The sequence below is a fragment of the Neopsephotus bourkii genome, unplaced genomic scaffold (genome assembly GCF_033783945.1).
Source record: "Neopsephotus bourkii isolate Nb327-2 ecotype Australia unplaced genomic scaffold, CSIRO-AGI_Nbou_v1 NB_855, whole genome shotgun sequence".
Lineage (NCBI taxonomy): Eukaryota > Metazoa > Chordata > Aves > Psittaciformes > Psittacidae > Neopsephotus > Neopsephotus bourkii.
In genome coordinates, this window is record NW_026901351.1 from 1,567,747 (window position 1) to 1,639,835 (window position 72,089).

The 72,089-nt window shown below is 41.3% G+C and overlaps 3 protein-coding genes across 4 annotated transcripts in view; 1 reads left to right on the top strand and 2 right to left on the bottom strand.

Moving 5' to 3' along the window:
* Window positions 1–10,957: 10,957 nt before the first annotated feature.
* On the top strand, window positions 10,958–16,632 carry AGR2 (anterior gradient 2, protein disulphide isomerase family member). The gene is made up of 8 exons (XM_061356438.1): window positions 10,958–11,090; window positions 12,719–12,856; window positions 13,074–13,137; window positions 13,221–13,273; window positions 14,199–14,272; window positions 14,641–14,704; window positions 15,606–15,689; window positions 16,308–16,632. The coding sequence occupies exons 2-8, from the start codon at window positions 12,727–12,729 to the stop codon at window positions 16,355–16,357; spliced, it is 519 nt and encodes a 172-aa protein (XP_061212422.1). The 5' UTR covers window positions 10,958–11,090; window positions 12,719–12,726; the 3' UTR covers window positions 16,358–16,632.
* A 4,717-nt stretch (window positions 16,633–21,349) lies between these two features.
* Window positions 21,350–40,340, bottom strand: TSPAN13 (tetraspanin 13). Its single transcript, XM_061356439.1, has 6 exons — window positions 40,219–40,340; window positions 26,024–26,191; window positions 24,664–24,744; window positions 23,658–23,771; window positions 23,219–23,329; window positions 21,350–22,065 (listed from the first exon to the last, which is right to left on the bottom strand). Exons 1-6 carry the CDS (start codon window positions 40,279–40,281, stop codon window positions 21,991–21,993), a joined length of 612 nt encoding a protein of 203 aa, XP_061212423.1. The 5' UTR covers window positions 40,282–40,340; the 3' UTR covers window positions 21,350–21,990.
* An 18,906-nt stretch (window positions 40,341–59,246) lies between these two features.
* BZW2 (basic leucine zipper and W2 domains 2) overlaps window positions 59,247–72,089 on the bottom strand; it is a 60,086-nt gene continuing 47,243 nt past the window's right edge. For both annotated transcript variants that reach the window (XM_061356455.1, XM_061356454.1), the window contains 3 exons: window positions 67,819–67,957; window positions 61,306–61,428; window positions 59,247–59,703 (listed from right to left, as the gene is read on the bottom strand). In XM_061356455.1, the coding sequence (XP_061212439.1) occupies window positions 59,675–59,703; window positions 61,306–61,428; window positions 67,819–67,957 (291 nt within the window). In that variant the 3' untranslated portion in view covers window positions 59,247–59,674. The remainder of the gene's footprint in view (window positions 59,704–61,305; window positions 61,429–67,818; window positions 67,958–72,089) is intronic.

The following is a 72,089-nucleotide window of genomic DNA, read 5'->3' on the forward strand; positions in this document are numbered from 1 at the left end:
TCTCAAAATGACAATTCGACACAACAAAAATCCTATTCTTTGATCAGACACTCAAATATTAGGCACAAAAACATTAGCATTTCCCAAAACACTTTAGTGATGGAGCTGTAAAGCTGTTATGCTTCAGACTGGAGCTCTGCGGAGCAAGTAAGTAGCGTAAAGCTTCATTGGGATTATTTTTACAAATAGTTTTTTTTAAAGCTGTTTGGTTGACAGCAAATAACTGTCTGGATCTCCAGTCTGCCTTTCCAAAAAGGTTGCCTGAGTCATAGTTTTGACCCATCTGCAAAGATCTGCATGAATTGAAAAATAAATGAATCAAAGTGCCCTGAATTTCACTCCATTGTTACTTTGAAGTTATAAATGGTGCAGAAGCTACGAATAGGCCATGGGACAGTGGTACACACACTAAAACAAAGAACTAATGCTGCTATTACAGACTCCAAATATGCATTAATTTTCCAAAATATCAACACTAGCTCCTGCAGCTAATGGGGAATAAAATGCTCCAGTATCTTTCATTAATATCTTTATCATTGATATAGCATGAACTGGAGAATAATGAAGCCTTAAAAATAGAGAATGATATAACAAAACCCGCAAAACTGTCGAGTGGAGCTTTTATTTGCATTTAGTTTTATATCCAGTTCACTTCCTGTTAGTAAAATTGCACTAAAACAATTTGTACTACTTAGCTGCAAGCTATTGTTTAATCAGAACACTAAACCCACCATTAACTTTCAGCCATCTCAGATTTGCCCACTGAGAACAGCATTCCTGCATTAGGATGCCCTCTCCAGTATGTTCAGAATGCAATAACACCTTGCATAAAACACACAAAGAGAAAGGAAAAGCGTATCATCCTTCATGGGTAGAAAAAAGTCTCTTCTGTTTGTCCACCACAATACTTAAACCTCATTACTGTGCTAAGCCACAGATGTATTCTCTCTCCCCTTCCCTAATAAAACTAAAGGCCAGCAAGTGAAGTGTTTTTGACTATTAACTAAACAAAGTCACTCCCAAATTGCTATGGTGCCACAGAGCAGAGAGCCAACACCCAGGGCTGCTGCTATTAGATTCCTGCTCACCAGCTCTGTAAGTTGTCCGGGGTGAGACTCACTCACCAGGCAGAATTCAGTGAAACAAAGAAAACTGGAGAGCAGCATTGCCAGGCAACTGCCTGGAAGGTTTTACAGAATTCAGCTTCTGCCACAATGTATCTTCCACTTGAACCAAAGCATTTCATCAAGCAAGTTTTCTATATAAACCAGTCTGCAACAAGAATTGATTTAATTTATTGCACCAGATGGTGCAGTCAGAAAAAGAGAGGGGTGCTCAGTCTGAGATTCAGACACAGGCTGACCTGCAAGAAATGGAGTCATTTTTAGGCTCAAGTCCCCTAACAGACCATCACAGTAGCATTCCTTTACAAAAAGGATCTTTTGGCAAGTGGTCAACAACAGTTTGGCTTTAACCTAAAAATTGTTAGAAATTGCATCAAGAATGATTTAAGAGGACGGCTGCATGGAGAAGCTGGAAGCTTACGGCTCCTTGCACAGTACTGGGCCAGATCATGGAATGAAGTCACAGGTTTGTTTGCTCACCAAACAAGCAACAGGAAAGGAGCACAGCAACATGGTGTGCCCTCATGAAGGTCAACTTCCCTGGAGGAGTTCTGGCTAATAGATTCATATGCTGCAGAGCTAAAGGAGTCATTCTCCTTTCCAAGAGCAATGATAATGACAGCAAAAAAACCTCATGATTATGCAATAAAAATAGTAATTTTTCTCTACAATTGAAATTATCTGTAAACATAAAACACTATTTTCATTTCCCCCACACTTCTCTAAATTTAACATTTCTTTACATCTTGAATGAACATCTTTAATCTTTTAACATTAACAAGTTTGAATATCTTTAGTCTTCCAAAGTATGCGTCAGTTACCTGGAAAACAAACAAAAAAAGTTAAATTAAACTCTTTTTTTCTCCTCATTTCCAAAGTCAGAAGGAACTAAAAAGACTGTAAGTCAGACACAAGCTCTGCTAGCCAAATCCACATACAGCAAATGGTCCCACTGGCTTCTACAGAGCACCTCACTGAGTGTGCAGCACAACACATTTCCACAGCACAGGTGCTAGAGGTCCACCCTCATCCTGATGGATTCAAACAATATGACAGCTCCCAGAAATCCTTACAGCCTGGAACTGAAACAGTTAAAAGGTAAAGCTACTTGCATCAGAAGTTTTGTATTCCTACATTTCCTGTATTTAACAGAAGAAATGGGGTGGGTTTATTTCAAAACCTGACTGCCTCAGAGAGACAATTGGAAAATTCCTATAGTGCACTCATGCTTAAGTTTCATTGACATAGCAATGTCAATCACCAGAAGGAGGGTCTCATAGTTCAAGATGCAGCCTACTACTGCTTACCTCAGTTCTTAGGCTTTTTGATGACTCTACTTTAATTAACCAGTTATAAGAATGTTGTCTGTTTTATGGACTGAGCCAGGACAGTAAGAGCAGAAAGTGGGACTGGTTCTGTATAATACCTACATGAGACACAAAGTCAAGCAAAGTAGATGCTGATATATTGCACACAGCAACCAGGAAGTTTACAAGGAAATACAGGTGTGACAATCTTATTGGTCAAGAGAAAGAAGAAACCTGGGTATAATGAACATCTCTCAAAACAATGCAGGTACCCTGAGCTGGATTCCCATCTGATAGACTGTCATTTTCTTCTAAAAAAGGAATGTAAAGATTTTATAGGATACCATGCCAGAGATCCTGGCTCCTAACCGTAGAGAACCGCTTCACACACACACAGGTACGACATGTTTAACATCCAAGTGCCCACACAGAGCTCACCTCAAACCACAAATCATTTTTAGGTGACATCTCTGCCAATTCTTTTTAGGATTTTAAAATAGAAAATATAGAGTGCTAGAACAGACAGTACAGCCTGACAGCTATTTACAGGTTTTTATTATTTGATCATATGAAAGATCATATGAAACAGGTGAAAGTAACACCTACCATATAAGCCTTTAATTAAAATAATAGTAATACTTACAGGCTCCCATGCCTATGGTCTGTTGGCATGTGGCACCCACATAGCCACATATTACTGAAGAGTATGGGCAGATTGTTTCTCTCTAAGCAACTGACATCACCTACCTGACTGCTATTCTTTCTCTTCAGTTCACTCAGGTCTTTAGTAAGGTATTTGACATTCAAAACCTACAGTCAGGGGAGGGAGCAGCACTCTGTATTGGATTAGCAACTTGGATGTCAGCACTGATAGTCAATACACCAAAGTAGCAGACACCAGAGCTTCACACTGACCAAGCAAACACAGCCATTTCCCTCATTCTGCCTGTTGCTGATTTATATACCTCCATCTGTGCTAGAAACCAGGAAAGCAGGTGGGTGTTACCAACTGGCCCCAGGTTATTTATGCCCAGCAACATGTGCAGAATGCAGCATGCTGCTGGTCACAGGCAGTGCTCCACCAGCTGCCTGTTTGCTCTGCACCTCCAGCAGCTGCATGGTATAAAATAGAAGTACAGGAACTGATGCCCCAACCTGCTGGTGTTTGTAATGACTTAACACACTGAACTCTGAAAACTCAGCCAAGGGAGGATAGCTACAGGTCTTTCAACAGAAAACGAGAAATGACACCTTATTCCATCTTCTGCATTCAGACAGCTTAAAAGCAGAAATAGCACCTAACAGACCACTCTATTTTACATATTCATGACTTCATGAAGTTTTCAGTGGCCTGCTTTCAGATCACACTCCAATCTCCATCTTTTCCACCCAGTTTTATTGGCATACAGAGATTATGCTACTTGTGACTCGACTATATGGGAATTCCCTGACTCCCAGGGAATCTCTAAATGGTACAACTGGATACAGAAAACAACCATATGAAAAAAGGCCACATTGCTTAAGCTCACTTCTATTCCAGCCATTCTCAGCTGCTGGAATGACCTTATGAGGGGAGAGGGAAATGAGAGCTGGGTGCTCTGTTCCAGCTTCCAAGTCTCTGTGTTAAGCTTAGCTGAAGCTTATTACAGCCCTTGGACCACTATCAACAAAGTATTTCACAAGACTCGGGATAGTATTGCTTATGCCAGCTAACGTAGTTTTAAGATGCACTGAGCATTTAATGCAAAGATAGAACCACGTTATTGTCATGATAATGGCTGGAACTGGGCCAGCAGGAGGGTGGGAACACCCATTCTCCTATCAGCTCCCTGTGACTGATACTGCTTATTTAGTGTCACCACCTGCAGGAGTGTGCTTACCATTTCCAGGCCATAACATTTAAACAAGACTTTAAGTACACGTTGCCTTAACTGGCTTAAATAGCCAGCTAACTATTCTGCTAGGGGTATTACAACTGTATAGTCAAGGTGCATGACCACACAGTGGTGAAACATGAGCACATCTTGGGTCAAAGTTAATAACCATTCATTACTGTTCCAGCAAAAACATCCTAATCTGTGACCTCAGTATGGCATCTTTCTATTAATTTAGCTATAGTAACAGTCAGCAGTAGCACAGAGTGGGATATGTCTGGGTTCAATTATAACTTTGCCTTTGAACTATTTAACCTTCTTTCATATATGCTACATATGTAGAATTACAAAATAACAGAACCGTTGGATTTAGAAGGCATCTGTGCAGACTGTGTAGTCCAAGACCCCTCGTCAAAGAAGGTTTACCTACTGCAGGTTGCTTAGGGTTGTAGCCAGTTGTGTTTTGAATATGTTCAAGGATGGAGATTCCACAACTTTTATGGACAGCTTGTTATAGTCTTCAGTTATCTTCACATTATCAAAAAAAAAGTTTTATCTTTCATTTACATGGGATTTCCTAAATTTCAGCTTGGGCCCGTTGCCTCTCAACCTGCCACATGATGTCAGAGAAATTTGGCTTTGTCTTCTTTACTTCGCCTACATCAGGTATTTATACACATTGATGAGATCCCCCTGAACCATCTCTTCTGCAGGCTGAACAGTCCCAGCCAGGAACCCCAGCATGTCATGGTGCCTCCCCAGGTGCACGACTTTGTATCAACCTTTGTTGAAGTTCATGTGGTTCATTTCTCCAACCTGTCAAGGTCCCTCTGCATGGTATCATACAATTATAGAATAGTTAGGGTTGGAAAGCACCTTAAGATCATTTAGTTCTAACCCGCCTTTCATGGGCAGGGACACCACACACCAAACCATGTCACCCAAGACTCTGTCCAGCCTGGCCTTGAACCACTTCTCACAGCTTTGTATTACCTGCAGACTTGTTGAGGGTGCACTCTTTCCATCCACTAATGAAGATGTTAAATAATACTGACCCTATTATGGACCTTGGGGTACACCACTAGTGACTGGCATCCAACTCGTGTATTGCTAATCACAACCCTTTGCGCCTGGCAGTCCATATCACTCTCCTCTTAGTTAGTCCATACGTTATCAGTTTTTCTGCAGGGAAGCTATGGGAAAGTGTATCTTCTCTCATGCAATGACAATGTGTTGCGACATGTTCCTTAAGAAAACAGCTCAGTTCTTTCAAGACAGATGATCTGTGAGAAGCCACCATCATTAATGCTGCTCCTGTGACAGCTTCCTGCACAAACACATTCTTTGCAAGAAATTAGTTTACTGATAACATGTGCTAAGAGATTATTAGCAGTAAAATGTTAGTCTGCAAAGAAACAGAAAGATTCTCATCCCTGTGAGATGTGCTATTTTTTAAGTAAGTGGGGTTTTGCTGAAAATTCAGCAAAACTTTATATTCACAGAATCATGGAATGAAAAAAGAGGAAGAATTCTATTGAGACTATGTAAGGATTTTTAGCTCTACATAGATCTTTAAAGGTGATCTTGGTAAAGACCTTTTAAAGGTTTCTGTCCCTCACATTTCTGTTATATTGGCAAATAAAATATTATTTTGGGATCCAGAACATCACCATAGCATAGAACATAGTCAACCTAAACCCAAAACACTAAGGAAAAGGTGAAGTTTGAGGCATTGTAAAACAGAATGACTTTATGCAATGAGAAGGAAAAGAAGTGGTCTACAATATGTCATTAAGATACTGCGTAACAAAAGGAAGTATATTATGTCTGTATTTGCAGACAAGAATGGCAGTGAGAAGCCTTCAGAACACATTCAACATTAGGAACTACCCCTTTATAGGGGGAGAGTTTTCTCTTTCCCCTTACCCCCAAGTACAGTATTCTACATTCTGTCTATTGCCATAACTGACTTTCTCTACTAAAATTCAAGATGCTGGCTGGGCTTGTCCAATCTCTTGAAAAGGAGGATAAGGTACTACGTAATAGCAGCCTGAAACTACTTGAACGGGTGCTACAAAGATGAAGGATTCAAACTTTTCCATGAGCTGTAGTCTGGGAGGATGACAGTAGACATTAGGAAAATCATTCTTATGCAGACGATAGTGTAGCACTGGTACATGTTACCCAGAGAGACGAAAGGACAACTTCACTCTCAGGTTTCCAAGAATTAGTTCAACAAAGTTTGAATCTTCATGCCATTATCCATATGATACTAAATACAAAACTAAGCTGTCCAAATCACAAAGGTCTTCCCACCATCCTCATATATTACAGTATATTAAAAACAGGAAACTGCTGGCTTACAGATTTCAAGCAATACTCAAAACTGAGTATCAGTTATTCAGATACGGGAGGGGTCATTGTCTTTAATCCTGGAACACAGCAAATCTTCTGGATTTAAACACAGTTGGTCATTTCAGTCAATCAAAATACATTTACTTAAGTTAAACACAAGAATTTCAGGCATGAAGCCTTGCAAATAATACCCAACTTACCCAGTTAAGAAAACCAGATAAACAGTCTCCTCTGCAGTGTGTGAAACACCCTCAGCTTTCCAATCCCTCTCAAAGAATCCCTCTTCACTCATTCACTGCCTCCCTTGTTTTGATTGAACAAAACATTTCAAAGTTAAATCTAAATGTTGTCAGAATCAAGCCTTCTCTTACCAAACACAAGCTGAGCAATTTAAGTCCCACATATGCTGAAAACCCTGACACTCCTTGGTGTAACAAGAGCATGGTAGTTTTCTTACCATTGGGAAAAAAGCTATTAAACAATGCAACGATAAGTATACTTACTATTGGTGTTCAAATGACTTACTGATTTTAAAACATGTCATTTGGAAATGCCTTCCAGACATCCTAGTACTTCACAGCTCAAACCAGTGTATAATATAAGAACTAGTTACATGATAAATCCCCACCTTTATCCAAAGCTATGTAAAGGATGCTCCATGCTTTTTTTGCCAGCCTGTCAATTTACATCAAGTAGTGGTGATTTGTATTGTAAACATGCACAGGCAAGTGGAAAAGAATGCTTTTAGAGGTCTCAAAATCCTGATGGGTTGCTGTTTTGCTCTGAAAGCAGTGATCAAAGAATCAGAATGTCATATTTTAAATCCTAACCATCTCTTCTGCTATCCAATTTGAAAAATTTTGCCATAAACTGCAAGTACTGCAAGTTAATTGAGTCATTCATTCAACAAAAAAAGAGGAAAGTGTTGGGCTGACATGTTCTGGGAAATCACATCTTTCAAGACAAATCATCAGATTTTCCTGAGCTCCAGTTACCAGCTTTAAGTGTTCAGCAGCAGAAATATGCTGAACTTTTGACTTTGCAGCTTCGCATTGAAATGTGGCTTTGTACTGAAAATAGGGTAGACAGGAGAATGGTTGAACCATGATCCTCCAACTCTCAGGGGAATGTCTGGGCCACATATAAAATATCAAGTCCTTCCTAGTCTGTTCTTTAGCAGTGCTTTCCACTTGCATGAATTAGCAAACATTTCCTGATTTTGCTAATCTGAGAAAAATCACTTTCTTGCCAAACAGATGAACAAGTAAGTTGGGAAGTGAGGTATCTGGGGTCTGGTACCTGCTCCAGCATATATTACTATTATACAAAAAGAAACAGTCTTGACAGGAGTGACTGCCATACCCCAATCCAGAAAGCACCTACCCATAATCCTCAAGACAAAGGCTTCAATTACTTGCGGGGCAAATTAAATCTGACATAGGTGTCAGAGTTGTCTTAAATTTTGGGTTGGGATTCTTTCCAGAAAAATTATCAGCCAAATTGCACCCAAGCAGCTTTCAGACGATAAAAAATTATTATGCAGTTAATGTGGTTAAAGCATTGACAAAGGAAGTTTGACAGTTCTCAAACTAACACATTCTACTTTCAACCACCACATCATACAACCTACTACTACTTTAACAGCACTGGGAGCTCGGTGACTCCCAGATATGGCTGTCTCCAGCTTTTACTGAGAGTATTTCTCGTGTGGGAATGACTATACATTTTATTCATTACTTTTACTCCTCTAATGTCAAATTTTCCTATTTATTCTGAGCAGCAGATCACAAGACTTGGAAGCACATGTTTGTGATTAAATTAGGAGAAATGGCTGAATCCTAAATAGTATGTGCTACAAAACACAAGGAAAACCAAAGCACTTCAGAAAATTATTTCAAAACACCTGTAACATCATTGCCCTGATACTGTGCTGATTTCATAGAATCACAGACTGGTTTGGGTTGGAAGGGACGTTAAAGATCAACTAATTCCAACCCCTCTGCCATGACACCTTCCACTAGACCAGCTTACTCAAAGACACATCTAACCTGGCTTTTTAAATCAGGATTTCAATTACAATGTAATTCTTTTTTCCACCAGCATATGCAACACAGACATTTCTGTGTAACATAATGAAGATCCAGACCAGAGAAATTAAAATCAAAAGAAAAATCCAATTACTAATTTTGTAAAGATACTAAATATTAATGGTAAATGGAGTCTACCAGATCTTTATAGCAAAAGACCTTCTGTGATTGTCCTATTTTGTTCCAAGCTCTCCTGGGGCAATTCCTGCAGGAGTTAGTCACTGGGAAAGAGAAAATAGCCCCTGATAAACAGGCAGAAGCTAACTCAGAGGCTGGGTCCAGTCTCAGGACCAAAGCAAGGAGCTGTGGGAAAGGCTGAGCTCCCCTCCCTTCATTAACAAGGCACAAGGATAGTTTGGAGACATGTTCAACAACTCCATTGAGATCACCAGGTTTGAGCTGACAGGGAAGTCCCTGTGAGTAGCTGTATTTGAATTACTGAGTTTCCTACAGGAAACAATTCAACACAAAGCTATGTGGGAATAAGCTAAGTGCATCTCCTGAAAACAGGAGAAAGCAAAGGTGCAGGTTAAATGGAAATACATCTAAAGCAGGAGCCAAGGGGCAGGTGGGGGCTTAGTTTCAAGGATATATTTTAGACAAAATCCAATTTTTTTTAAAAAGCATGTGAGTGGGAGCCTACGTGCTCCTCACCTCTTCACATCACCAAAGAGCAAACAGAGCTTCTGCTACAGGCTTTAAAACTACCAAATGCTACTAGGTGTGACCTGAGAAGACAGTCAGCAAAAGCATGTTAAATCACAGTTATGAATTGCTTGAGCTGAGACCAAGATTTGAGAAATGGGTACCTAATGTTTGACTCCTACATTTACAGGCTGTAACCTGATCGTGCAAAGCGAGTGTTCCCAATTCTAAATGCAGATCTTGGAAACTTTTTCGGAATATGTTTTAGAATAAAATCCGCATGGATGTGATTTGGATACACAATATAGAAGCTAACAAAATACATCTCTGAATCTTCAGGGAGAAGTGCGGGAGGAGTTGCAGGAATTCATATGCAAACTTTCCCATTTAATTTCTATATCAGGAAAACATAATTTATTATAAAAAACACAAAAATAGGAATTAAAATGACTGATCTCGAGAGCTTTGGTTTCACCCTTCAAACATGTAAAGCATCTAAACAAAGCACAGCACTACTGTACGTTTGTGAGGAACAGCAATATTTTTCTTTTGCTTCAGTTCACCATCTTGCTTTTGCAATTTGTTTTCCCAATTACTATTTATGAAAGATTAAAAAAAAAAAACCCAAACAAAACAACAAAGCATGACCCAAAGAACCACATTCTCTTCAGGATATTCATAAAGAAATGGGTGGTGTTAGCAGACATCAGAGAGCACTGTGAATTTCAAACAGGGAAATTCGTATCTGATGGATTTCATCTACCCAACTGAGTAATGTTAAGTGCTTGCTGGCCATGAACATGTGATTTTAATCTCACTGAAATATATGAGGCATGCACCAAGGAGAACATGCTGTAGTTTCAACATATATAACAGAGGACAGCATCGCACTGACCTCTGAGGAAGGGCCATCTGCAGTCAGTACAACAGGAGGGATGGCCTGCCAGCCACCTAAAAAGGTCTTGTTTTCCTGAGCGTTGCACTGTATCTGAAACCTAAAACGGTTGATTTTCGTGTTGTAGTTAAAAATAAATGCCTACAGAACTAAGCATATAAGCATAGAATTTGAATTAAATATTTATTTAGACCTCCACTTACAAACACAGTTCATTGTTACAGCTTCTGAGCACATTGCTTTTTGTGGTGATCTTTGTAAACTTTTAGGCTTTACTACAGTTTTCCTATGTGCTGTTATAAGCGCACATATACACTCATATCTATAGAATGTGTATAGTTAATTATCTAATTAAAATCTAAAGCTCCAAGTCATCAATTTAACTTTTTCAAAGGACTAAAAGAACAATGACCCAAATTGGTTTTTCAACCAATCAAGAAAAGACAAATCAGTCTTCAGGCAAATCAGGAGTCTGATTTAAGCTTACCTGGACTTGGATCTTTGCCAGTCTTTGAAAAGCACCTTCCAATAAATGTCCCAAAAGTCTATAGAAACTTCTGTGGGCTCCAGCTGCAACTTCCGACAAGAAAATGTGATGTTATTTAATTACAAAATTAACCCTGAGTGTTTTGGTAGGGAAAAAAAGTTGAAAGTTTAGTTCTTTGTAAGTAGTATTCAAGTCCAAAGCCTGTGGGTGGAGTTGGGTGTGTGAAGGTGCATAAATAGGCAGTAGGATCGGCAGCATTCACACTGTAACCAGAATCACCTTCTCACAGGGGCAAGCATCTGGGAGAGTAAACAAGGTAAGGTGGAGCATGCTTACTGCTTTAGAAAGTAATGGGGAGCTTTGAGCTAGGGTTACCTGGAACTGGGTGGCCGACCCATAGAAAGAAAGGAACTGCAGCAAAGTAGGCACAGTTCAGCACAGCTTGCTATGAAAAACAACTGTGCAGGGAGATTCTGGCTTTGCAGGTTAAAAGAACCAGGAGAGGAAGGTTTTAGGGGGGAAAGTAGAAAACTTAGAAGAGTGCACATAGCCTTCTAGAAGGAAAGTTTTAAAGAGCAGGTCTAATGTTCCTCTGCTTTCTGCTTTCTGGATCAGCAACAGCATAAAATTTACCTGGTCTTCTATTTCCTGGTTGTTCCATAAGTTCTTTCTCTTTTTCTTTTAAAGAAGCATTATTTCCACTCTACAGCTCTGGCCAAAACAACTCTTGAGGCAACCCTGAAAATCCACTGGGTTTAATTTACTTTATACAATTTTCTTCCTTGGCAAGAAGACCTTTCTTAGGGCAGAAAGCCAGTCTCCTGCAATAGTCTTATTTCATGACCTTAAAACAATGACTCTGTGGATGTTTGAAGTCTACTGGACATCCCAGTAGCAAAGAGTGCTGTACCTCTGACGGGAACTCATTTTACATTTCCTCCTGCAGTTCCTACCCAGAAAATGCTGTTTCCCTAGAGTTTAATTTTCATTGTCTGAATTTTAAAAACTGTCAGCCTGTTGCAGTTTGCATTAATAGTTTGAGTTTTCTGTATGGCTTTGGAAATATCGTAGCTTTTCTTGCTGTACTCATTACATTGGTGTTCTAGTTTCTAGGAGGAAATCTAATGAGAAAATACAGGGTCATGTTGCTGAAGTATTTTCCCCCATCAGAGAAACATCCCAGCTGAAACACTGAGGAGCTGACATGTCTCATTCCCATGCCCCAGAGTCTGGCTCAGGAAAAACTCTCTGCTTGGTGTTGCTTACACCAGCAAACTCCATTTCAGTGCTCACTGTTTCATACAGAACCCTCCCCCCACACACACTCTTTATGATAGATTCTACTGGTTTTAAGGATTAGATCATGCTTTTAAGGGGGAAGACCAGGTCAGAAGTTTCAACAGCAGCATTAAGCTGTGCCTATGACAGTGTCTCACTGTACAAGCTAACTTGACCATTCTGACTTCCCATTTGAGCTGCTCCTACTGCAAAATGGAAGAAGAGCTGGACAAGCTAATTTTTCAGCACCTGCTGCTAGGTTACTGTAACACTGGGTAGGACTGGGAACTTACTAGCACCTGCAATTACTTTTGGAATTTCCAAAGCTCAGTTGTTTTACTGAGCAAGTTCATTATGTGTAAAAAGAAGAGAGAAAAACTAACACAAACATGTGCATCTTCAAAGGACCAGAGCCCAAGGGCACGAACAGGGCAGGAGAAAGCAGGCAGGTACTTCCTGGCAATTTGCTAAGCACACTGCCTTGCTGTTTCCCCAAGCCCAGGCCCCTGCCTGGAGCACTTTGTTTCAGCCCTGACTCACCCAGCTGCATACCTGTGACTCGACCTGCTGCTGCTGCTGCTCTGAAGTCCTTATCTGCTGTGTGCCTCAAAGCAAGCACTAGCCTGGGAGGCATGGCCTCATCACTTTTCTCTCTTCTGTTCCCAGGAGCAACCATGGAGAAGAGTTACATGTCCATGTTCCTGCTGCTCATTGCCATTTCCTGTGCTCTGGCAAAGGATGCGGGCAAGAAGGAGACAAAGGAGACTACTGCTAAACCCAAACTGCCTCAGACACTCTCCAGAGGTAAAAATAAAACAAACAAAAAACCCACCCACATGCACACACAAAAGAGGTGCGGTTTGCTGAAGTTTTGACTCCTCTGCAGTTCCACTACGTTAATTTTCTTGCCACTCATTCTGCAAATACATTTTCTAGTATTTCCTAGTACCCCTTCCCCCTTTAGTCATTATTTTGAATCCGTGGCCCTGCTTAAAACATGCTGCTTGTTCTTCCCCTGCAGGCTGGGGAGACCAGCTCATCTGGACACAGACTTACGAGGAAGCCCTCTTTCGTGCCAAGCACGGGTACTGTGCCCCACTCCGCACCCCACATCCCCCTGAACTCCCTTCTGCCTCCCCATCCCCTAATGAGGGCTCTTCTTTTCCAGCAACAAGCCCCTGATGATTATCCACCACCTGGATGACTGCCCGCACAGCCAAGGTAATCCCTTTGCACAGAAATAGAATTAACAAAATCATCAGGTTTTTGGTTTCTGGATAACTGCTGCTTAAAAAATATCAGCAGCCACCATTCTGGTGGCTTAGTGAAATACTAACTTGGAGCGTTCTTCAAGACACTGTCCCACATAGGTATTTTTCTGATGTCCAGAAGTAAAATAAAAATGGTAGTTCAGTGTTAACGTGATACAGAATGGATACAGAAACAAGCAGAGGTCAGCAGGTTTTGACCTGTAACAAATGTGGTTTTGTTCGGTGTCACGATCAGCCAAAACCAATAACAAGACCAGTAGTGAACCACAATGTATTGGAAAGGACATACTCAGCTCTCTAGATCACTGATGACTGCAACTGAATCTGGCCAGGGACTAAACCATACTAGGCTGGACACTGAGTTCTTGCGTGATTTCTGGGAAGCGGGACTGCTCTTTTCCCACTGTTTCTGAACTTACCTGAGGGCCCTTCTTCCTGCAAGCTGACCCACGAGGCAAGACCTTTGCCATGGATGCAGAAGGATATTTGACCAAGCATTAAAATCCTTTCAAGCATTTCAGGCTGCAGTCTTACACGCTGTATTGGTAGTGCCTTAAGAACTGGAGCCAGGAACAGCAGTAGTAGAATAGCACTTAGAGGGTCAAATGCTCAAATTCAAGCTTAAGCTGACAAATTTGAGAGTGAGGGGCACTATCTGAAGGAAGAAGAGACATTTTGTACCATTATAATTACTCTTTATCACAGAATATGAATGAGTTTATCATTTTCCAGTGGAATGAAAAATCTCCTTTCGCTGTAACTGTAAACTGGGAATTCTCACTTTGATTCCATCATGTTGTTTGAATTTCTTTTTCAAGAAGAATAGACCTCAGGGGCATATTTTTAATTTTTATTCCCATTTGTTTCCATTCCAGCCCTCAAGAAGGTCTTTGCTGAACACAAAGACATACAGAAACTGGCTGAAAAATTCATTCTCCTGAACCTTGTGGTAAGTTTCCCAGTTACACTTCAGTGAGTGAATGCAACAAAGTTCTAATGTTAATTATGGCTCCTCTAGATATAATTAGTCAGTTTAATGGCTAGGAAACTGGCTACTGCTGAAGCATAACAGATTTAGTAGCAAGTCTCTTTCACCTGTAGCTATCATAAACTAAAAATATGAGGGAATTTAAGGTTTCCTAATAATGTGAGCTGTTGTTACCAATTTGCAACTCCAGCTGTTAAAAGATTGCACTCAGACAGTGAATGTCTTAAACAGCAAAGTTATTTGAGGTGTATTTCGTAAGACAAAGTACAATGAAGGAAAAAAAGTATTTATGCCCTCCTTGACTGGGAACTTTCTTTGTTTTCCTTAAGTATGAAACCACAGACAAGAATCTTTCCCCTGATGGCCAGTATGTCCCTCGGATTTTGTTCATAGGTGAGTACCTCAAGCATGAAAGCTTATCTGGGGTCAAAGCCCTTGCTGTGCCATGCATCTCAAACCTGCAGTCTTATTAATTTATTCCATGGGAAAGATGAAATTTCTGGTTGGTTTTGTTGCATCAGACTTCAAAGCAATACAGCTGGGTCACTAGCTTCACAGTTCCAGCATTCCTCCCTCAGGGATTCCATGAATGATGTAATTCCTTCCATCGAAATGACATGATGCCATAGAATGGGCACTGGCTCAGCCTTGCTCACCCTCCTATCTCTAGAAATACTGTAAACCTGACAGATTGTTTTTTGCAACACAACCTTGGACATTGCAGGAATAGCAGTGCTTCAGGGGCTGAATTTCAAAGCTCAGTGTTCAGTTCTAAGCTCCCCTAACATGCACAGAACCCCCCCAAAGCATTTGCATTTTGGAGAGGTGTTAGAGGCCATGCATGCATTCAACTATACCCTCTCTCAGAACAGGTCTGCAGCCTCCCATACTGCACACATGCATCATTAACACATACCTTTATAACCCTAGGTCATGATGCCCCTTTTCAACAGACCAAAGCAACTCACATTATCTCTTCCTTAATTATTTCTTTTTTAGTAACATTTGTAGCCTGAAAGCAGCCTCAGTTCGCAGAATTACTCCAGGTTCTATGCAGTAGCACAGGGTGCCATGCTGATCAACCTGATCAGAATTAAATCTATTCCCCTCTTCATCAACCTACAAACATTTAAAACAGAAATGTCAGTGACTTTGTAGAACGATCTCTTGGTTGCTAGTGGAAGTGGATGGGTCCTGCAGAAATGTTTAGGAAGTAAGCAGAGGCACAGAAAGGTTTATCTTCTGCTTGAAAGTTAATTTGTCCTCTGCAGCATTTCTCATCCTTATTTTCCAGATCCTTCCCTGACTGTGAGAGCAGATATTACTGGGAGATACTCAAACCGTCTTTACGCATACGAGCCCTCTGACATTTCATTGTGTAAGTACTGTATTCTGACATATTCTGAAACACTCTGAGGTATGCTGAAAGCAGTCACATTTTTCACGTGACAAGGAATAACACCAGACATCACAGACTCTCGCAGTCAGCACTTGCTGAATGACAGCTAACTAGGATTAAAATTAAACAGGGTGCTAGACTTAAGCTCAGTGAGGTGAAGAGAATGGTGGCAGAGCCCCAGAGCCTTAAACATCTATCTGTTTTGAAAGCAAGCATACGTCAGTAGGAACTTGCATAATTCAGCAGTGCTCACTGTAAGCAACAGTGAGAATCCTGGCACAGAAGCCCTGCCAGGCCAGGAAACCCTCTGGGAATAGGAAGAGCTGTTAGCTAGAGCCCTCCCTCACTGCTGCACAGCTCCCACCTCAGCTCTGCAAACGCCTGTGTATTTGCATTAACAGATGTATATTCTCACCAGTTAAAATTAAACAGATGACATTCACAAAACACTTGGAAGAGCACAGTGCATCAGAATCTGTATAGCAATATGCATATGACCAAAAGCTTAGGTAACAGTGACATATTCTCTACAGTATTTGTAGTTGCTGGCAGAGGAAGCTGCATCAAAAATAACATCTATGAATATTTAATTTCTAGTGTATTCAAATATGCAGAAAGCACTGAAGCTCCTGAAAACTGAACTGTAAGGGGAAGAAGGAAGCCCTTCAACACCATGAAGCCTGATCTTCCATCTCTACTCCACTCATTGACACTGGTGAAGAGACTATTTAGAGTGATATTTAGCAATGTGTAGTGCTGGTTTATATGCATAAACACTACAGTTTTACATTAGCACTTTTGTACTGGGTGGCATTTTTAAAAGCTGGAGGCTTTTAATTTAAGGTGTACAGAACACTGTATGATCCAACTGTACAAATGATTTTTTAAAAAATAAAACTGTTTCAAGTGTTTACATACAAAACATTGCTGTGTTTTGGGTTTTGTTACTATCATTTACCAGTACAAGAAAGAATAAAACTACTGTTGCATGAGACCACAGCCTGCCTTTTCACATCTATAAGGACTTTGGAAGTGGTAACTGCTGTTGTGGGCTAGCAGCTGCACCCCACACAGTGATGACTTGCTCCCTGAGTGAGTGGGATAGGGTAAGAGAATCACAAGGGTAAAAGTGAGAAAACTCATGGGCTGAGATAAAGGCAGCTTAACAGGTAAAGCAAAAGCTGTGTGTACAAGCAAAGCAGAACAAGGAATTCATTCACCACTTCCCATGGTCAGGCAGGTGTTCAGCCATCTCCAGGAGAGCAGGGCTCCATTACATGTAATGGTGACTTGGGAGACAAATGCCATCACTGCAAACATCCCCCCTTCTTCGTTCTCCTTAACCCAGCTTTATATGCTGAAAAATGCCATCACTGAAAACATCCCCCCTTCTTCGTTCTCCTTAACCCAGCTTTATATGCTGAACAATGACACCATATGGTATGGGATATCCTTTGGTCAGCTGGGGTCAGCTGTCCTGGGCTGTGTCCCCTCCTAGCTTCTGCATCCCCAGCTCAGTCACTGGTGGGGAGGTGTAAGCAGAAAAGGCCTTGACTCTGTGTAAGCACCAGCAATCACAGAAAACGTGTGTGTTAGCACCACCATTTTGGTCAGAAATCCGGAGCACAGTATCACAACAGCTACTATGTAGAAAATTACCCAGCCAAACCCAGCAGAGGAAAGCAGCTTTTTTCAATCTCGTTTCAGCAGCTAGCTAAGCTCTGTATTGCTCAGCCTGCCTTATCTCCATTTATTTTCTTGTAGCACCAAGCTATGCCAAGCTCTCAGTATCAGCCCTTTCTTTACAGTTAGATAACAAGTGCAAGCCTTTTACAGAAAAATACTTGAGACTAGAGGATTGGATTGTTTACACATAGGGCTTTTTTGTTTCTTTTTTAAAGCTGGCTGCACTCTGAAATGATCCAAGGATCACCTTATCTAGTCAAAGATTTAAAAAAAAAAAGACAAAAACTACTTCTCATAAAAGATTTCTGCTCACATCAGATTTCAGTAAGGCCTTGACATGATTAATAGAAGTGATACTGTATCGAGTACATGGTTGGCTTCATGATTGCATTACACCTTGTCATTGCTATTTACAAGCCCAAAAGGGATAAGAGAAGTCAGAACTAAAAGAAACACTGTATCTTAACACCATGGGAGTACCTATCACCTTAAGATTCAGGGCAAAAGGAGACTTTCCAATTTCAAATACCTAAGAAATCAGCAGCAGCACTAGTGAGAAAAACTATGCCCAGGATTAATACCTTCACTATCTTCTCAGCTTTTTGCTGGTCAGCCCTCATCACCACTACTATTACCACTACTACCACTACCAGTCATAATGAAAACCACTAGGAAGGAATACACTTGGGAGGGTAGGACAGGCAAGAAAAGCAACTTTCAGCTCAGCAGAATTTCTCGGCAAAATTAGAAGCAAGGCACCTGCTAATATGGCTTTGGCAAGGCATATGAACCCTACCAACCAGAAAATATCAAGTGGTACCTGGAAATGGTCCAGACATGCAATTCAGTATTTCTTCAGCAGTTCAGTAAGATGTTCTATTGCAGCTGCAAGAAGACACAGGAAAAAAGGATGCAGTGGGGCACAAATATTCTCTAGAACCAACTATCAGCCACAAAGGGTGAAAAATGTGGTTACACCACTTCACAGAGGGACAGCACAGGGGGATGCTGGAGGAACTGGTTATCAGAATCATCTTTATCCACTAAGCTCAAAGTGTAGAGTCATGTATCTGACATAGAACAAAAGCTAGTTGTGCCATTACATTTTACAAGTCTGTTTTTATAACACTACTGGAAGTAGCATTTTCTGTAGCAGATGTACAGATGCTCTGGACAATACAGAGCAAATAGATATAAGGCATAACCTACAGCAGTTACAGACCTATAGCAGCCTTTGTGCTATGGATGCAAATACACAAGCTAGTTCAGCCTGCAGGTATCAAGAAATTTAAGTTTTAAAATTGAAATTCATATTTTTGCACTCAAGGCTATGCTTTTGGCTAACTGCCTTAGCCAAATTTTAAAGGTCCTTATTATATAAACAGTCCACTTAATCCTGCTCTTTTCATCTACTCCTCTACATTATTAAGGTTTACAGAGGCATGAAGCCAAGATGAGATACCTAATAAAACCTCTATTTCTTTGGAAAACCTGGGAAATCATTGCTGAAGGCCATACTGCCGGCAACCTGAAGTACACAAGATGGATGCGTTTTACAGAATTCTGCTGGCATTCTGACAATCTTTAATTAGGCTTAAAAATATAGAGCAAGTTAATAGCACTAGTACATTCCCATTCACTTGTCAGCTGGAAGTTTTAAGGTACATTTTTACAGGTACCAGTTCAAGTTATGCAAGCTTTTTGTAGTAGTTATTTTCACATTGAAAGGAGGTAGATACTGTGCAATAATATCAGTATGTTAAGATCTAGATTCACTTTCTCACATAGATGCAGAATTATTTATTACAGCTAATTATTTTTATGTGGTAAAAATGTGTAGCTTCCTTGAAGAAGTCAAGACAGCTTTCTACCAGAATAACAAACTTTAAGAAAGCATTTTGACATAACTAAGGTCAAAAGAAATCTAATGTAAGCAATAAGAATGCTCCCAGTTAAACCACTTCAAAGTTTTGATACTCTGTACTGCTGTAAATAGCTTCTAGAAAATCTGGTTACAATTTAGCCCAATTCTCAAGCACTCAGATAAAAATTAAAATCCTTCTCTAGAAACCAAACAGTAAAAAAGTCTTTATATGATCAAAACTGTTTTCTTAACAGAAAAGACAATGAACAACAAAAACTTCAAAGACAAAATCGTATAAAGGATATAATTTTTTAAATGCTCCATTTCAACACATCAGAAAAGTCCAGCATTTCTTGTATACTGATGTGCAAGTCAGATCTCCCCTGAGGAAGGCTATGCTCTTGACCCCAAAAACCAAAGTCAGACTCAACATGTTTTATCACCCCCCTTAAGAATCAGGTTCTGAAGGTCAATCCATACCTCTGATGTGAATGTCAAGGTTTGTACTGTTTGTTTTCTATTTTGTTTTGTTGGTATTTTTCCCTAAAGCACAATCTTCAATAGATTAAAACACTGATATGACAGAAAAACTTTAATCAAACCATATGATCTGCTGATCTGTCTTTTGACTACTCAACCAAATTCACATGAGACTTGAAAGCTTCTGAAGCGGTAACATTTTCAGTATTTTCTCAGTGATGCACATTTACTCTCCAATACCACCTACTGTATTTATGACACCAGAAGAACCCAAAATTACGCACTAAAAACAATTAGGGAAAAAGTCAAAATTGAAGTAGCAATGTCATATTATTTTAAGCTTCATAAACCCTCTCCATAAGACTCCTCCTTTAATTTATTATAGGAATGTACAGAACATGGAGCCTTTCTAGACCAGAAAATTGATGACCACCATCCTCCTGACACATCTTGAGAACAGCTGGTTAACTGCTTGAACAGGACAGCACCGGCAAACAGGGGAAAGCTGCATACATTTACATTATACTTCAGTAATATTCTGAAGGCTTTTAAGTTTTTAGTACACGAGTGGGCACTTACATGGAACTTTCAAGTATGTGCTTGGAACAGCCACCAACGTGGCATATAAAGCAGTAATTCAGACCAAGCACCAGGAGATGGCGCTGACAGCAGGTGTTGAAGAATTGGCTACACCTGAAGAGAAGCTGGTTTTAACAACTTCTGAAATACCTCTGCATTCAAATTCAACTCTTCCCCTTTGAAACCTGCAGACAATTTCTTCTTTGGGGAAGCACTGGGCACATAAAAGTCTGATAGCATTCTGATGGGTATGTATTTCAGCTTCCTTTTGCTTCCTCTGCAGAAGGAGGCATCTCCCTAGTAAAGGGAGGTTGTATGAGAATCCACTTCCATTAGCCCTGTCTTCCTTTCCACCTCACTCAGTTGCTCTACTCCTTTGCAGATGGCCTTAATACTCTTCCCTTTTTCTTGCTCCAGAGCTCTCTTTCAGGCTATAGCAGCCGCCTACCACACCAGAGGCAGCAACTGAATGAAGAAAAAGGTGCAGTGGAGGTCTGCAATTCAGCATGATTAAAAACAAATGGAACATTGTGTACCTCAGGTGTTCAGATGACTGGTGTTGATGCATCGCTTCTATCAAAGGGTGGAAGAAGGACCATGCTTTCCTTCAGGTCAGACAACACTTACTACATTGATAACGCACCATTCTAACTTTGTTTAAAACAAAGAAAAGAAACTACTGGAAACCGTAACATTTTCACTTTTTTTTTTTCCTTTTACTTTTTTTACACACCATTCAATCTCTCATGAAATCAAGACTGCTAGCTGGATGACAGAGGAATATACACTGCTGAGATATTACAACAATAATTTTATAACACCTGAAAAAAATAGCTGTACAACAACTTTTCCAAACATCAAGTTTCTTACAGTAAAGACGACAGATCACTATTGATTTTGATGTTGTGAAAATACCAAACTTCATTCACTTGTTGGAAAGGGTTAAAAAAAAAAAGGTTTCAAGTTAATCAGCTGCAGATTATACTCTTCTGGTTTTCTTCATTCATTGTTCTCATAGTGAAGATATTCATTAAAAAGTAAAGAATTCTTTTTATTCTCAACAAAATTCTAAAGCTACGAGAAAGCCAAAAAAACATACAGGAAATGGGTGGGGTGAAGACTACAGTAGTCATTAACATACACTTACGTGCACTATAGAAAATAACATCTTTAACTTCTATTTTTACCTTAACAGGAAAGCAGTAGACAAAAAAGTTGACTACGGTTCATCCTAAAGCCCAACCGAATCATACAGTCCAACCATCTACCACATATTTTTATCATTTTAATGAGAAATCATGTGTATTTCTGTAATCAATAAATACAGCAGGAAACACTTCTGGGTTTTACCAGAGAAGCCAGTAGTGCTGTAAAACTCACTGTATAAAGTTCACCAGATCCATCACACCAAAGCCTTAACAGAGCTATTTAACCTGCTCAGAGCAGCAATTTGACTCTGCCCAGCTACTGAATACACTAGTCTACTTCAAGATAGAGATTCTTAGAAGAAAAATAATGGAAAATTAAATACGAAAACTACAAATTTCTCATGGAAATAACAAGTTTCTTTTGGGAACATGTAGAATCCATACTATGGAGAAATACCAAACTATAGAGAATCACTATTTTGAAGTAGAAAGTGCAGAGAGAAGATTCAGTCCTTTATAAACCTCAAAGAAACGCACTAGGGTTCGCACGGGGATCCTTTTGGTTCCTGTATCTGTATGTCAGCCAGACTCCCAGAATCTGAAAACAAAAACCAAAGACATTATTAAGCAGAGGGTCTCCACCCCATCTTCTCCCATTTTTACAAAATCTGTTTTAAACTTAAAATCTTGACAATGAATTTCCAGCACACAAGTTTAGGATATTTTACTATTGGTAAAACTGCACAACCACACACCAGTTTTCTTAATTAGAAAAAAGCATGAACCTTCTCAGGAAGAATCCACACCCAGCAACAGAGAGAACAACAAAACAAAATGCAAGTATATATGCAATGCAGTGCAAAGTATTTCCCATAGGCATTTCTAGCATTAAACTATTCTCTTCTCCCCCCCATGATACATGTTCATGAACCTGGTTTTAGTGTAATGACAAACAAATCCTCAAAATTGTTTTATTCTACAGTTACCACTTAACTACAAAGCTATTTTTCTAATAGCCTCTTTCAAATCCTGTAATTTCCCCCAGCAGCTCCCAGCTGCTTCAGATTTTTAGTAGTGAAATTGAGGGCAGATGTCAGAGTGATTTCGTTTTATTTACTCTCTCCCCCCATTGCTGTAATTGTCTATAAACCTTCTTAAAACTGTACTAAGCAGCACAAGGAGTATTCTGACATGCTCTACTGTGGGGTTACAAAATAGCTACTCTGAGGATTTTTATCCACTGATCAGTACGTAAAGCATACTGATAAAAAAATCACTAAAGCAAAGAGTCAAAGACCTTTTAACTTCATGTTTTAAATACAGTTCACTCATCACGAAACTGCGTCTTTGCACTACAGGAAGCACAACAAACAAATAAATCCCCAAACCAGAGACCTGTGTGTGCACAGGTGGCAGAAGGTGGGAAGAACAGGAGCACAAGTTACGGCAATGACACTAGTTTTGGAGAACGATAAACCTGAACAGGTAACTGTCTGCAAAACCTAAACTTTACAGCAGCACATTTTAATGTGGTTCCTAATCATGCTTTGTAGATAAATAACAAGGTATTCAACACTTTTCCAAAAGACAAGCCCTCCACCAAGCTGATAGCCTAGTAATATCTCACCTAATTATTTGATTCCCAAGATAGTACTGGGAGTTCCTGTAATACACATCCTAAAATTAATTGTTTCATAAAATTAAGTCTTAGAAGTGGAGGAAGAGCATTCATTATCTAACGTTCTACTCACCTCTGTGAAACTGAAGAAGAGTCCTATGCCACCAACAAATCTCAGAACCATTCCAGAATATTCTTCTATTATTGGTGCACATGGTTGACACTGGTGACTTCTAAAGCAATCCTGTAGCAGATAGAGAATTGTACTCCATTTTCTGACAATACTTCATTGACTGAAAGCATCCAGTTAGCTCTAGAGAAGACTGCCACCCATGAACAAAACTCCAGCAGCTTTGGAAGACTCCAAAAGAGCCACTGTATAAATGACAACGGGGTACCCTTGCAGGGTGCTCTGTGATTATGTTTTCAATAGTTAACAAAAGAGCTTAGTATCATTGTAACAGCTACCTTACACACTGAAAATCTCTGCTTTCTGCAACTATGGAAACAGCTCTACATTTCTGAACAAACACAATAAAAAAGTTGTTTCTTTTCACACTTGGAGAACTTACAGAGGAGCAGGTGTCATTCGGATCAAAAACTCTGAATCCACAACAATTCAGATTTCTCTCAATGTCTGTTCTCGCGCTGTTAGTGTTATTCCATCCCACCTCTAGAAGTTGACTCTAGAAGGCATAAACAAAAACATATTAATTGAACTGTTTCACATTTCACTAGAAACCAATATAGTAGGCCAGGCTGATAATTCCCTAAAATGTTCAGAGCCTGAAGTCTAACAGGATAATATAGTAACTAATGACTTGAATGTTCAAACAGCCTGTTTAGCTAATGAAACAGCAGCACCTAGCAGCAGCACATGCATGGTTTTCATTAATTTTCTTCCCTTCCTCCCCCCCCCAGTAAGTGCACTAGTAATGGGACATGTAACTAATCTAACTGGGTCTGCTCAGTAAACAAATGCACTTACAAGTAAAAGCTGATTATTTAGTCACTGTACATTTGCCTGCTACTTATGAGGTAAGAATTATTCCCCATACCTCATGGAAGCTGGTTTTACTTTGACACTTCAGGGTCACCTTAGTTCCTAATATAGTTACAAACTTTTCAGTTACACAAGAACAACTCAATAGCTTTATCTTCTCTACTTTATGATTACTGTAGATTTCATCAGTTTATCTGGAATTGCTAAACACATGACACAGAGTCAAAACATCACACTGCTACATCTGTGACCATAAACCTACACAGAAAGGCTTGTCTGGGGTTTTTTACTGTTTTCTTATTTTATTGTCTAAAAATAGAACAATAAAGTAAGTCAGCTGGAAGTCATTTTAGGACCCAGACAGATGTAATTCTTTCTAGCTTCCAGAGCCAAGCACTGCCTAAAGTTTAGTCCTCAAAAGGATAGATAATGCTGATTTTTCTTAAAATATGCTCTCCCCACTTTGTGGAAGCCTACATAATGTATATGTGTATACATATATGTTTACAGTATTATGCTACAGATAACCAAGTATTATGCTACAGATAACCAAGAAGTCAGAAAACTTTTCTTACCTGCTGTTCCTTGTTTAGTGCCAAACAGGCACAGGAGACAGAAAACTGGACAATAAAGACTAGCAAAAGAATAATCATATACTGGAAACAGTAGTTAAGGATATACTCTCTAATTAATTTTGCTTTTATAACACATAGGCCTAATGGTATTATCATCCAATGAAATAAGAAGTAAGTCCTTTGAAACAAGGAATTATGGAAGTAAATTCTATCTGGTTGAGGAAAAGATGACCCAAATATGTTCCCAGACCTCAATCACCATATGTTCTCTCTTTTTGGCTACAACTATACATAGCTGGTATTTCTGGGTTAGGTGTTTCTTGCCTAACAAGACAACATGAGCAGAGAGGTTAATAAAAGGAGCTCTGAAAGAGAAAAATCTACAGCCAGTTTCTTCAGCTTTAGGTACTCATGTTGTCATTTTGAGGTACTTGCAGCAGTAAATACTTTTCTAGGTATTGCCTACTCAGAATATGTTGGGTTTTTTCTTCAATGACAGAGTCTTGTAATTAATTATAAAAGATAACTTTAGCTTAGGTAAAAAAAAAAAAAGTGAGTTGCTTTTGGAACACAGCTTCGCATGCTTTTGGGCTAATGCATCTAAAACCAGTAGAAAATAAACTTTGATACTAAAGATCATGCTTTGAAAGTCAGGCACTGCCTTCACAATTTCGCTGCTGTGTTCAGAGGCAGATACTTATCTCATGCACTTCAACTGTTTGTAAAGTGGAGGTCACTACTTATTCACAGAGCACAACCAGAAAAATTAAGTTATCTGATTAACCTCTTTTCTCATTCAAACAGATCAATCTTCTTGTGCAAGGCAGCACAACAGACTGTTTACACGGTGTCAGTATGGAGGAAGGGGCAGCAAAAGCACACTGAGAAGGCCTGTGCTCATTTCTAGTCTGGGTTTGCAATTAAAGCCTAGGTATGAAAAGGAAGTGCTTCTTGACAGCCAGTATTACCAACATGTTCCCCTGCTGCTACAACCAGCTCGCTATCTGGAAGTATCACCCTTCTCTACTGTTAAACATCACTAATGCATCTACTCTAGCTTGGTGCAGGGTTGAGCACACAATACAAAGCACCTGTCACACAGTGAACCACCATAAAAAGCTCTCCAAAAATTGAAATATTTTAATTTTTCAAAAGGAGACATGGATACTTCTGTCTTCAGCGAACAAACAAGGGAGAAAACAAAGAAGCTGGAATAAGGTTAAACGGGAAGGAAGATTAATTTAGACTGCACTTGACCAAAATAAGATTGTGAATTTCTGTTCTGTTTTGGAAGCACCTACCACATCAGTCTCAGCTGTTAATATCGCTTGAACCAAGCTGCAGTTTATGAGAAGGATACAAAGAATAGCAATACTTGATGATGTTTCACGGCACCAATCAATCCCACTAAGGCAATAAAGAAGAGGAAGATTCCTACTGCAATTGCTACTCCAACAACCCTGAAACTAGAGATGAGGCCAAAGCCGATTCCCCATGCCGCAATTCCAATCAGTAGCAGGCTTACCAGCTGGAGGAAAAAGAAAACAAAGTTAGTCTGCACATTAAAAGAGGCTTAACCTATAAACAGCCACATTCCTTGTATTAAAGATATTAGAAAGGTACAATTTTAATTTCAAGTGCAAAGAGAAGTACAACCCTGAACAAATCTATCCTCCATTTCATCACAGTTCAACTCCAGATGTTCTAAGGCACACATTTTTATTCTTCAACACTGTTAATGTGAAGTTGTTGCAACTTAATCCACCTACAAGTCAAGTCATGTTGCACTCTCTGTGACTGACTAGAGACACTAAACTCAAATGTAGATTATAATGGAATTGACAAATACACTAAAAATCATCAGCTTTAATTCAGAAATGGTATTCAGGAAAGGAGGGCAGAACCTGTCCCAGTTAATTTACTGGGATTTGTTGTTTATAAGAGCAGTAAAATCCAGCCTTTCCTGCTTCTATACCAAAACGGGGCGGGGAGGGGAGGAAAAGGAAAAAAAAAAAGATTCCATCACCAAAGCTGCAAAGAAATCTGTAATGAGATACAGCAGGAGAAAGCAGCAGGAAAACCAACCCAGATGTATAATACACAAGATGCCTAACACTCTCGTTTAAAACAGAGTTAGAACTATGTGTAACGTATCACCCATAACGTTATCTGTTAAATAACACCAATTCAACATGCAAGTTTTAACTTTCCAAAACTCTGACCTCGCAAAAAAAAAATACCCAGAAGTAGTATCATTATTAATATATATATAAAGAAACAAACAACAAAGAAGAAAACAGAGAACAGTAAGCATTTGGTCTAGTTTAAGTAATTGGCTTTATTTCACAACAAATAGAGAGCAAGAAATTACATTGCTCACCAGTTTCCATTCAAACAGGACAATCTCTTGGCATTTTACTGCTTATTCAAAGGGGCAGGGGATGGTAATGGGAGGGAATGTCCAACTTGTCATTTCAGTGTACTTACCCTACAGCAGAGCATTTTTGCCTCCACTTTACCAAATATGTGGGTTTTTTTTTTTTAAGTACCTTTTAGAAGACTGACCTATCTAATGCTGGTTTTGAAACATGGAAATCTAAGATAACATCAAGAAAGCTAGGAAAACAAGTAGTGATGCTTATCAAGATCAACACACAGGGGTTGTTTTTTCTCATGTGCTCACACAGGAACATATCTCAAAACCATTTTAACCAAAAGCCAGCAATTCCCACAAGAAACTTAGAAAGTCTGCAAGAACGATGCTTGCTGTAACTACACTTCTTTTGCCACATGAAGAGACAAAAGAACAATATAAAATTCAAAGGAATTGCTCAATACCAGTAGAGTTTTAGGATTATTTCATATTTGTCTTTGTTTCTTTTAAAGAAAATGCTCTAACCACCACGTTTATTTAAAACCAAAGCACTAGAACAAGTAAATATAAATGAAAGGGTGGGAGGGAGTGAAAGGGGAATAAAATAAAACCAAAAGCCTTGGCTCTGCTACAGACAGATTTTCTCAATGCATGCTGCACAAGGCTGTAAACTTCCTGATACGATTATGTTAAAAATTAGCCTTGCTAATCAGACAATAAGGTGCAAGACCTACCTTTTCCGATCTATACCCATTCACTTAATTTCATTGTCTCATCCCACTGGGAAGGATTATTTTTCCATGTAAGCATCAGAATTGAACAACAAAAGGAACCTTATAACCCAATTTCCAGTCAGAGAGTGCTGGTTGACATCCCATGCTCTGCAAGAACTCCTAAGCACTGAACTCACACTGCCACTACACAGCTCTTTAAAAGCAATCTCTCATTAAAAAAAAAAAAAAAGATAAATAATCTAAAAGGCAATGTTATACTTCAATCTATTTCACACAAAAAAAAAAGGGGGGGGGGGCAGAAGAAACTTTGCTTTTAGTGATTTTCCCCAATACTTCTTTGTTCCACCTGAGCTATGGCTGCAGATCTTTATTCTTACCAGGGTACCAAAATGTGTATTTGTTTAGTGCATTGATCATTTCATAAGAGGGCTAAAACAATTTGATTAGATGAGTTTTATTGTTAAAGTATCAAAATTAAAAGGAGAAGCCTAAACAAATTCTGTGCCTAATACCTACTGGATAAACACAGTGCATGTGCTGCAGGGTACTGGTTACTTCTTGCTGCTCTTACTCACCTCAGCTTCCATTATACTGATGATATGTAAATGGTATCAGTGAGCATGACACTAAAAGTTATTACCACAACCTCCCTTGGCCCAAAAATCTTTTCTGACAGAAACAGACACATACTGAGTCTAGAACCATTATGGTTTTCAAGTGGGAAAAAAGCCATTTTGGCTTTTAAATGCTTTACTGAACCCCAGAGGTTCAGGAATCGGGTGATCAGCTTTGAAAAATAACATAAAACAGCTTAGTATCTCTTTTGATCACATTCTAGCTTTAGAGCCATTAGTCTCGTATTCAAGCATTACCTCTGTAATACTAAAGCTATATTTCCTCTTCTTTCGCATAACAAAATTGTCCATTGTCCAGTTCCTTAAAACATCTGGCAATTCAATATGATCCATGCGACTGGGCTCTGGCTGGCAAGCTACACGAAAATGCTGGATCCAGACAGGCAGACACATGATTTGGATCAAAGTAACTAATGTGCTACTCCAATTTTAGCCACTTAAAAATTGTGGAAAATTGACTTTGTGTTTCAAAACTGAAATGGAGACTGCAGGCTTATAAACCATCCCAGAGACAGATTTAGTATTAAGTTCTTGACTCTTCTGTATTTTGAGGAAAAGATGAAATTATAGTGATTCCTTCATTTTCAGGTCTGGATTGGACTCTCTGCATGTTGTACAATAAAACTCTCTCTATATATAGATTTATAGTGCCATAATGTGAAAAACTAAAGCAAACACACACAGCTACAAAGAGGAAAAAACTTAAGTTGTTTTGGGAAGAGGTTTTACAAGTCTGTAAAACAACACAGGCGCTGTTTAGCCACTAAAAGCCACATAGTATTAGGCACTGTTTAGCCACTAAAAATGGCTGCTCAACAGGGCTTACTCCAGTGTCTGAAACACAAGGACTGAAAAGCAATATTCCTAAAAGTGAAGCTCCTGAGACTTTGTAGTAAAACGTACTTGAAACAAAACTACTTAGAGACCTTAACTCCTTTTAAATGAGTAATATGCGCATTCTAACCATACAAGCTTTCTTTCCTTATAATAATTAAAAAAACCCTAAAAGTCACTGTCCTGGGTTCAGCAGTAGCAGTTATTTTTCTCCTTGCTGTGTTTTGACTTTCAGCCTGGGAACAGAGCTGGTAACAGTGATGGTCTGACCAAGGACTTTGTGAGCCTCATGCTCTGCCAGGGAGGAGGGGAAGCCGGGAGGAAGCAGCGACAGGACACCTGACCTAAACTGACCAAAGAGGTGTTCCAAACCACAGCACGTCATGCCCAGGATGTAAGGCAGAGTTACACAGAAGGGCTAGCACTGGAGGGTTGGAGGAGGTATTGGTTGGTGCTTGGTTGGGCTGGGGGGCGAGTTATCGGTCAGCTGGTGGTGAGGTGTTATATTCTCTTCCCTTGTTATTTCCTTGATCATTACTATTATTGGTGGTAGCAGTAATGGGTTTGTGTTATACCTTAGTTACTAAACTGTTCTTATCTCAACCCGTGGGAGTTGCATTCTTTTTGATTCTCCTCTCTGTCCCTCTGGGAATAGGGGGAGGGCAAGAAGGGGAGGGGGGGTGAGTGAAAAGCTGTCTGGCTGGGGTTAAACCATGACAGTTCTTTTTGGCGCCCAACATGGGGCACGACGGGTTGAGATAATGACAGATCTGACTGGATTAATAGTCACTCCTCACAACGCTGATTTATTGGCTCTCAAAGTTGTTCTTCTTGATCTCACAGCTTCAGAATGTTGTAACTTACTTAGAGCCGGTATTTGCTGTGTTAGTGTTTATCAAGTGTGGGGCTTGGGCTAAGGTTCCTGTCTCACTGTACTTTATGGCAATGACTTGTAAAACGGGTGGGCTCCAGCAGCAGGGTGGGACGGACGTGGCTGTGGACTGGTACCTGGCCGTCCAGCTGCTCCTCACTGTCCTGGGCCTCACCCTCACCTCCGTCTTTGTGAGGTCGCGGGAGGCCGAGGGGGAGCGGCCCCGGGGACCAAATGGCAGTGGGAGCGGGGCCGGAGACCAGCAAGGAGCAGCTGCCGGTGGAGGAGGCTGGGGCGGTCGAGGAGCGGAAGGAGGCGGCGGAGGAGCCGAGCCCCACAGAGGAGCCAAGCCCCGCGGCCGAGCTCAGCCGCACGACGGCCGAGAGCATTCCCCGGAAGCCGCCCGCCGAGCCCCAGGAGGACGCAGGAGACCCCGCAGCATTTCCCAGCAAGGCAGAGGAGGAAGAGCTGGACTCAGGAAAAGAGAAGCTGGTGGTGAGAGAGCCGGCAAGCACAGCAGCTACACCAGCCCCAGGGACAAGTACAGCAGCATCGTTTGAGAGTTCTGAAGGTTTTGGATGGCCTTTGGGTACCCTTGGGACCTGCCTGCTGATTGTGATGGGGATCAGCATGTTGGCGCACACACAAAGTGTGTTTTACCCATGAGCATTTTGTCTGATCTCAAAAGTTAAGCAGAGTTGGGTTTGGGTCTTGTCTGGGGTTAGACGACGATATGGGAGGACCAGAGATTTTCCCCAAGGCTGGACAGTCATGAGTGGCAGGGCATGTGGGACAGTATGGGCAAGTATCTAGTCCACTGGGCCCCTCCAGTGCTTTGGAAGCATTGGAGATGGAAGGCAGCTGTATGGAGTCCCCAGCAACAAGCTGCAGAAACTGATGGAGGGGACAGTGAATTATTCTGAGCCTGGTGGGCCCATGGTACTTCAGGCCAACAGAGCAGAGATGCAACATAGAGATGGACTCATGATTGAGGGGTGGACTTAGAAATGGATGCTATTGCCCAGATTATTCACAAGTGTGAACACTGCACACAGCCTCTCCTGCTCTTAAAGACTGTTACAGGAGATGGAGTGTGACATCATGGACCAGATGGACTCAGCAGCTTTACAGGGACTGGTCCATGCACTAAGTAAGATAAGAGTGCACTTAGATAAGTGATGGTATATTGAAAACGTGGGATCTGAGCATGATGTGAATGGTACAGAATAAGGGGTGGATAATGTCCTGGGTTCAGCCTTAGCAGTTACTTTTCTCCTTCTTGGTAGCTGGTGCAGTGCTGTGTTTTGACTTTCAGCCTGGGAACAGAGCTGATAACAATGATGCTTTGGTCTGACCAAGGACTTTGTGAGCCTCATGCTCTGCCAGGGAGGAGGGGAAGCCAGGAGGAAGCAGAGACAGGACACCTGACCCAAACTGACCAGAGGTATTCCGTACCACAGCACATCATGCCCAGGATGTAAGGCAGAGTTACCCGGAAGGGCTAGGACTGGAGGGCTGGAGGAGGTATCGGTCGGTGCATGGTCGGGCTGGGGGGGGTGAGTTACTGGTTGGCTGGTGCTGAGGTGTTGTATTCTCTTCCCTTGTTATTTCCTTTATCATTATTGTAATTGGTGGTAGCAGTAGTGATTTGTGTTATACCTTAGTTACTAAACTGTTCTTATCTCAACCCGTGGGAGTTGCATTCTTTTTGATTCTCCTCTCCGCCCCTCCAGGAGTAGGGGGAGGGCAAGAAGGGGGGGGAGTGAGTGAATAAGCTGTCTGGCTGGGTTTGAACCACGACAGTCACTTGTGTTAAAAAAGGGAAAAAGGAACCCCTATGGAGCTTCTGAATGTCACATTTCATTTTACTGAAACCACACTTCAGAGCACGAGAATTCCTCCAAAGAAAACAGCATCACCCTTGGAAGACTGAAGTACAAGTGAAAATCTACATTATTTATATAAAGCTGGCCTTGGTTAATAACACTTCAAATATCTGCTTGAGAAACCTACCAGAAATATATGAAATCGCAATCCAGTTTTCAGTGATTAAGACTGATTCAGTTTCCCACAGTAGCCTTATTAGTGAACTGAAGAGGCATGGGTTAGAGAAATGGGCTGTCAGACTAAGTAACAGGTTGGATCCCTGAACTTAAACGGTAGTAATCTATGGCTCAGCATCCAGCTGGTATACCTGAGGAGCACCATGAAGGCTGACACTGGGGCCACAGTACCTTCCATCAACAACCTGGGTGATTAAGGCAGAACGAATTCTCAGAAAATTTGTGGATTTCCTAAAAAAGGAAGAGCAATTGACTCTTCAAATACAGACTCAACTCAGATGGATCTTGATAAATTTGAATCAGCTAACAGGAACTTCATGAAGTCCAAAACTTGCTCATGAGGTGCTTCAGTGGAAGCTAGGAACAGACCAGTTGAGCAACAGAGACAGATCTGAAGATCAAACTGATTTACAAGTTGAATACAAGCCAAGTTCACTCCCACTGCAAACAGGAAAAGCCAAAAGGAGTGCAATGAAAGGAAACCAAATGCTGGTGAGACTGCAGCTCAAATGCTGTGTCCTATTTCAAGCCCCCCAGGTTGAAAAGGAATTTGAGAACCTGGAAAGTGTCATCAAAATGGACTGGAGCCTTGAGGATGATGTTTGAGAAACAGGTAATGGAGCTGGGTTTGTTTAGTGCAATAAAGGCAGCCAAGGGATAATCTAATAGTAACTGAAGCTGAAAGTGCATTACAAAACCAATGGAGAAAAATTTCTCTCAGTACCACAAGCAACAGTTTAGGAGGTTCAGGCTGGACATTAGATAAAGCACAAAACAGGGCGGTTTGGTGCCATACTCAGAGGTGATGAACTTAGTTCTCAGAGGTTTTCAAGACTCAGTAGACAAAGCCACAGCTGGCAAACAAGTGGTATTTGTGATCCTGTCTGAGCAGGAGCCTGTATAGATGAGCCTCAGAAGTTCCCCCCAGGCAACCATCCCATACACCACAGCCAGCTCTTCCACCATGGAAGAGGTCTCCACACCAAAAACCAAAGTTTAAGAGGCAGATAAGTGGCAGGTTTAACAGTGGCCAAGGACTCTTCTGTACCATCTAGCTCATTAAGTAGCTCCTAAACCCTTTATCAACAAAACACCTTCTTACAAGCATTAAGGCCTCTCACTAAAAGAGCAATGAATGAGTCTTCAGAAGTACTTACAGAGATTCAAAAACACAAGCACTGATCTTGATCTCAGAAGGTCCCATTCATTTAAGGCATGTTCACACAGAAAACCAACAGGCATTAGGAGCAAAAGTCAAGCTGGAGCAATTTGTTTCTCACACAGATGCTACAAACTATCCACAAATAAGCAACACAGAGCCGCGGGAAGTGTGTGCATGTGGGGGACTGACAGCTAGCATTTTGAATATTTACTGTATACTATCTTCTCCATCAATACAAACCCTAGCAACCTTATTTAAAAAGCACACAGGCAAACACAGGCTTAGCAGAACCCAGTATTTAAACTCATCAATTTTAAATGAAGCAAATGCTTTACTGGAACAAACCTATGGGTAGCACAAATCTTAAGTGAGGATCAATTATTTTTTTCCCTATGACAGGAAAAAAAAAAAAAAAGGAAGAAAATCAAGCATATTGTCAATAGACAGAATGTTACTCCAACAGGAAAGTTCTTAGGGACACCAAGATCAGTGGATCAGACTTCCAAGTGATTTCCATTCTATTTTTCAGACACACTTCAACCACAGAGCTCTTTCAAAAATAAGAATTTGTAGGCAAATTTCTTTATCACATAGGTAAAGTCATCACAAGTTTGCCCAGTTCTTCAGTTCACTTATTAACCTTACTACAGCATTAGCCTTTACAGCACTTGATGGGGTTTACTTTCCCCTTACTGCTGCATAAATTCTATAAAAAAATAAATAGATAATAATTTATCCTAATTTGCTCTGTTGTTCAAGTCCAAGTTCTCCTGTATACACAGCTGCTCATTTCCTTCACTCCTGTACTGGAAAAACATACTTCTCTTCACACTTACCCCTTGTGTGCTTATCCACAGGCTTATATTCTACATAACAAAAAGAAACAAAGATACTGACAAACGATTTCTCTAGACAACACAAATGAGAAACTATTCAAATGCCAAAGCCACTTCCTCCTTCCTTCAACAAGAAGCCACAAACAAATCTGCTGTTTAGACTAACTAGCAACATTTCATTATTTCAGCTAGATTGGACTGCTCACTAGGAAGGAAGTCATATGCAGAAGTCAGTGTTCCCACTGCTTCCTTCTAAACTCGGCCCTAAAAGGTGTTTTTAAAAACTGCATTTCTGAACTCGAATTTCAAGAAATACATCCTCACCATTCCCAAGTAAAGACACTATACAGCATTTACACTGGTATCAGCAAAGGAAATATTTACAGAACAGCTTTCAAGCTGGACATGGAACAGGAACTAAAGCCAGGTTACACACATCCTTCCTAACCTCTCTCTTCACATATAAGTTCATATTCCACTCCTTTTAAGTGACTTTAAAGTTTAAAACTCAAATGGTATGTATTTTGAAGGAAGAGCTTTCCACCACCCTTGCCTTCAACTTGGCCAAACATTCCTGCACAGCCACAGAGAATCTAGGAGACAATTCTGGTTCCCTGAACTTCATCTAAAAAAAAAACACATTAAAAGTATGGACAGTATACAGTGGTGCATCTTAAACAAGTTAGGACTAAGCTAAATTGGTTTCTATCACAGCTGTAAGCAACTCTATCTCTTTACAGTACTCCTTCAACTTTACTGAAAGCAAAGGCTGAGCAATAAGGAAAGTTCTGGGTACCTCCAAGAAAGCAAAATCATCCATCTTTAAGTGACTAATATAAATGAAAAGTGATCAGTAGTCTGGTTACTGAACAGCCTTGAGACACATGATGTGGAATAAGCAATTTATGTGAAAAACGGCATTCCTGTGTCATCATGAAAGGCAGTTCTTTTGGTTTCAGGCCTAGTTCTTCAAGTTACTGGCCAGCAATTAGGCTCTAATTGGTTTTGACTATATAACAAGCTTCTCTAATGTTAAAATTACAGTGATATTTAACCCGTTTTATACCCCCCCAGTCTTCAGAAACACACACTTTCTGCGGTGTAGCAGGAACAACTGTGTTGTGTCATGTTTACTTTTGCTTGCTTGTTCTTGTTTTTTAAGAAGCTGCAAAACATTTTCAGGAAGCCTAGTGATTCCACAGATCCTTCTTCCACATATACATCTCCCTCAACATGAAAATAATAGCAGAAAGAACACAAATAATGACTTCAGCTACAAGGCATTCTGAGGGCTTCGCAATAACTGTGCTGGATTTAAAGTGTTCACCCGCACTACTGTGATGTCTGAAAACATTGTTATCAAAACATACTATGCGCCATATAGCCTTCTCCTTCTATGTCCTGCCATTCCCCAGTTCTTTCACTAAACACAGTCTGCCTTCCTAGCTCTAAATGGCACTACACACTCTGTGTAAGACAAGTGAAAAACCAAAAGCCACTCATGTCTGGCATACATGCTCAGCACATATCTCAATGCTGACCTGCTACCACAAACCTCCGGCACTTTGACTATAAACTGACACAGCAGCTATACTACTTTTTTTGGGAGGGCATTCCCAACACTGACAAAAAGTCTTCAAATACGTATGTATATTTATGCTGTAGTCACTCTGCGTTCCATAGCATGAGTGTAGAAACCTTCCTCAAAAGCCAGTAAAAACAAGAAAAAAACCCCCAAACAAGACTACATTGATATGATCAATGTTAACCTTCCCTGCCACATACCTGGGAGCTTCTGTACCACTGTTTGATCTGCACATCAAGGCTAGATAGCACAGTTTGTACTGCTGCCTTCAAAATGTCCTCAAGAATGACAGAAATAGCTCCAAGGAAACTGCCGAGCATCCAGTTCGGATGATACACAGCCACTACAGCAGTCATGAATCATCAAGTAACATAGAAAACAGTCACATCCCCTCTCCCTTGGAAAATCCAGATGTTCACCCTGCCTCTATCACCAGGCACCCCCTATGCAGCAAAAAAATAGATGGAGGTAGCAAATTTGCATGGAAGATGCAACATGATCAACTCCTCTGCATGGGGAACTTTGTATTTAAGACAGACATTATTAAAATCCCTCTGAAGCTAAGCACATGCTGTTCAAATCTGAGAATTTCTGTACTCATCTTTGCATATTTCCATAATACAAAGCAGTTTTGATATAGAGGGCAGAAAGCAAAAATGCACTAGTTGCACTGACACTAATTACTGCACCCAGAGAAACAACAGTGATAGGGGAAAAGTATCAGAACACCACCTTTCAAATACAATGCTTTGAAAATGAATGCAAAACCCAGGATGCTTAATAGGCAATCAAAAAAATCAGGTTCAGAGAGCAAAGTAATATAAAAAATAAATTGCTTTGATAAAGTTCTTCCTAGTGGTAAGAGGAAATATGGATGCTTTTGGGGAACAAATTCTGTGCTACTAAGAAATACAAACTTCTAATGGTAAAGGTACTATATGTTTTATTTGAAACCAAACAGCCTCTTTAGATGTAACAAAACTGAAAACCTGTTCATTATAATAAATGTGTGACATTTACATACTGACAACCTCACAATGAATAGCCTCATGCTTGCTGCTGCAGCAACAATTAAGTAGTTGCTTGGGTGACAAACGCAGCACACACACTCCAAATGAACTGATGGTCAGTATTTTAATTTTTAATTTAAATATTTAAACTTGTGACCCAGCTATCACTTCAATCTTTCACCACTAGCTAGGAATAAAGAATTTCCTTTTCCTTTCTGAAAAATCTGCTTTGAAATAATACATCAACTGTTCTCACTTCAACACAATTACTCAAGGCTTCCTTGGAAGGATCACTGTCTACCTAAGGAAATCCTTATCTGGTTAAAGTGAGCAAATGTTGGTCGAGCCAGCATCACTGGTTCTCATACCCGGCAGATTCTGCCACACATCTGTGAATTTGGCTGAATTCCACAGACAGACCTTCTAATCAGTTTGAATGATTTGTCATTCAGCAGGAAATGTAAATATGATTTAGTAAAGACAACATTGGTCAGGTACCCAAAACTAGTATTTTAAAGGTCCTTCAATACAGGCAGTTCTTCTATATAAGACTATTCCAGCAACACACACCATTACAGAGTCAACAGTCTCTTTTTCACTACTCTTCCCATACCCATAAGGAACCATACTGAACGCAGCAACTCAGCATAGATGCCAGAATTACTCATATAAAATGAATTTAAAAATAGAATCAGGGCCTAAGGACATTAACTTAGTACAGAGAAAAACCAAAAGTCATCAGCAAAGTACCATCTGAAAAGAACATTAAGCCAGCAATTAGGTTAGTGGGTTTCTGGATTCTTGCCTTAAGCCAGATTTATTACTGTCAGGACATCTATTTTCCTTAGTGTATTACTTACTATAAAAAGAATAAAAAGAAATTTAAAAAATAAATAAAAATCAAGCTCCAATATCCTTTTCTAGAAGTCTTTTAAAGAAAAGCAGACTTTAAACTGTAACCCTCAATATGCAGTTCTGAGGGTTAATTCATTCCCAGCATGTGATCCAGGCACATCAATGCTAGCTAGAAAAACATTTGTTACCTGTTTGAGCTAATATCCCTTTTCACCCCTACTACTACCCTCTCATCAATTATCACCGTGAATTGATGTTGTTTAAGAAGATGATGATGAAGTTCTTGCTCTAGTTGTCTTCAGTGTTTTTGCCAGCTAGGAAAAAATAAGCCCATCATTCACTTGCAACCGAAGTTTTGTATTGTGGAGATTTTGTCTAACCGAAGAATAGCAAAGCCCCCACATTTTTGCTGGATCAATTCCACCAGGCGAACACCTTAAATGTTATTTATTCCGGAAACTCTAAATTTGAAAGCATTAGTCTTGCAACTTGTCTGTAATTAATAAGCAACACAAGCAGTACCAATCGGATATTCCAGTTCCTGTAATGCAAAGACATTCCTTCTCTTCAGCAGAAACATATGCTCAGCATAGGTCAAATGAAAGAATATCAAGTGACACCCACAAAGTAAATTCTAGTCAGGGAGACATCAGAACAAGATTAAGGTCATAGGTGCTTTGTACAGGTATTGCAGAAAGAACTACAGAGGTCCCCAAAATCAACCCATCCCTGTTATGGCCAAATGCAATCAAAAGACCTAACCCTTACACCTAGCTAATACACAGCTTTAAGAATAACTGAGCCTGTCTTCAGAAAAACACCTGCTGTCCACATCAAAATGAGATTTCTGAATGTATTATGGTAGAAAGATCCAGATTTCTCACTCCTCTGTCACTCCAGAAATAAAACCAAGAATGATGAAAAAAAGAAAAAAAAAGAAGTCTTGCATTAACCTCTGGTTTACCAAAAAGCAAAACTGGATTGAGACAATTCACCTACAACAACCCACTGGGATGAGGTAATCCCACAGGAAGTTGGCCAAGATGATCTCCTGAGGTCCCTTCCCACATTGGCTACTCTACAATTTTAGTTACCTTCACCATGCCAGTCTACATAGACTAAACTTACCTCCATCTACAGATGTCAAAAAGCATAATGCTCCCCTCTGCTGTAGGTAGGGGCAACCCATAGCATCACAGGGCTCCCAGGTGACTTCCACAGTGGGCAGTGGAGTACCCCTGAGCATACTCCAGAGGCATTTTCCAGGGACACAATCCACTACTCCTATACCAAGGTTTTTGTTCTGCCCTTTTCTGAAGGAATGAGAGTCACCTCATGTACCAAAAAATACAAAAACAACACTGGCTTAAACAGAGGCACTTCTACATCCATTCATGCTCCATCCTGGAGATTATCATCAGGTCCAGTAACTGCTATCTACAAGAACTGTTTGTTCTGATGAGCAGCATTAGATCTGTTTATTCTCCTCTCTCACCCTCACTCGAGATCAGGCAGTGCTTCCAGAAAAAGTGATACAACTGCCTGCAAGCACTGGCTGACCCAACTGCAGTCTACGGAAACTCACCCCCAAGCACAGCTGTTAACATGAAACATTAGAGGACATACTACCTTTCCAAATGTGCTGCAAGAGGAAGCCATTACATACACTCCTGTTTCTTGCTATTTATGAGTAATTTTAAAACAGATAATTAGAAAAAAACCTCACAGCTATACCACAGTTGGAGATTAGGATCAGATGTCCCTGCCCATGGCAGGGGGCTGGAACCAGGTGATCGTTAAAGTCCCTCCCAACCCAAACCATTTTACAATTTTTTTGTTATCTGTTGAAAACAGGTCTTCCAACTTGCCCAAACAAAACCAGGCACCTGCCTGAAGCTCCCCAGCAACTCAGTTATTTCAGTGTAGCATACAACTTTTCTTCCCCCCCCCCCCCCCCGACATGCTTCCATCACCCCAAAGCAGCCAGACTTTGTAACTCGCTGGTCCATCATAAGGGATGCCTGCTTACCAGAGCGGCAGGGGCCTTCTCACTCACCGAACTGCCTTACTTCGGCACTAGGCTTTGGCTGAGGAAAACCAAAACAACCCGTTCCCCATTCACGCCTAACACAGGATGCAGCGACCTTTCCAGACCAAGAAAAAAGGGCACCGGTGGGTCGGGCTCGGGAGGGCTGACGAAGGGGTGGTCCCGTGGCCCCGCTCGGAAGGGGGCTAGAGATGTGACACACACCCCCCTTCCCGGCAGGCAGCGCTAGCCGTGCCGCCCGCTCCCGACCCACCCTGGATTTTGATCCCGAGGAGCCACGTCCCCACGGTGACAAAGCCGGGCCTGACCGGTGCCACCTTCGCCACCACAGAGCCAGAGACCGCAACCGTGCGGCGTTCCCGGCCCAGAGACTTGCCAGACCCTCAGCACCAGCTTGATAAGAGGAGGCCGCCACAGGCCGCAAGGACCCAGCCGCCTCTCGCCCCTCCTCTCCCCTCTCCTCTCTGCAGCGGAACCCGCAAGGCGGGGAAGACCCGGGAGGGGAGGCCTCGCTGAGCAGCCCGTGCCCCTCCCGCGGTGGCCACACACCGTGTAGAGCAGGTTGAGTGCGCAGAGGCAATTCTTGGAACAAGCGAAGCCCCCGCACACCATCGCGCCGCCGGGAAGGCCGCCGCCGGGAAGCAGCCGCTGGGAAGCGCGCAGCAGAAGGCCGCCGCCGCCCCGCCCCTTGTCTGTCAATCAGCCTTCGGGCCGGCGCGGCCGCAGCAGGTGAATGGCACTCGCCGCCGCGCCCGCTGATTGGCTACTCCCGGGCTCAAAGGTGAGGGTATGCAAATAAGAGGCGTAAGGGGCCCTAGGAGGGTTGGCGGTCAGCCGTTATGTGCCGGCATCGCGGGGTCCGCCCTCTGGGGCGGTGATAGCGCTGGTGCCGGCCCCGGCCTCGGCCTCGGCCTGCTCCTCCTCCCGCCCTTCCCGCTCCTCCTCCTCCTCCACTTCACGTGTTTTCATTTTTTCTGCGCTGTATGTTCGTTCTCCATGTTGTTGTGTAGGGAGGCAGAGGTGCCTGCCTGCGCTAGCTGTGATAAACACAACTGTAGTAGGTGATCTACCCCCCCGTGTAGCCGGAAGGAAACACCCAGGGGGTTACTTTTTTAGAACATTAAAGTGTTTGGAGTGCTGTTATAGTATTGCTAGCTGCTTATTTGTTGCTCTCTTTAAAATTTTTAAATATAAATATTTATTAGCAGTCATGTTTGTTGGAGCAGCTCTCCTATGAGGAACGGCTGAGAGACCTGGGCTTGTTCAGCCTTGGAGAAGAGAAGGCTCCAGGGAGACCTTATTGCACCCTTCCAATACCGAAAGGGGGAGAGACTTTTTTAGTAGAGCCTGTTGTGGCAGGATGAGGGGTGATGATTTTAAACAGAAAGAAGAGCGATTCAACCTAGATGTGAGGAAAAGATTCCTCACAATGAGGATGATAAAACACTGGCAGAGGTTGCCCAGAAAGGTGGTGGATGCACCATCCCTGGAGACATTCCAGGCCAGGGTGGATGTGGTTCTGGGCAACCTGACCTAACTATTCTAGGATTCCATGAGTCTATTTTCACTTTGCCTGTTGTTCCATATTTACATCTGCATGTTTTCTTAGTTTGTGGGTTAAATATTTTTACTTGTAGGTAGTCAGATGAAATCCTCCATCTGTACCAGTAATTTCCTACTAGTCAGTAGCAAATTTTTGTCACTGTTTCTAATTGGCTTGAGTGGTGTGCTCATTCATCTTGTGAATCCTTTCTCCCAAGTTGCCATGGGCCAGACTTCTATAAAACACAATAAATCTGGTAACTGTCAGCTACTTCAGTGCATACATGTGTCGCAGGGTTGGTGTCCAAGATGTTTTCCTATCTTTTTTGCTGGGCTTCAAAAAGACAAGGAGACATACATGCCTCCCCTGGGGTGTCTGTAAGGATACATAGCACGGAAATTCTACTTTATTGGGGTTCAGTGCCAGAGAAGTTGTGATGATCAGTTCCTAGTAAGCAGAAGAAGCTGCATCTAATTTCTGTTGAATTCACAACAGTTCTTAATAGGAACCTGTCATCAAACCAATTTAAGAAGGAAATTCCAAAAACATTCTGCTTTATGCAATTTGGCTGCCCTTCATTTGCTAAGGGAAGCAACAGCAGGCTAATAATCCTTGCCAGCAGTGAGACAGAAAAAGGCTGAGCAGCAGCAGGCTTTGTCCTTCCTGGTCTGTCACTCGGTCTCTTTTTTCTTCTCTTAAAAAAAAAAAAAAACACAAACAAACAAACAAAAAAACCAAACACACCCCCCCAAAAAAAAAAAAACACAAAACAAAAAAACCCATCTTTTTTAATGCTCTGATATTTTGCCAGACTTCTGCAATTAAATATAATGCACATTTTTTTTCTCATTCAGTAACAAAGGCTCGTTATTTTTTTACTGGTGTATTTCTACCTCTCAGCTGCTAGCCAGGCAACAAACTAAAATTCTCCAGTATTTGTAACCACAAATTAAGCAGCTGCTGCAGCTTTCTGTTTGTTTCTAGACTTGACAGACATAGGCTGTCACTGCTGCTGGAACTTTCTGAAGTGACAGGATGAGTGAAAAATCTGTTGTGCTTTTTTCCCCCCTTGCTAATTAAACTGAGTTGCTGGTGTGGCTAATTTGCCCTGTTGAGAATCCTGGTTTACTGATGACCTACTGCCTCTACTGGATGACGCTTTTAATCTTTTGGGCCTGAATCTGGCACAGCCCAGTATAAAGTCACTTGCCTTGGTGCAGTTTTACCAGCTGCTTTTGATTTTGTTGTAAAGACTGGTTTCAGAAATTGTTTGATGCCCACTCAGTAGGAAGCGCTATCTCGGATGTATACCCTTTCCTGAACACAAGAAGCCCTCAGTGTATCAAATATTTTTGTTGGATTTTGTTGCAAATGCTCACATCTAAAGTTACAGTGCCGTTGTTCCTTTGGTTATAGTGCTGAATTATTCAGTATTATTGTCCGCTGCCCTTCTTAGATCTCCTTCACTATTAATTATTAAAAGGTGTACCTCTGCTTTCTTAATTAATGCTGGTGTTACGTATTAAGGGACACAGCTCCTGCAGCCCATTGTGGGTGGGAAGTACCTATTACAAGTTTACTGCTTCAGGCAGGCATCTAACCATGTCTAATGCAACTTGGATTGTACCCATGACCATAAACTCTGGGGCACAGTGTTCAGCTGGTATAAATAATCAGAGGCTCCAGTTAAGTAGACAGAACTATGACAAATTAAGCCAGTTGTTCCTTCATGGCCTTTCCAGTTTTGTTCACTAGTACAAACTTAGAATAATGTGGTTTTGATTTAGGATAATACTTCTGCTGTTACAGCATTTGGCTGTGCTGACTGCTACAGTTTCAGGTAATGTTCAGGACTGTGCTCCTATTCCACATCAGGCTGCAGAACTTAGCTTGTATTCTGTCTAAAACTAAATAGGCTTAATTCTTTTAAATGGATAATTACAAATTGTTAGTTATAAAAAGGCTTTCAACTGCAAGTTGGTGGGGGGTCTTTCCGTCTTTGTAGGAAAAGCATAGATGGTGATTATTTGATTATTTTTTATTGAAGGTTATTTAAGTAACTGGTCCAAGTGAGGATCCTCAGTATTTGTCCCCTCACCCTTTGTTTCTGTAGAGGACAGATTCTGCCCTCTCATCTGTTACATGAGTCCAGAACTGCCAGACATAACAAGAGCAGAATATGCCTTTTCATTTTCTTCTATCCCTTTTTTCTGATGCTCATTCTCTGCTTTCTTGCAGTCCTTTGTTCTCTTGCCCTTCTTTGGTGTCTTTCAATGGAATTGCTGGCAATAGGGGGAGCTATGAACAGCATGAGTTAATTGTTCTTTCATGGGAAATGGCAATGGGGGGAGTACACTGGGCACTTGCAATGCTGCTGACGTGCATTTCCAGACGGCACAGAAGTGTGCAAGGAAATGCGCCTGTGAGGAGGGGGGGTGGGGTGAAAACACAGTTACTGGGACTTGATGCTACCACAATTCTTACTAGTCAAGAGCATCAAACGGAGCTGTTTGGGTAGTTTATTCTTTATTTCCTTGCAAAGCTTACATCAGGAGGTTTTCTGTATGGGGCTTTCTGCTGAAACACTGAATGCAAACTCTTCTGTAGGCTGTGATCTCATATCATTACTGCTGGTTTATAATATTTATGTGTCTGAAATCCAAAGATCTGTGTCATTCCTGAGGCACAAATTTGAAATGTGGAGGCTCGAGTATATGAAGTTCTCTTAAAGTCTATACTATTGTCTTAACATTAAGACAGTGTGACCTTTTTTCTTAGTTAGAGAGGATCTAAAACATTGCAAGTGAAACACTGTATGCGGAAATTGATTTTTATCGCTTAATTTTTCCCAGGTTTACAATGAGCTGCTGACATCATTTTTGAGTATTTCATTTCACTCTTTGTCTTGTAAAGTCATTTTTCTTTCCCTCTTTGTGTAAAGCTGCTCATGCACATCAGAACTGGGGAGGGGAAAAGCAGGGTTAAAAAGCACCAGGTGTTTCCAGGAGCAGGAATGTCTCGTGCAATCTCTGTACTTACAATCACTCAATTTAGACTTTGACTTTCTCTTTTTAAATGTATAAGCAAAATACTTATGGTAGTAGGAAAAATAAAAAATACTAGTCTGAATTTTATACATTCTGTTGTAAGACAATCAGGCATGTTAAAATCATTGCTAATTCCATTAGGATTTTAATGAAGCTTGTAGCCCACCTTGCACAGTCTCTTCTCTGGCTAATTTGTCTTGTTATTCGTTGGTTTTGGTTTTTTAAAGGCTGGCATCTGTCTTTTTGCTTCTTTTAAGACACTACAGGAAAATGGCAAACAACTGATAAAAATCAGTATTTTTGTACTTGTTGCTATGAAGATGCAGCATCTAGGGAATTTCTCATTTTCCTTTTATATCTGAAAAAAGGTCCTGTAGCATTGTTTATAAAGCTTACTGCATCAGCCGTAAAAAACAAGCCAAGCGCTTGCTGTTTGTCAGAATTGTTTTCAAGGCATTTATTGTGTACAGTTGACATTTTTAGTTGTTAGTGTTGGGGTGAATAGTGTATATAAAGAAGGGAACAGAGTTTCAGCTGGCTTAACTTGGAGTAAATAAAGGGCTTATCCTACCTTGGTGGTTGACCATTAAAGCATGCTCCTGAGCTTGGACTAGTAAGCATGTCTGAAGTTTGATAACGGCTGTAGGGTCTGTGTTAAGGTCAGCAGACTCTGTGAAGTAAAATGCTGTTTATGACCAACCATGTCTTGCTGCAGAAAGGAAGGGTTCCAATGTCCAGTCATTTCTTGTGTCACTGGGCAGGGAAATCTGAGTCATCTCAGTCACCTGAACTGCCTCAGTTATTCAGTCATGTCAGTCAACTTAGTTATCAGTAGTACAGCCGGTAGAATATATGGAGTCAAGAAAACATGCACTTACAATGTTATCTGCAGTAACAATCAAGACTGTGGGTTTTTTTAAGCTTAATTCAGTGCAAATGTACTGTGGACACAACCCAGTTATTTACTGACTTTAGTTAAACGTTTTGGCTGTCCCACGGTGTTTGCATGCAGAGTAATTTCTCTTCACTTCCTGGAACAAAATCAGTTCCTGGCTATTGCACTCCTGCCATTCTATTCCCAACCTTAAAGAAGCATATGTTGTCACCAGGCAGTGGGGAGTAGCACGGGTAGGCGTAGCTGTTGCATGGATCTTTGATGGCTTGTAGATAGACATACAAGGTGATATGCTGGTTTTTCATTTGATGATCGCTACGAGCCAGACATGAGGGAGAGATGATTCTGGAATACAGAATAATTTTGCCTATGGGGTTTGGATCAGAGGTTCTTCTCTGCAGAGAAGAAAAAAATATGCACAACTGTTTGGCTTTTTTGTTTATTTATTTTTTAGTGAAGTGGAGCACTGTAGATCGAGAAGGGGAAATGAGGACAGGAAAATAGGCCATTTCAGTACAGTGGCTAGAGCAGACCTCAGCTAGGTCACAAATTAGCTCCTCCCAAGATCACAGTGACATAGCAAATGTTCAGTTTAATAAATGTAACAAGTTACAAATGACAACTGAAGAAATAAGGGTTTCACAGTATCACAGTATGTTAGAGATTGGAAGGGACCTCAAAAGATCATCTAGTCCAATCCCCCTGCCGGAGCAGGAACACCTAGATAAGGTTACACAGGAACGTGCCCAGGCGGGTTTTGAATGTCTCCAAAGAAGGCGATTCCACAACCTCCCTGGGCAGCCTGTTCCAGTGTTCCGTCACCCTCACTGAGAAGAAGTTTCTTCTCAAGTTTAAGTGGAACCTCTTGTGTTCCAGTTTGTACCCATTTCCCCTTGTCCTATCATTGTTTGCCACTGAGAAGAGCTTGGCTCCATCCTCGTGACACTCCCCCTTTATATATTTATATACACTAATAAGGTCACCCCTCAATCTCCTCTTCTCCAAACTATAGAGACCCAGCTCCCTCAGTCTTTCCTCATAAGGGAGATGCTCCACTCCCTTAATCATCTTAGTTGCCCTGCGCTGGACTCTCTCCAGCAGGTCCCTGTCCTTCTTAAACTGAGGGGCCCAGAACTGGACACAATATTCCAGATGAGGTCTCACCAGGGCTGAGTAGAGGGGAAGGAGAACCTCTCTCGACCTACTAACCACCCCCCTTCTAATACACCCCAGGATGCCATTGGCCTTCTTGGCCACAAGGGCACAGTGTCGGCTCATGGTCACCCTGTCGTCCACCAGGACCCCCAGGTCCCTCTCCCCTACACTGCTCTCTAACAGGTCGTTCCCCAGCCTATACTGGAACCTGGGGTTGTTCCTGCCCAGATGCAGGACTCTACACTTTCCCTTGTTATATTTCATCAAGTTATTCCCCGCCCAACTCTCCAGCCTGTCCAGGTCTCGCTGGATGGCAGCACAGCCTTCTGGCGTGTCGGCCACTCCTCCCAGCTTAGTGTCATCAGCAAACTTGCTGATAGTACACTCAATTCCCTCATCTAAATCATTGATGAATATATTAAATGCTTGTTTGTTCATCTCTACTTTTGGAAAGATAAATCCTTAATATATTTCTGACCAAATACAACTTTCCAACTTTTTGATATTCTGACCAGTATAACTTTATGACCAAAATCAAAATGGCATAAAGTTCCTGGATGAAGCCTGGAAAATTAAATCACTATTAGAAAACTACCTAGAAGAGAGACTCTTTTCAAACAAAAGCAGCTGCAGGCAAGCATGTGTTCTGGATGGAGCAGCTTTTTAAGCCATTCTTTATGACTTCCACCAGAGAAAGGGGTAAAAATAACACTGTAGTTTAACAATAGCATGTCTACTTGTGAGCTGAGTTAATGCCTGTTTTGAATCGTCCCATGAATAGCGCTTGCCAGACAAAAGATAGGCTTGGTGAAGCTTGTCCCTCTCATGTTTATAGGCAGGTAAGTGGGAAAAAAAAACAATAAAAAGAACAAAATATCACCAGGACACTAATTATAAAGGGAAGTTTATTTCAGAATCAGCCTTCTAAAAAAAGTAAAACCAGCAAATACTCATTTTATAGTTCCTGGGATTTTCTGAGGATCTTAATTGTGAGGATCCCGTTTTGGCACATTTAAAATCCATTTTCAATTAAGCTGATAGAGGATTAAGGTAAGGAGAGTTTGTCACATCTAATGTATTAAAGAAACAACTGGAGTCTGAAAATAGCAGTCTAACGATATCTTGAATAGTAGCAGATGAAAGGTTTTACCCAAAGCCCAGTCCTTCTGTTCGAGACCAGGATTTGGGGATGTCCTAGAATTGGGATGGTTTTAGATAAGTCTAGAAGAGAAAAAGGCAGAATCCTAGATTTAGGCAGTGAAATGTTCTAATGCTTCCTGCACCCAAATCCAAACTTACTTGTGCTGTTATGTGGAAGGCAATTGCCCCTAGCAATTAATCTTTCTTTAAAATACTCATTATTAGCATAACCTAGCTTCTTTGCTTGCAAAGAGAAGACCTACAGCCATGAGCTGCTAGAAATGTGAATGCAGTACTTTTGAGCGTGTGTGAGGCACATGGAGAAAAAGCTATGACTCTATCCTGTAGTTAGGAAAACAACCTGCCACTGCCAGCCAGTTCTGATGCATCGTCATCTGCGCACAAGATGGGAAGCAGTTTCATCACCTGGTCTTCTCCCTTGAAAGTCTTCTCCCTTGAAAGCATGAACGAGTATCAGGCCCTCGCATGAAAACGTAAAGCAACAGTGCTCATGAGTATGTCAGCTCTTTATTTTCCAGTAGTCTTCTTGCAAGCAGATGACACTAATAGGTACCTACTAACTATGAAATAGAAGAAACAAACCTCGTTTGTTACTTGGAGTGTCAGGTGATACCCAGAATTTGACAGCAAAACCCTAAAGTCTCATGCTTGTTCTGAATTTACTGCTTTGCTCTTGAGCTATACACCCAGCTTTAGCACAGTAGCAGACATGTCATACTGAAAATCAGCCTGTTTGTCTTGGTGTGGAGTGCATTTCTGACTTTATGCAAGCTAAGCAATATATAGGCTTATAATTTATTTAAACTTGACTTCATATTTTATCCCACAGGTTAGCTGCTTATGGATTCTACTGTTAGTGCTTTCTGCTGTCAGTGCCCAAAAATCTGCATGAACTGACAGCCAGATACTGGTATCTGCAGTAATTAATCCCTTAAGCACGTAGGAATTTTGTGTCAGTTGAATTTCCTTGGTACGATTTCCCTAAAAGAAAGACAAAGGTGATAGGGCATGGTTTATCTTTCACCAAAGTTTCTTCTCAGAGTCCCAAGACTTGCCTCTTTCTGTTGCCTGGCTTGCCAGCCTGCATTCCCAGTTTAGGGTTAGCCCTTTTGAAGCTGTGGTTTTTCATGTTTCTAGTTGATGCTGATAGAGGCAGCCATCAGTTGAAAATAGGGTGATATGAATCAGCCTGCTATTAACCTTGGTTTGTTCCTTTTTTTCTGTATAGTTTACACAATCAAAGAAAAGAGTGTTCTGCCAGTGTGCTAATGCAGTTTCCATTTACTTATGTACTTTCACATGGGTCAAGAACCCTAGTGCAAGACAGTAAGAGAAGCAAACAATGAGGGCTGAAGGAAGGACACAACGGGGTTTATGATGTTCTAGTTTCTCTAGTCTTATCCCAAAATGAGAGAAGTTTGCAGTTACTGTGCTTTACAGAAAGTACACTGAATTCCAAGTAAACGTAAAGGTAAATCTAAACTTAATTCTGCAGAGAGTTTTAAATGGTGGAGTTTCAAGTTAAAAATAATTAATTTACTTCCCTGTATAAGTTTGAAAGTGTTTTTGACACCGTCGTGTGTTTCATTTCCACCTTCTATGTATGAGTGAGAGATGTCTGCTCTGGAAGCTGCCAACCTGTTACTGCGGGAGTGGCTTTTCTTCTGGAAATGTATTGAAACTTGATAGCACAGTTTCCCTAAAGCAGCCCAAGCTGTGACAGCTCACAGTGTACTTGGTGCTGTGTGCCTTATTGATACCACTGAAACACAGCAGCTGACAAAGGAATAACTGGGATGCTGTTGAAAAACAAGGCTGCTTCAGCAGTAGCAAACCATTTTAAACAGGAACCTATTTTTTAAAGGCTGCAGTCTTAAGTGAATGTGACATACTCCAAATAAAGTGCTTGTGAAGGCTGCCTTTCCCCAGGAAATAGTTCTTCATGCAATTTGGATAGAGCAAAAAATCAGTTGTGTTAGGAGCAGACAGATCTGGAGCACTGGTCACCTGTGAGTGAACCATTTTTCTTCTTTGTACTCATTCAGTGGGAATGCTGGTGTGGGTGATAATAGATATGAGTGCTATCAGGTATTACAAGCATAATGATGATAGAAAGCAGGCCAGCAGAAGCCAGATAGACTTTATGGCACTCACCTTGTCACAAGCAGGCCAGTTTGTTTCCAGCCTCCATTTGGACAGTACTGCTAAGAAGCTTTTCTCTGACATGATTGGCAAAAGTGGACTTCACATCTCTTTCATCTTACTGCTGTATCTGTGCTGGGGCTGAGACTCTACTGCTCATCCCCAGAAGTCTCTGCTGTCTGAATTTATGCAGTACTTCTAGGCATCTTGATGTCTGCCTGGAGTGTCATCTCCATCTCTGAACCAAAGGACAGGAAGGTCACAGGTCTGATGGAACAAAGCAGAAGATCCCTGAAAAGTACAGTATATACTCCAAACACTGAGTAAATCCTTAACTGCAGAAGCTGCTAAAACATGTCTTCCCTTAAATTGCGTGCTTGTTTTATTTGACATTCCTTCACAGGTTTGTGCCCTGCACTACCCAAATGCTGTACTCACCTCTGGCTTTGGGCAGTAGAGCACATTGATATTTTCATTCTGTAGTCAGGTGGTTCACATCAGGTCTGTTTAATATTATTTTACTGAGCTGGGTGATTTCTGTTTTCTTGTTTGCCTCTGAAGAAGATATATTTCTTCATGGTATAGGCGAGCACAGCACTGAAAGGTGTCTGGTGAGAGGGTAGGTCAGTAACATAATTATACTTTCTGCAGATACCTTCTCTAGAACTTGAAGGAGTTTCTGGTTCTGATGCCAGCACCTTGGGGGAATGCCTGGATTTCCAGCATTCCCATTTTATGGGGTGGAGTAAGAACCCTTGGGAATTCCAGAAAATCTCTGGGTTCCTGATGTTTTACGTGACTTCTTGTGAGAAGAGTTATGAATTTCATTATGGAAACAAAATTCCAGTTTAAATGTCACCTATTGTGTGGTTCAGACCCTCCCACTGTTGCAGGACTTCAGCTGGCAGGTTGTTCCTCTGCTGTCACTCTCTTGTTTAGGTTTGTAGAAAGGCAGTGCTTTTGTACTTTTCCTCTAGTTTATTTTAACTTCCCATCTATACTATTACAGTTGTCCCTAGTGGATTCTTCCCTTAATATGGTAATAAGTTGTCCTTTTTTTGTTTTTCCTTTCTGAGGATTAGTATTCCCAAGAAGATCACACTGCTCATCTATGCTTCCTCTGTCCTTTTTTTCATGTTAAAAAACAGGGTTGCTTTGCAGCATCAGCACCACCATGTGTTCCTCTTCAGTAGGTTGTCCATATCTGCTCACAGCTTTCAGATGTCTCCCAGACCCTGTGGAAACCATTTTGAGTTTAGGGCCATGAGAAGCAGCTGCTTTAGGACTTCTTTAGTAAATGTATTCATATATATTTGATGTAGCCATGCTGGTTCTTCTTGTTTGCATCCGATTCTTGAATCTCATCTAAGCTACTCAACTTTAGTAATGTGTAAAAGTGAGTTTGCACACAGGCAGAGTATAAACAAGTGGCTAATTGCTTTTCTAGTTCTGGAAGGGAGGATTGTGTTATTCAGGTTTAAATGAATGATTCAGATGGGTGCCTGCATCATTTGAGCTGCATTTTGCCCTGAGAATTCTTCAGTTAAAGGAGCACCATCAGCTGCTGTTTCAGGAAGGTTTCTTTAAAAAACAAGTCATTTCAATTGCTGTAACATAGATGCTACATAAATCACTTAAATATAACTATTTATAAAAATACTAAAACTCAAACAAAACCTTGACAAAAACTGTGAATGTGATTATGCACAAAATGCAGTTGAAAGCTGAAATAAATGAAAAAAAAAATGAGATCATGTAATCTGGTCACTGGTAAGAGGGACCTAGGTGTGCCCGTGAGAGAAACAGCACAAGGGAGAGTAGTACGTGCATGCTGTTTGGTGCAGAAGTGGCAGCACGTGACCTTGATTTTTATGCATTTGCGCTGTATTATCTTCCTGTCCTGTTTTTTTGTATCCTCTACTTCTCTCATGACTGCTAGTTCTCTCTATGTCTTTGCAGGGCTGCCATTTCCCCTGACAAGCTACTGGCCTATTTGGGGTCTCTGGAGACTGCATCCCTATGAATCTGGCTGCTATGATTATTTTAGCACTCGGCACAGATTTCCTTAGGAACAGCGGAACTGTGCCAGCAGATGTGGTTCATGTACCTCCTCTGGGCCCGGCAGGGAGGCTGGAAGGGCACCACGGGGGGTCAAAACTAGCAAAGCTTGGACCGTGCCACAGCCCCTGAGTAAGAAAGATCTCCCTTCCTTCGTTCCTTCCCCAGAGGGGCTGCAGGAGGTGCTGCTGCACAGGTGCTTCGACAGCCAGCAGGGGGGCAGGTGGTGCTCATTGCAGGCATAAAAGCTGAGCTGGGGATGACACAATGTTTCCCCAGTCTTTCTGGAAACCTGGGCCAGCCTGGGAGGGAGAGGAAGGTGAGACATCACGTTGAGTGAGAAGGATCCGTCTGCGAGTTGAAGGTTTCTCCATGTTGGATTTACCGAATTACATGTTTTGTGAGGGGAGAGAGAATTCAGTATGTTCTCATCTGGGCAGAGAATAAGAAACCCTTTGATTACAAATCAGCCCTTATGATTTCTTCTGGAACAGCTTTACAGGTTCAGAGGTTTTTGGATTCACTAATGTCTTAAGCTGAAAGCAAAACACAGAAGATGTGAAGTGTGTGATAGCAAGAAAAAAAAATAGTGTCATCTCTGTTAACCCAAGAATCCCACTGTCTTGATAAAACCAAGAAAAATGTTTTTATTGTTAAAATGCAGGCCTGTCCATGCAATGCTCCTGTCTCTTGACACCAGAGAAATTTGTGGTTGTGGAAGTATAGTCTCATCAGCAGGCTCTTTCAGAACATCTCTTTGCACTGTGTTATCCCAAGGGCCTAGATCGTAGGGGCAGAAAGGGACAGATTTGATGCAGGGAGGCCACCCAGGCACATGCTAAATACCACACTCTCCCAGTTGATGCAGTGCTATCTATGACCCTTAAGCAAAGATGGGTAAGTCGGAGCCTCCTGTATTTGAACTTCTTTTGGTCATCAACAGAGTAAAAGAGAGATTCTGTGACTTCTTTTAACCTTTTCTTCCACTGATGTGTCTTCTTTATTCCACGACCTATAAATTATCTGCCTGCACATTTTCCTGTAGAGTATCCTTTAGTGTCACAGATCCCATCTATTTTCTCTCAGGTGGTCTTGTTGATACAAATCTAACTGAATTTAACAGCAGTTGTTCTCAATTGGTTTTTGTTTCAAGGCTGCTACTTCTATTTTGGACCTGGAGAAGGACTGACGTACTTAAAAGCTCTCAGCTAGACTAGTCAGTCTAATAACATAGGTCTGGCTGCAAACCTTATTTTGGTCATATCCTTGGATACATCAACAATACCGTTTTGATATTTCTTCTGGCATAATTTGTGGCTGTCAGGGTCATGCAAATATCCCAGCAGTAACAGTAATGATATAGAGAGAGTTACGCTGGCCTGTCAGCAATGTTCCTAAACCTCATCGGGGAAAATAAACAGAAAAATCTCAGGCAGCTGATATACTGGAAGAGACTGCAATGCAAATAAATGCATCTTAATCATCATTGTGAAGTTGCCATGATACGGTCATTTGTTCATTATGGGTTGAATCTTTACTTTTTTTATCCCTGTGTGTTACTAAATCAGAGAAATTTGATGTTCACAGGGGTGTTTTTCCCTGCTAGTGGAGTTCCAGAGCAGTTTGCAGTTTCCCTGGAGTCCCATAGGGTGCAGGGTGTTGGACAGTACAGAAGCAGACACTTGAGTCTTGTAACACCATCAGTAGCAGTACTAGTGATGAGTGCAGGACACAGAGGCAGTCATTGACGTTGAACTGCTAAATGAGACACTTGGACTGAGGTGATTGAGTTTCTGGCAGCCAGCAGCTGTGTATGACAGATCCAAGTACCAAAATGTTACCTGGTAGCCTGCAGCTGTGTCACATCAGCAGTTCCAGCACTGGCCTCTTGCTGACTGGGAGAAGATGGTGGATTGTGGCACATGCAGTCCATGCAACGCCTCTCCTGCAAATAGGGGACGCATCCTGTGTATGTCTGAAAACAGATGGTCCTGCTCGGCGATGGCTGAGGCTTACACAAGTACATTGTTCTCTTGCATCCCTCATGGGAGGGGCAGCAGGGAAACAAGCACACACTCTTCACTCCCCTTCTTTTCTGGGTACTAAGGACACTGCTCTGCATCTGAAACCCCTGCTCCTGTGTGGAGTGACATGATTCCTGCCAGGAAAAAATAGCAAGTGGGTAGGTCATCAGGGACACCAGCACAGCTAGTTCCATCCCACAGACCAAATACAGCTTACACACACAGCCTGGGTGTGCTTGCCTGCCTGAATCACATCTTCGGCAGGCATTGTCATAACTTCCCCTCCCTGGGTTTGTTTAAAGCTCTGAAGCCCCATGAGGCTGGTAAGGACCAGGAATTAACTTTTCATTAAATATCACAGCACAAAACCAAAAGAATGGTGGAGACAGGGAAGCAGCCAGCCCTCAAGATCTGCTTTTTCCCCCTCCAAAATCAAAAGATGTGGCTTTTTTTGGGAAAAGATACACTGACATAATTTGTCCTTGTTTTGAACCAGCACAGCTGAGCCAGCAACCGAATGGTTCTCTGCAGTTAATCCATGTAATATTATTTGTGTCTCTTTTTGAGAAAGGGCTGGTTTGTCTTAGTCCACAAGCCTTATTTTAGATAATTGGAATCCCATTTTTAAGTGCATATGTGATTTTAAAGGTGGTTATTCTTGTCCATGAACATGTTGGGAACTTAAAGGAAAGCCTTTGAGGTGGCAGATGAGACCCATTACTGGGCCATTTACCAGTGCCTCAGTAAGGGCATGTTTGGGAGCAACGGGTTCTGTTCTTCTCCATGTGCTGTTCAGACAGGCTCTGTGAGGCTGGGTCATCACATGCCCTACATCTGCCACCACCTGAGGGCTGACCCCGCTGGATCCCGAAGCTCACAATTTGAGGAAGGTGTTCCAAAGAGAAGCCAGAGTTTAGCAACCCCACTGAATCCCTGCTGAAGGGAATTTTTATTTTAAAAAGAAAGCTAAAGAGGTAAAATAATGCATAGCTAAGACATACTAAAAGGAAACTGAAAGCAATTCTAACACCTAGATAATCAATTGTGCGTTTTCTTAAACAATCTTAGTTGCCCAACTATTTCTTACAGCACAGGAAGGAAGAAGGCTGAATCACTTGTTTCTCCGCTTGTCACCTCAGTTACTCGTACAGAGTAGAGTAAATTCCAAGCAGCAAGTGATTGTGTTCAGGCTAAAAGTATTATAGTATTTATATTATATATAAACAAAGCTTCCAAGTACTGGTGGTGTAAATTTTCTCCACCACTCCTTTTGGCACAGGTCTGACCACTGGGTTTGGGATGTGCTGGCCAAGCAGGTAGGAGGGATGCTGGCACAAAAGGTCATTACCACATGTCCTGGGGGTAAATATCCATCAGCCAAAATATGGTATGGGGTTAAAGCAGGATTGCTGCTGAAAATGCTGAAGGGAATGTCAACTCAGTAATCATTTGTGATCTGTGGGATTACAAAGTGCTGTGGTTTGAGACCCCTTTGTACAAGGCCTGACACAGTCAGACAAGCCTGCAATGCAGTTAAGTAGTTGAAGCAGTAAGAGGGTAACCATATCAACATCTTTCAGACTTGTAGCCAGGGCATTAACCAAGGACACCATAAAACCCAACTCACTATTGCATCCCAAGGAAGATACAGTCCCTTCCAGAGAGCATCTGCATGCTAGAAGAACGTTTTAAAATTATATAAATGGGCTCTCTTAGTTAAAACCTCTGCATGATTTCAGAAGGGAGAGCCCCAAAGGGAAGAAACACATTCAAATTGAGTAATCCCCATTTTAAAGGGCATCCTATTGCAATCTGTTGTTGAGTAAGAGGCAGATATAGAATCATAGGTTAGGGTTGGAAAGGACCTTAAGATCATCTAGTTCCAACCCACCTGCCAAGGGCAGAGACAGCTCGCTCTAAACCATATTACCCAAGGCCTCATCCAACCTGGCCTTGAACACTGCCAGGGATGGAGCATTCACAACCTCCCTGGACAACCCATTCCAGTGCCTCACCACCCTAACAGGAAAGAATTTCCTCCTTATATCCAATCTAAACTTCCCCTGTTTCAGTTTTAACTTGTCCTATCACTACAGTCCCTAATGAAGAGGGCCTCCCCAGCATTCCTATAGGTCCCCTTCAGATACTGGAAGGCTGCTATGAGGTCTCCACGCAGCCTTCTCTTCTCCAGGCTGAACAGCCCCAACTTTCTCAGCCTGTCTTCATATGGGAGGTGCTCCAGTCCCCTGATCATCCTCGTGGCCCTCCTCTGGACTTGCTGCAACAGTTCCATGTCCTTCTTACACTGAGGACACCAGAACTGTACACAATACTGTAATTCCAACATGTAAATTCCACTGATGTTTCAAAATTAAATCCAATATGTTATGTGAAGCACATTTTCTATGAAGTATCTTTATATTTTTATGAGACAACTGATTTCGTATTTGAACATTTTGGTCTTGACTGTATCTTTCTTTAGCAGAGAAACACTAATTCAAGGGCTCTGTTAAAGAAACGCTTTGGGTTGGGGATATTTTTAACTGAAATGCACTCTGTGAAGGCTTCCAGGGAAGGGTGCTTTGCCTGAGGAGTGTCACATCAAAAGCCCTGCGAAGCTTATAAACCATGTTTCTTGAAAAGCTTGATCATTACATGAGTTTATACTTGTCCTGGGTTTAGCAGTAGCACTCATTTTTCTCCTTCTTGGTAGCTGGTGCAGTGCTGTATTTTGACTTTCTGGCTGGGAACAGAGCTGAAAAACAATGATGTTTTGGTTTGGCCAAGGACTTTGTGAGCCTCATGCTCTGCCAGGGAGGAGGGAAGCCGGGAGGAAGCAGAGACAGGACACCTGACCCAAACTGACCAAAGAGGTATTCCATACCACAGCATGTCATGCCCAGGAGGTAACTGGGAGTTACCCGGAAGGGCTAAGTGGGCTGCAGGGTTGGAGGAGGTCTCGGTCGGTGCTTGGTTGGGCTGGGGGGCAAGTTATCGGTCGCCTGGTGATAGGGTGTTGTATTCTCTTCCCTTGTTATTTCCTTTATCATTACAATCATTGGTGGTAGCAGTAGTGATTTGTGTTATACCTTAGTTACTAAACTGTTCTTATCTCAACCCGTGGGAGTTGCATTTCTTTTTGATTCTTCTCTCCGTCCCTCCAGGAGTAGGGGGAGGGCAAGAAAGGGGGGGAGTGAGTGCGTGAAAGCTGTCTGGTTGGGGTTAAACCACGACAATACTGAATTTCAGTCTGGTGCAGTCCAGGTCTGTTTATATTCGTGCCCCTACCTAGTTCAGTTACCAACATATATGTGAAATGGGTGAAAACATATGTGTGAAAAATCCCCATGTGAACTAATCTCAAAGATTAAGTGGGGAAATTTTCTGAAAACTAGAAACACTTGTGTCTAAGGAAAATAATAGCATTTTGCTGCATGAAGGCAAGCTGAGAGGGGCTCCTGGGAGCTAAACATTAGACATAGTATGAACACAGAGTCGGGCTTTGGGAATTGTGGAACTGAAAACCAGACAAATACCATCAGTTCAGAGTGCAACTCCTCACTCTGCTCTAAATCACAGCTTATAACTTGGCCAGTGGGGCCCTGTCCTACATCAGCTGTTTCTCTCCAACACAATTTTAAATGGAGCCCGGGGAGGCTGTGCCTGCAAGCATAGACTTATCTCAAGTTGGAAGGGACCCCTAAGGATTGAGTCGAACCCAGTGGGTGCCTGGCCTTTAGGTAGCTGAACGTCACTGAAGTGTATCCCACTGAGCATGAGAGTGAGCTTCGCTTATAGCCACTGCAAGCTGAGGGCACAGACACAAGCAGGCATCCCGTACCTGCTGCCTTTTGCCAAGTGCCTCCTGCAGACAATGATGTCTCTCTCCAGCAGATGGCCCAACCAGCCCACAGCCAGCCTCAGTGTCCTCTGCACCTCCTTCCAGATCCGCACCTTGGGAATAAGGCTGAGTTTGAGAGTATACTGAAAAAAGAGTTTTACATACACCCAAGTGAATACTTGTAAGTACCTCAGAAAACTGCAGTTCTGAATTTGAAATGGCTTTAGCAGTAGTGGTTCTGTATCAGTAACAACTCAACAGGTCAGGAGTGCTTGGCAGATTTATTTTCTATAATAACAAAGACTGAAATGGAAAGCGTTCAGCCACAGCATCAATTCTGCTTTTTAATACGACTGTCTTACTGTCTCCTCTAAGTTACAGGAAATACCCACATGACATATTTCCCCTTCCAAAGATCAATACCCATTACGAAAATAAATGCTGTTCTAGGGAAAACTGGCATTCAGCAGCCCTGGATTTCCACTTGCTGTCTGCTGTTTCCAGTAAAGCTAGATACATACTGAGACATTTACAACCCCATTACGACTGTGGTTTATATGAAACGTTGACTTCTGTATAGAAAAATCTGTCCTATCTGTTAGGTTATTGGTTTCTAATGATGAAATACAGCATTTCATTAGTTAATTATGTCTTTTCTAAACCTTACTAATCCTCCAATCACTCATACTTCATGTGGATGTAACTCTATGTTAAAGGGAAGGATACACAGTGTTTTAAGTAACATTCTTAAAGAGAAGATGGAGTGGTGCAATGCGCTGCTACAGTCACGTGCCATCAGCATGGTTACAGGCATGGACGGCAAAGTAGGGCATGGAGTGGAAGATACTTCCAATGAAACTGGACTGGTGAGAAACAAAAAATTAGAACTGTTACCTGATCAACTGCTGCGTGGGAAACAGTGCCAGTCAGGAGATGGTGCTGCACTGTACCTTTGCTGTTGAGTTCACATCCACAAGTCATAACACAGGATTCCAGGGACTCTAATCCTGAGTGCTGTTCCCACAGTATCAGACCTCTAGCCCTGGGCTTGGGTTTTGAGGCTTTCATGCATGTACAAACCTGTTCATTGGCTCTGTTTATGCAGAATCCTTGCCAGGTCCCAAGCACTGGAATTGTAAGTGGCATCACATCAAGGCATAAGGCGAATATTAAAGAAAGTAGGATGGATCTTGAGAAGGTTACACATTCGTTTATGTATTTCAGTCATATGCCTGATTGTAACATCATGCTATGTAAACAAATTTCAGATTTCATATGTAATGACTTCTAGATGTTTTGAAGATAATACTTCTAGAATGAGATGTTTTCTTGCAAGATTTAGCTATCGCCAATAACTGAGAACAGCATTTTATTCTATCATTTGCATAAATTCTGTACATGCAAAATTGGGACTCCACAGATTTGTTCCTGTATATTTCCTTTGAATTAATTAATGGAATGAATCAACATTTGCTATGGAATTTGGTTAATCTGCCCAAAGTTATATGGTAATATAATCGTATTATGGAAATGTATTAAACATAACATGGAAATAAAGATTAGCTAATGATCCAAATTAACCACAGATGTGACTTTTTGGGTAAGAAGTATGCAAACAGTCTCTTGCCATTCTTGTGCAATTTTCACTTGAAGAATCATAAGAACTTTGGCAAGCCACATTTAGAAAGCACACACATTAACACCACAAAACTAAGATATAAAAGCCATTTATTCAAAAAAATGTGGTGGTGTCAAATCACATACGCAAGCCAATATTGAGCTACAAACACAGACCAAACAGTTCTAGAAACAAAAATTGGAGTGTTCATATGCCACAGTACCTGAAAAAGACCGTTAATAAAAAGGAGTCCATAAGTATTTCATTTCCACTTTTTCTATATGGCTCCTTGCTGAATGTCTTTGCCTAAGTTAGTGTACAACGAGCCAGAGGTAGAGTCCCAAGTAAAGCATCTAATGCCTCAGGGCTCCATTAAAAACCTTTATTCTTCTAAATAAAAGGAGATCCTAGCCTATAGTTTTCTGTATGACACTGAAGTAAAGCCTCTTTGCTTGAACATATGGCATTCCCAAGCACACTTGGCATTAACCTAGATTGAGACTGTGCTTCGTTGAACCATCTCAGTTCTCTTCCCCTTCAGACTCCGACTCTAGAAGAGAAGAAAGTAAAACACTTCACGTAGGTTGCACAAGGTCAGTGATGTTACTGGTTCTATAAAAATAACAAGATACCCTTACAAAATCTTCATCACACCTAGTACTTCCTAGGAAATATTGGCAGACCAAGCAAGCCAGAAAGAAATGCACAGCTTCAGAAGACCAAGATCTACTCTGCTAACCCTCTATGGTGGACCTCTTCATTCACAGATCTCACATTAAATTTTAACCAGATCACTGGCATTATTCTGGTCCTCATCTGCAGAGTCATGCAATGTACATCTGAGCTGAGTTTAGTAATGGATCAACCTTATTTTCTTGCTCTTCTAATCTCTGAGCAGGCTGTACTGCTATCATCCAGGAAGCACTCTTTAAACTGTCTGCTCTGCAAATATCAGTCGTCATCATACAGCTTATCTAGAAAGGCATATGTGGTGTTATGCTATGGCAGGTAGGAAATCTGTACAAACAAAACTTGTGATTTCTATAGCATAAAAGTAATTTAGAGGTAGAAACAGGAATAGAATTTAGAAATCAGAACATATATGGTGTTTTTGTCACCTAAAGGTACTCTGCGTCATATTGTATTTCTGTTTGTGTTCACCTGGCAGGAAGGGGCTTCCTGCCAACAAATACTACACGTTGGATCAGACTGCTCAGAGCAAACATGGTCTGCATGTTCTCACAGCAGCATTTTGTCTTCATTTGTACTGGATTTTGTAATTCAGGACATCTGGCAGAGGGGACATGCAGGAAAGGATAAAAATAAAGAGTAGCATTAAGGCATACAAGAAGACAACTAAAAGGGGGAAAAATTGCTCAATTAGCCCAAGATTTGTAGTCCAAAGTCTTAAGTGCGAAAGGAACTAACATTTTCATACTGTTACCTGCACATGTGAATTGCTGCAAAGTTTTATCTGCTCCTTGGCATTGCAACATATTCCATCCAAGTTTCTAAAACTAATTATATTAAATAGTTGCAAAGAACACTATTGATTATATCCTTATCTATTACACATGGATTGATCTTCCCAATTAATGTGGAATTCCTTTTCCATGCAAAAAAGGTAACTCACTTATTCAGTACAAACCAACATATAATTCAGACTAAAAAAACCAGTTTCCCTCACCAATAACCACTGTGAAGCACCAAAACCAGCCTGCATAATCTTAGCCTGACTATTAAGCTAAAAGTAATTTCAACTGCAGTGGCACAGGCTTATGATACGTTCACATTGCCAGCGCAGATGATAATAGCAGAAAAGGCACTGACGCAGAAAGCTGTTTGGTTACATGTGCTAACATCAAGGTGCTTTATGCTGTCATCAGTGCAGTGCTCTTCCCTGCAGAAGCTTCAAGAATTTATCTACAGACAAGCGGTACCAGATGACTTAAGGACTTCACAAGGTCACCATCAACATTAAAAAACAGCAAGTGTTGTTAGGCTCAAGCATGACTGGAAACAATTTGGAGCATTGGTGCCTGCTGTTTCCTATTCTAAGTCTGTATACTTCATAGGCCTGGTACAATCAAAACCTGAAAAAATACATTTAATCTGTGAACAGACTACCACCATTCTGTAAATGAACCTGTACCTTCTTCAGCATTTTGCAGCCACTCCACAAATTTCTTCATCTGGTCAAGAAAAACACTTTTGCCTTTAGCAACATGCGCTTCTTTATACCACTTGAGGATAGCTTCTTCACTCAGGACATCAGCTGAAACACAGAGCAGTGTTTGTAAAAAAAACAATGGAATTTTTCAGAGGTTAGAAGATTTTGAACACAAGCAAAGAAAGATTTATTTTAAAGGCAGCATAACAGAAGTTAGTATGATCACAGTGGCACAAACTATGTGTGAACTGTATTGGGGTACAACTACAGAATATGATACACATAAGGGATTCCAGATGTAATAAAACGTGCAATGTATTAGGCTTGAAATAAAGTACCAGATATTATGCTTCTGTACAAGAGATTTTTCTATTCGTCTGATTTAAATACACCATGTGAGATAGCTGGATTAAAAAATAAATAAATAGACTAGTATCACAATAAGAAATCCCATGTTTTTTTCTGGCTGCTCAAACAAAGAACTGTGCATGGTTGCAGAAAACTGAAGTGACAGATACCTCCTGATTGAACAGTTAAAATCAGCCAGCAGGGGGTTTTTGCAATCATTTTACCCTAAAGGTTTTCTATTGTTTTTAGCTAATAAGTTTTAAGGTCACTATTCAGACCACCCATTTTAAGGGACCAGCTCATATGGACAGCCCAGCTGACATTATTATGCCAAGCACCAAGAACAAAATAGCTGCCAGTGAGGGAATGTGAGGCTGAGTACAATTCAGAATAAAGAAATCCTTAATAAACAGTGAGGACACTTTACTGTTTCTAACAGGTGCAAATTTAGGTCTAGCAACAGACCTCTAGCCCCAGGAGCAAAGCTCCTGTGATCCAGCCAAGCCAAATATCTCAGTAATTGATGGCCGTGGAGGCAAAACCTTGGATCCACAATGGCATTTTGGCAGTTACGTGATGCAAGAGGCAAGAACAAACAAAAAATGAAGTAAGAGAAAAAAAATAATTAAACTATTCTATAAAAAGACTAAAGACAGCTTTCTACATCTTATCTTCTGTCTTTGAACAAATTACCCCTCATGCTCTGCAAAATCATACTGATGTCCAGTCCTTCACTGCTTCCCTGAACTCTTTGTTGCCACCCCACCACCCACGGGGTGTTCACTTACAGAGGCACCCACCCTGACAATCACCTCCTGCTTCAGCCTAAAGGTTAGGGCAGCTGTGGCAGGGAAGGGAAGAAGGCAAACTGAAATAAGCACCAAAACTCCAAAGCATCTGATCAAATGAGACAGAGGAGACACATTTCACATATGCTGTTGAATAACTAACACATGGAAGCAGCCAGGGATACATTTGAACTTAATCAAAACTATCCTAAGACATTCAACGGTAATGGAAAGTCTCTCTGAAAATCTGGACTTTAAGTGTTTGACTGGAAATTACCTTGTCTCTAAGGCACTTTTCCAAAATAAAACCTCTTCTGCAGTTTGCTGCAACTAGCAGTAAGCTGAAAATGCAGAGAAGACAGGACTGCACTGGCTTCAGGCTTTTTTCAGTGTATATAAAGTTGCATTTCTGGAATTCTACAAGTGGCACATAAAGCAGTATTTTCCTGAAATCACAACTCACCACAATGAACTTTTTCTCCAATTCAACAGAAACACTGGAGCTAAGAAAGAGGTTTCAAATACATTGTGTTAAATACTTGCCAGTAGTCTTTAGCAGCAGCTCAAAGGCATTATTACAGCATTCAACAAATCAGGATTTTCATTTAGCAAACCTGAAAATAGTTCACATGGATGTTCATGAAACTGTAGTTTAATCCCTGCATGTAAAAAGCTTATGTTCACCATAGCCCTGAAGTTCAGGCACATACATCTGCAGAATCATAGAATCAGGTAGGCTGGAAAAGACCTTTAAGATCATCAAATCCAACCATTATGTATTACTCAGGTTGTGACACATATGATCCTTAGAGACAGGCAAAAAAAATCAAGAGAGATTTCAGGGGAACCCTGCAACAATAGCTCAAGCTGGCTCTTGGGCATTGTGAGTATTTAAGAACACAAAGCTGCTGCTTAGAAGCAGCTGCAGAAGCCCATTCTGATAGCTTGCAAGGAATTGCCTCCAGGTGGGCTCATACCTCAGTCCAAGAGTACGAGGATTTCAGTTCAGTTTTTGATTGTGGGCTGTGGATCTCAATGGGTTTGTTGCCAAAGAGAAAAGGTGAACTTTTCCCTCCCTCCCCAAACCTGATAATAACAGCATCAATCTCACTGTGTGCCCTAAAGCTTAAGCCATTCGCAAGTCAGGTGGATGAAAAATTTGCCTGCATAACTCCACAGCAATAAGCCTCCTATGCTAATGGAGAAGAACAAAATGCATTCAGCTACAAAAAGGACAACTGCAACTCTCCTTTCATTTCTGAGCAATATTATTTGTAATACATTCATGCCTCCAGTGCTCATAAGAGATGATATTCTCCTGTCAGCAAAGAGATGCTCAATTAAACAATCATGCAGGACAGGGTGCAGTTAGTCATAACTCCAGGTTGCTCTGAAGCAATGGGAACACTGAGGGGGACAGGAGGAGGGAGGAAATGATTCATTTTGTACATATATAGCTATTCCCCATTGAAGTTCATTATAGCTATATTTTACCAGCTGAATGCTGTGGCTGTGGGTGTGTGCACATCATTCTCACTGCAACCCCAGGTGATGTCAGTCCCAAAGAGCTGGTTTTCCTGCAGGTGCAGCCAACTGCCACTCGAACCACCCACAGCCAGAGCCCCAGGGGCATCCCCCATGATAGGGAGAAGCTGAAGACCACAGACTGCAGAGCCCAGAGCTGCAGGGTTAACTGGAAACTTCCTTGAAGTTCAGGTTTCAGCTTTGTACTAAATCACCCAGTTTGAATGAATTTCTGCTTTCAAGTCAAACCGCATAGCCATGGGCAGGAAAGGGAAAAACACACCCTGTCAGCTGCCAATGCAGTCAATCTGCAACATTCAACTCTACAGCAGCTAATCCAGCTGGGAGGGCAGAGCCTTAAGGCAAGGGCTCTTACAATGCAAGGAATGTCACCCACAGTACAGCTATGGTCTTTATGGTCAGTTTTTGTTTTATTTTCTGGCAAACTTTTGCATCCAGTACCAAAAGACAGTACTTGAATAATGAAGATACTTGTGTTCCATCAAAAACCAAAACCCGTTTATCAAGTGGAATGTGAAGACTCTTGTTCTTGGACACGATTCCTGCAGTGTTTCAGAAGACAGTCTGCATCATTTGGTACATCTCCCTATTGCAGGACAGTATCTCTGAGGCCTAATTATGCTGCTGAAACCTAGAGACCTACTTCACATGTACTTGAGTTTTACTTATTTTTCTTTAACCTTTGGTATTTTGCAAACATTGTCTTGAATTCTAATGCAAAAGTGCTCAGAGGCTTTGTGCCTGCTAAGGGTGTTTGCTCCTTCCTCATGAAAAGAATGGTTATTAATTTCAACAGCATCAAGATTTCACATTTGAAATCTCCAGATTGGACACAAACTAAAAGAAAGGCAATTTTGCATGTGAATATGATAAATGTAATCCCGTAACAGCAATGCTTACTTTACCCACCATTAAGGGACACACTGCAACATGGAATGGATTAAAAACCAACATACATCTTACAATACAAGCATAACTAGCAAGGAGGCTGGCAAACGTATCAGGTGTCACTCAGGAGAATTCAGTAATTCTTACTCTGCACCAGGCTTTTAGATTATTGCTCGCAATGCAGCTGGCAGATTTACAATTGCACTGGCTTTAAGTGATGACCAGAGAAGCACAACATTATAGCCAGAGATCTGTAAAGAAGTGGACAGCTTATTTTTCTCTATACTGTACTAGACACACAAAGATATAATATTATAATGTCAACAAGCTTAGCTGACCAGAGAACTGCTTTTGTAAATAATATTTACAAGCTGGTGAGAAGCTGCTACCACATACGGGAAAACAGGGCTTGGGCTTTCATTGAGGGAAAAGCGGATATTCCTTGTTTAGAGACAGGATTGTGAAAAACCCAGAACAACAACATAGGCTTTCAAAGACCTTCTAGGTGCTAATAAGCCCCATCATTCCTCTTAGTATGTTTAGCTATTTTCAGGTAATTCCCATAGAAGTTAAGGGCTATTTTATGATGGAAGCATGGGAAGGACTTAAATGCAAGATATTGGACATGCTGATGAGAATAGTCATAAAATTAGATATGTCAAAGCATGAGTGGCATTTGGTGCCTACCATCATTGATGACTATTTTCATGCCCAGGAAGCACTCCTTCATAATGAGTAATAAGCAATAAACTGACCATATTCATGCTGGTAGATAGCTGCATTTGTGTCTGCCCATCCACTGATACTTCAGATGTCTTTACTTCTCACTAAAAAAAAGTACATCAGGTACCCTGAAACCTTTCCAGATACTGTGCAGCTTACACTTGAAGCACAACAGAAAGGGAAACACGTGTGTCTGCTGTTCCCTCACCACTGACACAGCCAAACAACCATCTGGGGGCTGTTTTCCTTGACTTACGAAACAGAAGATATGCTGTTATCGGCAACTTATCTATAATGAAGTGTGTCTCTCTAAAGACTTTATGGCTTGTTTCAAGAGGATAGATATAAACTGAGGAGAAGGAGAGGGTGAGATCTACCAGTACTGAAACAAAGAGGAGGCAGCCAGCATGGCTCTGGACAAGCCAAAGCCATGAGCTGTTAAAATTCTATAACATAATGTGGGAGAAACAGGAAATGAAGGACTGGTGCTCCCAGAATCTCCCCTGGTTAATGCCATAACATGTCCCCACTTAATGGACACTTTAAATCTACAGCTGCCTTACGTAGACAGAGCTGACAACTTCTTTACTGTGTCCAGAGCTCAGAAGGGACCTACAGCTAGTGGCTGTAAAGCCAGGCAAGCAGTTGCCAAACAGGCAGCAGCAGGTCTGCCAATCCAGCTTCAGCCTAAGCATGGCCAAGAAGGGCTGGCAGCTGTGCCACTGCATCAGATGCTCTGGCACGCCTGCCCAAGATATGGCAGGCAGGAATAAGGGGACAGCAAGTATTGCACATGCTGGACATGCTAAACTCACAGCTTCCACCCACAGGCCATACGGTAGTTCCAAACACTCTTCTAGATATCATGCAAATCCTAAACAATACTGTGGCACCTGTAGCACTGAGGCTAAAGCCTTCTCACCCTAACAAGCTTGCCCGAGTACTTCTCCAGAATCAGAGCAAGAGCTCATGGGGTAAGTGGAGTACATGGGAAGTGGGTTCTTATAGCACAGTAATTTAAACTTACAATTTAGCGATTTATTTTCTTTTTTTAAAATATTTTGGAATGTCAGGTTTACCCCTGCAGCCTAAGGCAGTAATGAATTTACCAAGATTTTGATGGGAATCCTGCACAAGACTATTCCTGGTTTAACCATCACTTCTGGTCTGAGTGCACAGCAATTACAGTGCTCATTCACCATGTCCACAGTGAATTTTCTTATCCAAAGAAAACTGAATAAAGTGCTTGCTGCAGTTTTCAGTTTCAAGTTTGTCCTCAGTCATTAGCAGTGTTTACGAACTGTAGAATTTGAGGACAGAGGGACAAAGTGTATTGCTTTTTCATATGATCACTGAAGCCATGCTATACTGACACAAGGATGGAAATAAACCCACATAATTCACTTCCTTCTGAAACCATGAAATTATTTCAACAGTCTGAACTTGTTTGCCTTGAATATGTACCTGGACACAACAGGGTGAACAAAGATCAGTATTGGGTTTCTGCTCCTGCTGATTTTTCTCCTTCAACTATTTATAGCAGAGATGTCAGAACAAACTGTTTGGCACCCGTCACATGCAGTGCAAGACCATTAGTCTCTATGACAACCTGATCAGAATAAACTCGTGAAGAAGTCAACTTCACAATGAAAATTAAATCTGTCAAACTATGGCACCTGCAAGGAATGGGTAAGGAAAGGAAAGGGGAAAGAAGAATAAGGAAAACTTTCTGGCAGGGAGGGAGGAACAAAAAACCCCAATAAAACAACAAGCAAACAAATAAACAACCCACCACCCCAAACTGTAAAATCTTCCTGCCAAAAGGGTTTGCGCTTTCCAGGTTTCTTAAAGCAAAGCTGTAATCTACTTCTAAATCTGCCAGGAATTTATAGAAATGTCTTCTTAGAACTGCTTTTCTACAAGGACTAAGCTGCACTTCAACAGACTGTGCGCACTGTGTCGATCCTGCTTATGCTTCTTGACTATGGGATAAGTGCAACAAAGAGAGAAGGGCTTGTTTCGCTTTTCCTGTGGCCACACACTGGTTTGAACTATCAAAGCATAAGGTTATTCCAGAGTTCAGCTCCAACACAACCTTCTCATATGCAATACCCAGAGAACACCAGTTGCCTATAATGTCATAGGTGAGTGGTTGGCATAGAGAATCTACGCACAGGATACAACAGGGGATACAGACTTTTACCTTTATAGAAGAGTACCACGATCTTCTGAAAGGCTTTCATGAAGTGGATGTTGTCGTAACAGTACTCTTGCACCTTCTGGAGAAGAATCAACTCTGACTGGCCTTGAGTGCTGAACACAGCAAGCAAAGGGGCATATTGCTAAAAGGAAGAAAAGGTAAAAGACAAAACGCACGTTAGTATAATGAAAAAGGAAATAAAGTAACGCAATTTTTTAATGTATGCATCAATTCCAAAATACCTGGGTTTACTTGCCAACTGCATTTACTTAAATGCATACAACACATATACATAAATATCCCTGAGCTTTAGTAAGATGTGCATGCTGTGAGCTAAATTTCAGCACCACTTACAGATACTAAATTTTGTAAAACTAACTTATAAAGTCCACATTTTGGAGTACTGCTGTTTGTACATTTCACAAGGTAGCATGCTGCTGATCCAAGAGTGATATTTATTGATGTTCATAATGTAAGACATCCAAGGATGAAGTGCATTAAAATATAAATCTCTCGTTTCATAGGCATTTCAGAAGGCCCACGAAATTAAATTAAATTAGTACAGATTAACTGCGATCAAGTGTCATGATCTTTTTCTCATTACCACCATCAGGGTTTGCTTTGATAAACATTTTCACATGTTAACATTAGCAGTATTAACTGCTAATGTTATTCTGACAAGACAGTAGCAGTACGTTTCATCGTCTTTTCCCTGAGTTTATTAAGATAAACCAAAAACTTCCTTGTTATGCATTTTTCCCCCTTATTTCAGCTCTTAAAAATAAAAATGACATTAAAGAACCATATCTTGTTCACTCTTTCCTTAAAAATGACAATATTTCTATCCATATCTCCCTAATTTCCTTCTCTCTTAGCCTGTGACGAGTCCAGCTAAGACTGCAGTCTTAAATTTAAGGTAATATTAGAAGCATTTTTCAGAGCTGAAGGGAAGACAAATCACCTTCGGTCTGCAGAGCCCCAGGCTAAACATATATTAAGGTTACTATTTGAATTGTTCTTGCACTGAGCAGCTCAGCCTTTTTTCAAGGCCAGGTTGGACAGGTCTAGGGTGAGGCGCCCCTGCCCATGGCACAGGGTTGGAACTACATGATTTTAAGGTTCTTTCCAACCCAAACCATTCTATGATTCTCCGGTTTGTAGTAACACTCTCAATTTGACGTTTCTCTGGCCTGTGTGACCAGGGCTGCAGATGTATGTAACAAACCACTCCCTGCCACAGCACTGATGGACACATTCAAAAGTACACATACTTCAGGACTTCTCTACAAGAGGCCAAATCCCGAGAGATTTACTAAACATGATCCATGGGAAAAAAAAATATTAGAAAATTTGAAAATCAACTGAAATTTGAAAAGTTGGTCGAGAACGTCTTTTACAAAATAATTATCAGCTATTAATTTTATGACAGAGAGATCAAGGAATCGCACTGCAACTGTAACAACAGCAGCTAGGTAGGTGGATAATGTTAGTACTTTTGGAAGAAACTCCCTTACAAAGTAACTGAGAAATGACTAGATGTAGCTAACACTACAGATGAGTTTTCCACATCTGGCAGGAATAGCCGCATCTTTAGAAACAACGTTATTGTTTCAGTAAAAGCACCACAAAACTTGTGCAGGCTTTGAGCAGCAGGACTCTTTTCTCTTTTTCCCATTTTTTGCCCTTGGAGTCTCCAGCTGGTATCTAGGGAAGCACCAGGGAGGCAGGGCAATACACACTGCAGTTTGTTTGTTTAATAGCCTCAACAGAACCCACTCCATCCACAGGTTTGTGAAGTGCTGCTGTCCATAGTGTTAAGGAATTAATAATCAAAATCTTGTATTTTCAATTTAGAAGTAAGATAACTCCATTTTGCCACATCCAACTGACTCCCTTCACATTCCTCTCACTCCACAACTGGTGCAGACTTACAACTGTAAGTTTCACAAGTGTTTAACTGACTAAGGAACCATAAAATTAGCTTTCTCCCACTGCTGGCTGAACTAAGCGGCACGACTTTCCATTGCCCCAGGTTAGGTAACAGCAGGTCAGCAGCTGCAGGGTCATGAAGCTCACACCACAGTCTGGCTTGTAGTGCAAATTATCTGGAGGATTCTCCGCACCCATGGGGAATATCCCTTCTCTGCTCTGGAGGTGGCCTAAGGGCTAAGCCCCAGTGTCACAGTGAGGTTACTGGGACAACCAGCAGCTTACTCTGTAAGATTCAGGGTTTAACAGCTTGCCCCATTTCCTCTGGAGTTCAGCTCTCGCCAGCCCTGCTGTATGAATGGCACACATCACATTTACTGCACTGGGTACACCGGTTCATGGCTGCGCACCACCTGCATTAGGAAGCCACCCGTTCAGTAAGGTTTGTTAAGAACTGTGAACTAGGTCAACAGAGAAGGCTTGGGGGAGTACCTTATTGCTCTTGACAACTGCCTGAAAGGAAAACAGAGCAAAGACAAGGCTGGTCTCTTCTCTCAAGTAACAAGTGATAGCACAAGAGGTAACAGACCAGGTATTAGGAAAAATTTCTTCACCACAAGGATGATCAGGCACTGGAACAGGCTGCCTAGGGAAGTGGTGGAATCACTGTCCCTGGAAGTGTTCAAAAACCATGTAGATGAGGCCCTCAGTGACATGGTTTACTGATGGACTTGGCAGTTGTGGTGTAGTGGTTGGACTTGATCTTAAAGGTCTTTTCTAATCTAATTGATTGTGTGATTCTGTGCCTTTATGCATCTTTTCAGGGGTGCCTTATATACAGCTTATTAAAAGAAATCCAATAAATCAAAGAGCCTTGTATCCAGATGTCAAAACTTTGGAAACTGTGCTTTGTGAAAGTTATCTGCCAGGTACAGCCACATAACAAATCATCCCACCACCTGCCATGTCCCATGTCAACCACGTATTTATATGCATCTTGATCCATGCCACCAGGGTGAAACAATGCCGTGATTGTTTCAGGGCATGTCAACACACAAAGACATGGGAACTAAACTCTGTGTCACATTAACAGTGTTAAACCAACTTCTGAAGTTGGCTCACACACTTGACTCCACACACAGTGGGGTCACCTGAGAGCTCCAACTGAGGAATCCAAGATCTGCCTCCACCTATCCACAGAAGGATGTGAAAGAAATGCTATTAATTTCTGAGCACTGAAATGTAAAACAGCAACTAGCAAAGCCTTAATTTCTATTTCTACTGCTTCTGTTAAAATCTTTCCTCTAAGTGCAAATAAAAAATACCCCACACAAACTCATCCTCTGTTTTTGGAAAGTGGCTGTAGCTGGAAGGATGCCTATCTGATATAGGCAAGATGCCTTACTTCATTTAGTGGGGTTATGTACATAACCTAACAGTGAGGTCAATAAGAAGCACAGGACTAGTCATCCAGTCAACAATATTTGTACAAAGCCAGCTATGTTTCTTTTCCCAATACTCAAATACTCCAAAAAGTGTTTGTTGATTTGCCCTGCAGTACGAGACAATAAATCTCAATGGATACTCTATTACAACTCAATAAGATATGATCCATTTTTACATCAAAAGAACAAGAAAAACAATGTCTCTCCGCCTTCTGGAAACTATCTCCTTCTACTGCTATTTGGGGCACTTGAAAAGACTTCAAGGCATTCAATTTTATCATCAAACACTGTACAAGATCCCAAGTGACTACATGTCTAGGATGATTGACTGGGAAACCAAATTCAGATGAAAGGACAGCAGTAGTAGCAGCTAAACCAACATGGGAAATCCAAGTATGGAAAGGCATCCAGTATGAAGAAGAAAGGAATTCAGATCAAGCTTAACATTCATTTAACCATAAAGTACAGCCTGCTTCTGTCCTAGGGCAAATCTTTGTAGCCCTGACTATGAGAGAGTATTCTCTTGGTCATGGTTCAGCAGCTTAAAAAGAGTAATTCTGCTGAAAAGCCTCTGTTCTCAGTTCAAATGTCTTGTACTGCACAACTCCTTCTGACTTAGATGAGGAATACCAACCACAGCAATGACTCCAATGCCTCTGCATTGTTTTTAGGTTTGGGATGGTGGGTTTTTTTCCCCACTTCCAGGTCATTAGAGTTTCTGTACCAAGATCCAAGTGTGATACTGCAATCTGCCATCTTAGCAAACTACAGCCTTTCTATGTATTCAGTTCTCTCTTCCACAGGGTCGGTACCTGGATCAGATAGTAACTACACTATACAGTCCACATGCTCTCAAGCCAGCTCCTGGCTTATTATTTGACAAGTTGCTGAGTATCCAGC

Excerpts from the sequence above, each read along its gene's own strand:
- TSPAN13 (XM_061356439.1), bottom strand. The coding sequence starts at position 40,281 with ATGGTGTGCGGGGGCTTCGCTTGTTCCAAGAATTGCCTCTGCGCACTC. Across the intron at positions 26,192-40,218 it reads CACTCAACCTGCTCTACACG|CTGGTAAGCCTGCTACTGAT; the intron begins GTGTGTGGCCAC and ends TTTTTCCTCCAG. Across the intron at positions 23,772-24,663 it reads CACTAAACAAGGAACAGCAG|AGTCAACTTCTAGAGGTGGG; the intron begins GTAAGAAAAGTT and ends TATGCCTTCTAG.
- AGR2 (XM_061356438.1), top strand. The coding sequence starts at position 12,727 with ATGGAGAAGAGTTACATGTCCATGTTCCTGCTGCTCATTGCCATTTCC. Across the intron at positions 12,857-13,073 it reads GCCTCAGACACTCTCCAGAG|GCTGGGGAGACCAGCTCATC; the intron begins GTAAAAATAAAA and ends CTTCCCCTGCAG. Across the intron at positions 14,705-15,605 it reads CCCTCGGATTTTGTTCATAG|ATCCTTCCCTGACTGTGAGA; the intron begins GTGAGTACCTCA and ends CTTATTTTCCAG.